Consider the following 61,837-nt stretch of genomic DNA (forward strand, 5'->3'; position numbering starts at 1 on the left):
CAGAGTGGCTTTTGCTAGGCCTTCCTGCAGTTGGCCTCTTAGCCTCCCTGGGCTGCTGTGGGGCCTTCCCAGCTTTTGGCCCCCCTGGGTGCTTCACTCTGCAACCCCAGGGCAGACGCTGCCCATTCCTGTGCTCAGCCTTGGCTCCAGGACCCCTGGCTCCAGGACCCCTAGCTCCAGGACCCCTACCTGGGTCTGGAGTCCTGTGGTCCCATTTGCTGGAGCCTCATTTTCTCTGCCTTCATCTCTTTCTGGCTGAATTCCTGAAGGGGTGGGTGGAATCTATTAACTAAAATCCTCTGCTCCTGGGTAGTATCTTGGCAGCCTATCTCCCTCCACTGCAGCAGGATTATTTCTTCAAAATACTAATCGGGTCGAGTCCCTTCAGCTTAAAACCCTTCAGTGATATCTCCTCGTTTTAAGGACAAAGTCTAAGACTTAGCTTGGAAATGATTATGGGGGTTACTCTAATCTCTGCTGGTCCAGCCCCGTGGCCGTCCACCTTCCTGGCTTCTCTCTCCTTCCTTTACAGATGTTTGGATGTGACAGACAAGTGCTGGGCTGGCCACTGAGAGTTAGAGATGAAATAGACAAATTAGCAAAGGGAAGGTTCCCTGCAGATGTGTGGGCAGGGGTGACCCTCCAGGACAACAGGGATCAAGCTTGAGAAGCAGTACAGTGAAGTTACACCCCGCCCCTGCTGCTCTGGACTCTGGCTCCAACGCCTCCCTGGTCTGCCAGCCTAGCTTCTCTGCCACTGCAACCCGACGGGTTTAGGTGAGCATTTCCTCTCTGCAGCACCTCCCAGGCTCCCCTGTGGAAGGGTGCACACCTCTCAGGAACAGCCTTGGAAACCAAGGGGCAGATTCAGAATTTTATCCTAAAAGCATTTAGGTCCCATTTAAAGATTTTTTAAGTTGGAGGATGACATGAGTGGATTTGTTTTTGAATATGTCCTCTGACTGCTCTGTAGAGAAGGAATTAGAAGACAACAGTAGTTCTCCAAGCAAAAACCTGGAGCACACGGGAGTCACAAGGCAGCTTACAAAACACCCAGGCCCGGGGCACACCCTAGAACCTGGTGGGGAGAGGGCATGTTGGGTAATGCCTCTTAGACTGGCATCAACTGACCCTGCATCATCCACCTCTGCACCTCTCTTGCAGGGACACTAACACCATGACCCAGCTTTCTGGGAGGGGCTCTGTATATGCTACTGAGACACAGACTCCCTCTTGGCGGGGGTATGATTCTTAGAGTGAGGGCTGGACTGTCTGAGGTCGGCTTTCATTACCCATCCCCACCCTCAGTCTCCTCTGTAGAAAGAAGCAGAACCAGGAGCAAATCCCAGATCCCTTCCCTGTCTGGCTCCTAGGTTAAGTCTGCACATGAGAAGCACTCCAGAAAGAAGGCAGAGGAAAGGCCAGTATTCTCCAGAGACAGATGCTGCCAGATGTGGGATTTCATATTCTGGAGGGCTCCCTGGAGCGCTTCAGAGACATCCCTTTGCTGCTTCCTGGCAAGCTCGCAGTGTGCAGTGCGCCTCCTGCTGGAGAGCTGCTGCCAGGGCCTTTTGGGGGGTGGTTTCCCTGCCCTTGGTTTCTCCAGGTCTTACAGCAGGTCAGCTGTAGACCATTCTCCAAATGGAAACTTTGAGCGCCTGTTTAGATATACAGAGTGTCTTAAAGTCTGCTCAGAGAGCAGGGGCCCTCTGGTATTTTTCTAGCACAGAGCCACAGTGCTTTAGCAGTGAGAAAGGAACCAGGCCCATCCCAGCAAGGAGAACAACCTCTCTTCTCTCTGGGTGAGTCACAGGGAGAAGGAAGAAAGAGGCACTTCAGCAGGGGGGTTGAGGGGGTGGGTCAGAATGGGAAAGAATCAAATGAATCAAAGAATCATAAAAAAAAATCAGATGTGAATCACTTACTAGCTAGGCAAATTGCTTAACTTTTCTGAGTCTGGGTCTGAGTCTCCTTGTCTGTGAAATGGGGATTCGACCACTCTTTGCATTGAGTAAATGAGATGATGTGTGTAGATTCCCTAGCATGAAGGCTGGCAGATTGAAGGAGCCCAGTACAAGTTAGCCCTTTTCCTTCTTGGCAGAGGCAGCCAGCCTGCTTAACAAAGATGCTACCACCAGCCAGCAGGGAGGATGAGGACACTCCTCTACTTCCAGGCTAAGACAGTGGCTTCTCATTCTTCCCTCCTGTTCAGAAGGAAGATGAGTGAGGGAGGAAAGCACTGAGGATTCCCTTCAGTGGGACACAGTCTCATATGCTACACTATCTCCTTGTGACCATGGATTTATCTCCCCAAACCGGTTCAGGGACAACAGATTTTAAAATAAAGGCTAAAATTAGAAAGTCTCTAGAAGGAAACACAGAGATATACTGATGATCTTGGGGATAGGGGAACATTTTTGGGAGGACACAAGAAAACTCACCATAAAATAAACAAATGAATTGGATTTCATCAAAATTAAAAGTTTTCGCTCATTCGAGGTATTGTTAATAAAATGGAAGTCAAACTACAGACTGTGAGAAAATGACACTAGGACATAGATCCAGTGAAGATCTGTATCCAAATATTTAAAACATTGCCTACCTGCAAATCAATAATAAAAAGAATCTAATTAAAGTGGGCACACTGCTTGAACACACACTCCATAAAAGAAGGTATAGGAGTGGCAACTAAGCATGTCAAAGGTACTCAATATATTAATCACTGGGGAAATGCAAATGAAAACCACCATGAGCCACAACTTCAGTCCCAGGAGGGTGGCTAAAATACAAAAGACTGACCACATCAAATGCTGGGGAGGATGTGGGAGCAACTGGAACCTCATACGTAGCTGGTAGAAGTATAAAAGATGTTACAATCATCTTAGAAAACTCTTTAATTTTTTTAAATTTTTTATTTTTTAGTTGTAGAAGGACACAATGCCTTTATTTATATACTGTTTCTTTTGAAAGGAAAAATATACACCTACCCTCTGACTCAACAATTTCACTCCTAGATACTGGTCTGCACAATTATTTGTAAAAGAATGTATAAAGTAGCTGCGTGCAGTGGTGCACATCTGTAATCCCAGCAGCTCCAGAGTTCAAAGCCAGCCTCAGCAAAAGTGAGGCGCTAAGCCATTCAGTGAGACCCTGTCTCTAAATAAAACTCAAAATAGGGCTGGGGACATGGCTCAGTGGTTGAGTGCCCCTGAGTTCAATTCCCAGTTAACACCCCCCCTCCTCCGGAAAGAATGTACATAGTAGCTTTATTTCTAACAGCTAAACCCTGAAAACAGCCCAATAGGACACTGGATAAATCATGGTATATCCATAAAATTCAATAAAAAGGAACAAAATACTGATATATGACAACAACCTGGAAGCACCTCAAAAAATTCCAGTAAGTAAAAGAAAACAGATGCAAAAAAAAAAAAAATCGGCTGAATGGTTCCATTTATGTGAAATTCTAGAACAGGCAAAATTCATCTATGTTGATAGAAATCACAACAGTGGTCTTCTGAGTCAGGGTAGGGGCAGTTATCAGGCAGTCTATGTTAACATAGACATTGAAGGGTATTGGGTATATTTATAATTTGTTCATTTAACTGCTTTTTTTAAAAACTAGCTTAGTGATTTATTTCTCAGATGTCTGGAGGTATTGCTTAGACTCCCAAAGAGGTGAGTTTTATCCCAGAGACAAAGAAGGGAATGTGCAGACCAGGAGAACTGGATGCAAACTTGTGGAGCCGAGGGAAACCTAGATGGTCCACTTTGACTAGCACCTCTCTGCACCACCCATGTGTCACTGTGCATTGATCTTACACTAGAAACTATGTTAATTGTTTCCACATATCTTTTAACCCTGGGGAAAACAGAATCCACAATCCAAAAATGAAGCTCCAAGGAGTTATACAACACACAGCTAGAACTGCGATTTGGCTCTTCTAGTCCAGAGCATTATCTAGGGCTGTCTCTGGGGAGGATGGCAGCCGGGGAACCCAAGGCTCATTTTAGGGCTGCAGCCTGAGCAAGGAGAGAGGCCATGCCTTCACCAGCCAGTGACTCCCCACTCTTGTTCCTGTCTTGGGTACCTAAGCTTGAGTGTCTTCCTTAGAAGCACCAGAGGGGATTCCTAATTTCTTCTCCAATAAGCACTTGTTTTCACAGGGACCAGTGCACCACTGGTGACTTTTTTTTTTGCAAATCCCTCCAGGCTTGGCATGACCTGCAGACTTGGAAGATGCTGGCCCTATAACACAGCTGCAGCTGGAGAAAGCCCTGGGATCCAATTAACGGCCCAGGCCATTGGAAAAACCATGGAGGTGGCCTCAAGTGTTAGGCCCTGCGGGCCACTTGCACAGCGAACCCCGTCAGTGCAGCAGAAAAAGGTCCCAGCCTCAGGTCCTCCAACACCTGCTTCCTGAAGGGCAGCCGGGCTCCCAAAGAGACATGATGTCATCAATTTTTTATCACGTCTCGGAGAGGCGACCTTCCTGGGGAGGAGACAGGGAAACAGGCCTGTGGAGGCGAACGGCCTGCGCTGGGAAAAGAAACATGATTTCCAGCTACTTGGATCAGGTCCCCAAGTTTCAGGAATAAAGCCACCTTGTCAGACTTGCCTGGACTCTGGTGCCTGAGAGGAATCTAGGAGCCTTAGCAAGTTCTTTCCATGGAATTTTCTGTAAAATAAAAAACGTTTCATTTCTTAAAAGTTCGATCTAAATGGAAGCTATTGAGAAATAAAACATTTAATTGCAAAAGTCAAACAGATTAAAAATCCCTTTAAATCTTAAGAAAAATAAAACCAAGCAAAACATATATCTTGTTTGCATACATGTTCATCTGCTGAAGTAATTTTCTTTTCTTTGTGGATTCATTTTCAAATTCTGGCTAATCCTATCTATATTCGCTGCTGCCATGGACAGAAGTTATCATCTCAATTTTATGTAAACACATATGTACTTTTGCCTATTTTAACAGTGGTTAATGAAATGCATGTACAGAGTTAAACATCAAATAATACAAAAGACCCATAATGAAAGCCTGCAGCCCTCTGCCCCTCCTCCTAATCTCCCTCGGTCCCCATCATAATCCTTTGGGGTTTTTTTTCCCCCCTTTTGGTTGGGAGAGCAAGAAAAAACTCATTTTGCAAAAATAAGATGTTCAGGGAGCATGTCCCATTAGTTCTACATGAATCGGTCTACTACATGTCTTCTATTCCTTTAGCAACAACCCTTGAAATCTGTCTGCTTCTTAAAATTTTTGTTTTTTAAAAGAATAAGACCTTACAGATACGTGAACAAATTAATGGGTGCAGATAAAATGCAACACCACTAAGTGCATACACCCAATGACCATCACTCATATTATTTTCCATCAAGAAATGGAAAATAACCAGTATCTCACAAGTCCCCTCCAGCACTTTCCAAAGGTGACCATTATCTTCATTATCATAGATGGGTTTTGCCTTTTTGAAGTTTCTAAAAATCGAAGCACTCAGTGTATAATCATTATGCATCATTATGACTTTACATTTTTGTGAGATGCACTCATGTTTTTACAATTCGCCCTAATTGTTTTTCATTTCTGTCTAGTTTTCAATTACACAACTTATCCATTGTATGGATAATGAACACAAGGGATGTTTCCAACGCTGGCTCCTACATATAATGATTCTAAGATGTTTTACGTGTCTTTTGGTGCACATGCGAATGGTGTGCACATACCTGGTGTGTACATATATATCTGTGAGTAAAACTGCAGCATGATAGGACATGTGTGAATTCAACTTCCATAGATAATGCAAACTGTTTTTAAAAGTGTGCCAATTCCTAGTAACACAAGAGAATTTCAATTGTTCTTTGTCTTTTCCACTATTTGATACTGTCAGCCCCTTAATTTTAGCCAGTCTGGTGGATTTGTAGTGGTATGACAATATGTCATTTTATTTTTATCTTAATTACTAGAAACTGAACTTAGGGGTGCTCCACCACGGAGCTACATCTCCAGCTCATTTTATTTTTATTTTTAAGCTGCCAGATTGGCCTTTAACGTGCAATCCTGCCTCAGGCTCTTGAGTGGCTGGGATTACAGGCCTGGTTAAAATGTAATTTTAATTTGCATTTCTCTGATGACTAAATGAACTTGAATATCTTTTCATTTGTGTGTTGGGCATTGAATATTCTTTTGTAAAATCTTCAATATCTTGCCCAGTTTTCTTTTCTGCTGTCTTTTCCTTATTGGCTTGTAAACATGTTTTCATATTTGCATTATGAGTCTTTTCAGATAAATGTTTTCAAATATCTTCTCCCAAGCTATGGTTTGCCTTTTCACTCATTGATACTCTCTTCTAATTAATGGATCCATCTCTCTTGATTTTCTTCTGTTGGATCTTGGCTCTAGTTACTATTTTGCAGCTCTCCAATGCCTTTAAATAAAGATTCTAAAAATTAATTTCTCCAGCCTTTCTAGATGTTCCCCGTGGAAGAACTAATCAGGACCCCTCAGATATTCACCATTAATCCATCTAGTGTTTTCTTCTGTCATTTCCATGTTTTAAAATATGCATTTCGAATGTTATTTCTTGGTTTAACATTATAAACAATTTATATTGATTGCTTATTGCAGTAGATGAAGATGTAACTATCTTACATGTGCACACCACAGTCTCTTATCCTCCTAATAGAGCTATTTCATTGCATGATTTAAAACTTTAAGTCACATTCATTTTACTTTATATTAAGACTATATTTGAAATACTATTTATTGCAGGTGCATGTGATTGGCAAGGACTTTTCAAAGTCCCTTGTATTTGGGGTGGTGAGGGAGATTCTCTTTGAAGTTTTCAGTAGCCCCAATCACTATTCTAAATTTTCCAGAATAGTATCAATTTCAAACCTGACAAGCTCTGGGCATTCTTAGATTGCACTGCAGTAGTTCCTACTATTTTGGCATGACTCCAAAAGACTGTGCACAATAAATGCTATAGTTTGGATCTTGAGTGTTCCCCAGAGATTCCCTCCCATATTTCCAGAGTGATGCTCTTGGGAGGTGATGGAAGCTTTGAGAGGCAGGGCCTACTAGGAAGTCTTCAGGTTACTAGATGTATGCTCACCAAGGGGACTGGGGACCTCAGCCCCTTCTTCTTCCATTTTTTTTTTTTTTTTTGCTTTCCAGCCATGAGGTGAGTAACTTTGATCCATCACATGCTCCCTGCCATGATGTGCTGCCTCACTACAGGCCCCAAAGCCATGACCATGGACTAGAACCTCAGAGACAGCAAGTGGAAACACACCTTTTCTCTTTATAAGCTGATTGTCTCAGGCATTTGCTATCATGACAGAAATCTGACCAGCACAATGGGGTTTATCTGTTTACTGAGACCCGACTTTGAATGGCTGTGAAGTGAGTGAGGAACAACTGCCCAGCAAGAAGGGTCTCTCTGACCCCACGGTTCTCACTTCTCAACACGGCTGTGCTCGACCTTCCTCTTGGCATATGTGTAGCAACTCTTACAGAGTGAGAAAGACTTGGGAAAATGGCCTCAAAAAGAAGTCCAGGTGCTGGTGATGGAAGAAATGACAAATGAAAAGAATTGAAGAAAGTTCTGGGTCTTTGCCAAACAGAAGATCTGGAATATGTTGAATTCAATCATGGATGTATGGTGAGCAGGTCTCCTAGGAACTCTGTATAAAAGTGACAAAAGGTGCTTGCTTGTTGAACATATTTCATTAGGTAAATTACCTGGTAGTTATGCTCTTAAATATGAGGATTAGGAAAGGCTGTGAGATAGACCTTTTTCATATGCCAAGACATATCTGTATTCCAACTTACTGTTCTAAGAATACATTTGCATTTGTAATTTTACATGTCTGAGTTTTGGTGATGGTCACCCAAAGCAAGGGAGAGGGTCGCTGGTATAGCACTACTCCCACCCAAGCCCGACTCCCCACCCCAAACTAGCAACCTCCTTTCCCCAAGAGACCTGCCTTACAAGAGGTGCAGATGAGGACCCCTATCAGCCTCATGGCTGCCCCTGCTCCTGCAGCTTGGATAGAATAATGGTTGATGAGCACAGGTGACAGGTAGGACTGAGTTGGCCCAGGGTGGCCTTCTCCAATCTTTTGACTTGTTTTTGTAACTGTTTCTAGCAGCAACGATTTGGTTCTGTTTTACTGTATTTCTCAGAACCCGATTCAAGAGGACTTTATCTCCTGCAGATTTATGTGGGTTGTTTCCCGTCCTCACCTCTCTATCCCTCCATTCTAGCCCATCTGCTTGGGAGTTGAGTTGGTATTTACAGCCTGGGGTCTCCTCTCGCTTCACCCTGCCATTCAGCACCTCCATGGACTTCCAATTCTCATGGCCTCTCCCTTCCTGGCCTCTCCCCACAGACTGATAGCAGCAGGTGCTGACGTAAGGGTGGCCATCACAGTACATGTCATGTATTTATTAAGCACATCCTACAGCCCAGGCATCATCCTGGATCTGGGATACACAGACGAACAAGACAAGGTCCCGCCATCAGGATCTCCCAGTCCCGAGTGCCAAGCTCACACATATGAAACACATTGGCAAAAGTGTCACATCTTAGTGACAGAAATCCATGGGGCCAGGATGAATGGGAAGTCACGCGAGGCTAGGAAATTCACCAAAAGACCAAGGTGGGGAGAAGAAATTCAGTGGAGGAGGACGCTCTGATAAGATGTGCTGGTGGGGGACTCTTGTGAAGGCCTGAAACTACATGGGATCTGTTATGGCCAGTGACGGGGAGACGTGGAAGACGTGTCACAGGGTTTGTAGTCCAGAGGGGTAGGTGGCCAGACAGGCTCACAGCTCTCAGAGGCAGGAAGTAGAAGGTGCTAGGAGTTTTCCCAAGAGAGAGGACTTTGGGTTGGAGGGATCCCCAGAGGCTTCATGGCCTTGATTTTGAAGAACATGTATGGAAAGACCTGGGAAAATAGTCCAGAAAGGAAGAACAGGGCGTGGTGCTCATGGCTTTCATAAGGACAAGTCCATCACTGGGTGCAGAGTGAGCTCCATCTCATGGATAAGAGGAGTCCCAAAGAAGCCAGAATGAGCACAGCCTGTGTGTATGTCTATATGTGTGTGTTAAAGAGGTGAGGACTGGGATGCACCGTGAGGGGAAGGGAGTGACATTTGGGAGTGCTGAGTCCTAAGCCCAAGAGTACTCCTTGAGCTGCAGCCATTGACATGACTACAACATACAGTATGTGGGACGTGGAAGAGGCTGAAGGTGAAGCCAGCAGGTAAATATGACACATGTTCTTTGGCTAAAAAATTTATTAATGCTTTTGTAGAAACATGCTTCTATATTAAGAAACACACACACACAAAAAAAGAATTAGAATGCGTAATACACGTAGATTCCTTTTAGGGCAAAAATTACAAATTCAAAGACACTGCAACTGCCCCCAGAGGCCATTCAGTGTGTTTCATCTCTTGTGGCCATAAGGAAAGCCAAGGAAAAGATCTGAGAAGTCCTGACATTCTTGACCAATATAATTTTCCTAGTAACTGTGATGTCCACAGGCAAGAAAGCAGGCCCAGCAAGGGTGTACCATACTCAAAGTGACCCAACTAACAAGCAGCAGAATCAAAATTTGATCCAGGATCTGTGTATAAAGCCCATATTCTTCCTACAACAGCCTACAGAGTTGATGAATGAGGTGTTACTGGCAGGAAGGGAAGTTCAAGAGGTAGGTTGGTGCTAACATGGTAGGTCCTGAGCATCAGGCTGAAAGAAGAGTCACATGCAAAACGGCATGGTCCACAAGGGTTAGACTCAGAGGAGTTGAAGGTTCCTTGGGACCACCTTTTATCCCCAAGATAAAAATGTGACCTGCATCCAGCACTGTTGATGTTCCTAAAGCCAAAGAAGGAAAGAGGTTTCAGTTCTACTTAGTATTGTTCTGCAGAACACAGACTTATCAGAATCACAGACAAGACCATTCTTGAACGGAACACTGCGAAACCATGAAGCCACCTGTAACTTTTTCCAAGGTGCCCTTTCCATGACTAGGGGACATTCTGTAGTCCATACAACAGGAGAGAACAGTATTATTGGGTCCGAAAGGAAATCAATGGTGAGTGGGAACCTCTAGGGGCAGTTGCAATTTTCCAGATATTATTTTCCACTTGGAGGTCAGTGAGACAAACATCATGTTGACATGAAAGCCAAGAGACTGATGTTTTTATAGTAGGAACAAGACCTCCAGAAAGAGCCCCCAAATGGCCACTTTGTGCAAATACAAAGTCAAGCGTTCCTTATGGCTTGGGGTGAATTGCAAGCTGTTCTTTGGACTAGGAGACGGTTGCTATGGATCGCAACTGAATGCGACTGTCTTCTTTCTTTCCTTTTTCTTTCTTTAGGATGCACTGAGAGAGTTTATTGAGAAACCAGCCCACGTCTTGGAGATCTTCTGGCCACCTCAAGTACTGCTGCTTCTGTATGAATCCTCTGATTGACTGGTGTTTCATCAACTGGTACTGGGACAGGGACCCAACCACCACCATGATGAGGACACTGCTGAGGTCAGAGAGGCACCTGGTCTGGGCGTAACTGAAGGCTTCCAGGCACCACCCATCCCTAAGGAAGTGTCTGCTCACAAGACAGACGATCTTCCGGCTGCTCCAGATGGCAGCTTGGATGTTGGTGATGTGGTTTTCCCCGGGGACGAAGTCTCTTTCTTCAAAGCACAGGTGAAACCTATTTCGGTCACTGTACTGAGTGTCCAGGTGTTTAAGCAAAGCATTCTGTACCCACTCAAAGTCTTTGCTACTGAAGCATAAATAGGCGTCGTATCTGTACCTATCAGATTCTCTTCTCTGCGGACGGTCATGGAACAGCAATCTCTGGGCTGTCTTGTAACAGATGAAACAAAATCCCCGGAACTTTGCGACTATGAGAACACTCATGAGGAACAGAGTCAAAGTGACAATGAATAAGATGTAAAGAGAAAACTTTAGGGACTTGAAGACTTCCTCTTCATCGCAGTCTTCCATGGAAACGGAGTAGAGGGAAACCCCTAAGAGCGAGTTAGGATACATGCAGTAGATGTCTGCAGGAGATCCCAACAGAGTGACGTTGGTTTGATTGAGCCAACTGATAAAGGTGCGGAGTTCACACTCACAGATGAACTCGTTATGAGTTATGTCCAACATGCTAAGGGATGCAAATAAACCAGGATCAGGAGACAGGAGATGGTTTCTGGATATATCCAGGATCTCTAAATTAGCAGGTAAACTGCCAGGAGGGAGAATCGTCAGCCTGTTGGAGTTGAGGCTCAGTCCCCTCAATGCCGTCAGATCGCTAAATACTCCAGGGGGAAGGAAATTAAGATAGTTATTATTCAGATACAGAACCTGGAGTTGGGAGAGCCCCTTAAAAACGTCCCAGCAGAACCCAGTTTCCCAGACAAGTTGCAACATATTTTCTCCAAGGAAAAGGTGTTTTAAGTTGGGATTCCCCGAAGGGGCGTGGCTTGGGCTGCAAGAGGAAAAGCGATTTTGATTTAAAATGAGAGTTTGGAGCTGAGATACCCGGAGAAGTTCGTAGAGGTCAGCCAGATTTTCTAGCTTGTTCTCTGATAAGTGGATGAAGTTGGCTTTAAAGTTCACGTTGGGCAAAGTCACCAGTTTGTTGCCGCCTAAGAAGACGGTAAGTAAGTCTGGAATAAAAGAAATGGTTTTAAGAGCGTTGTCCCTGAGATCTAAGGTATGCAATTCTTTTAGGAATCTGAAGGTCTGGTCCTGAATTATTCCAATGTGATTCTTTTGGAGGTCAATGTAGGCTACGCTACGTAGCCCCTCGAAGTTGGAATTATAAAGTTCCCCCAGAAGGTTATACGATATATTGAGTATCTGGAGGTTCTCAAGTCCATAAAAGGCTTTCTCCGCAATCCTGTTTATCTTGTTGTGGGAAAGGTTCAGAACTTTCAAGTCCTTGAGTGTCTTAAAGAGTCGGGGGTTCAAGGAGAAGATGTACCCGTGGGACAGATCCAGGCGCTCTACTGAGCTTCTCTCCAGGCCGGTAAATATGTTCTCGTCGGGGTCTTTGAGGTTTTGGAAGCCAAACCCAGAACCCATAATATGGTAGGTGAGAATCAAAGAGGAAATCTGGCTTCCCCTGATGGCGTTGCTGAAGTTCCCCGTGATAGCCACAGTCCAGCCGTTATTAGAAACATCAAGGGTCTCTAGCTGTATATTTCTGAATGGGTTCATGCATTTCTCCCAGTCCACAGAGACTCTGATGTACAGGTAAGTTGATTTGAGTTTGAAAAGAGACAGCATTTTCCCTTGGAGTGGCTTGAGCTCCTCTTCACATAAGATGGATATCTGGTTGAAGGAAAAATCTATGGACTTTAAGGAATTCAGCTCCCGAAACGAAGGATGAAGGTAAAGGCTCCCAATTTGATTAGAGGACAGGTCTAAGCGAATTAAAGAAGTTAAATTTCTGAAATAACCATCTCGTAGTACCACATTAGAGAGACCACAGGCAAACAGTCTCAGTTCAAAGAGATGGAACAGTCCCTGGAAAGCATCTGGATGCAAGAAGCCGATCTGACTTTTACCCAGATCCAAGATCCGAAGATTGGGCAGGTTTCTGAAGGCCTCTTTGTCGATAGACAAGGGAGTAAACTGGCTCCCCATCTCTAGCAGTAGGAGCTGCTCTAGGAGGGGGAAGGACGTGGCAGTGACTGTCCTGATGTAGTTGAAGCTTAGCAGGAGCTTCTCTGTGGTGTTGAGGACCGGGGGAATCTCGGTGAGATTGCAGAAACGAAATAAGGCTGTCCCACCATCAGAGGAGCAGGAAGGGATTCCGAACACAGGACTCACCATGAGCAACACTCCTAAGAGAAGGTCAAGGTGATCTGCCATGATCCTATGGGGAAAAAGGGAGAATTAAAACCCAGCATCTCAGCTTGAGGCACTGTACATAGATCCTCAGAACTTGGGGGGTCTCCTCTAAGATGTGCCTGCTCCCGCGGACCCCTTTCTTCATGTGATGCCAGAATGTGTCCCTGGTTGATACCGCCTGCTGTGGATGAAGCTGTTCTCTTTATCTTTCTATCAGACACTTAATATTGCCCTTCCTCCACACTAGGCACTACTCTAGGTATTCACTTAGGTTGGGATGTAGCTCAGAGGGGGCCACGCTTGTCTGGCAGGTGCAAAACCCTGAGTTAGACCCCCAACATCACAAAACAAAGGAACAGAAACAAACTTCACCTGGTCTTTTTGATAACGGTTCATTCATGTTTTCATTCATTCATTCAAGATGTGCTGAGGGAAGTTGGAGAAAAGTTGTTTGCCTCAGCCAGGGAGTCCATTTCTAGCCCACAAAAGGCTCAGCTGATGGATGGAAAATAAATCCACTCATCTTTCCACCCTGACCTGTCCTGCCTTCTAGCCCGTCTCATGACCTGAGCTGATTCCATGCACAGCACATCTCATACAGACACTGGACATGTCATGGTTTGGGTATGAGGTGTCCTTCCAAAGCTCCTGGGTTAATATTCAGAGGTGAAATCATTCAATTTTGGGAGCCTGTGACCAAATAGGTCCATCCTAGTGAGCATGGAATGACTGGGTGGTAGCTGTAGGCAGGTGGGATGTGGCTGGAGGAGGTGGGTCACTGGGGGTGTGCCAAGAAAAGTTCATCTTCCCCTCTTTCCCTCTCTCTGCTTCCTGGTCCCCACATCCTGAACAGTTTCCCTCTGCCACAGTCTTTTGCCGTGATGTGCTGCCTCCATTTGCACCCAGAGCAACAGAGTCGGGTCACCACGGAATAAATCTCTAAAACCATGAGCCAAAATAAAACTTTCCCTCCTGTAAGTGGTTCTTGTCAGATATTTTGGTCACAGGGTGAAAAGCAGACAAACACAGTTACTTTATGTCATCTCTGCAAAGAGTCAGATCTGGTCAGTTCAATAAAAATTATTAAGCACCTACTGCATGCTTAGCATTTGTGACTGTCCAATAATTCATAAAACCCAATCCAGTTGCTTAAGTCCACTGGGGGAGTTCTCCAGCCATCGGGTTGAGTGTTTGCTTAGCCTGGGCAGCATCAGTAAAAGTGCTCAGTAATGTGTCTGGTTTATGTTCCGCCTCTCGTGCTGGGTATGATGAGAAGTACAGAGGAGATTCACAAGCCTCCTCCTTCTTTGGTGCCTGGAACATATTCAATTTGCTCTCAGTGTAACAAAAGCCCTGTGATGGAGGGTGCTGTGGTTTGGAAGTGTTAAACGCTTGGTTATCAGCCTGTGGTGCAATTGGGAGGTAATGGGACCTAGAGGGAGAAAGTTAGGTCATTGTGGGGGCATGCCCTTGAAAGGGATTGTGGGACCCGGGGCCCTTCTTCGGACTCCCATTTGCTTCCTGACCATCAGGAGGTGAGCAGCCTCTTCTGTCCTGTACTCCCTGCCATGATGCTACCACATGTCCAGAGAGACAGGGCCAAGAGATCATGGATTAAATTCTCTGAAACTGAGTCAAAATAAACCTTTCCTCTCTATAAGTTGTTTACTCAGGTAATTTGTCACCATGATGAAAAGCTGACTAATACATCTGCAAAGAGTTATGCACTCAGAGGGCAAGAAAAATGAAGGGGAAAATAAAATAAATAAATAGGAAGGAAGCAAAGTTTATAAAAAACAGAAATCCCACAAAATACCATCAGGGGCAACAGTTTTGACTTTAAAATAGATTAAGGCCAGAATAGTCATGGAGCTACAGTGGGCACTGAACCCCACTCGAATGGGGTTTTGCTTCCTGCTGGGAATAATTTGTGGTGGGGTTTCCAAAGAACCTGTGAATCTATGGCACAAAAAATATAGCAGGCCTTCACTCCTGGGCATCCCAAAATATCAAAGTGAGGCATTTAATGGTTATTGGGAGAAACTTGGTGAGAATATTTATCATCACTCTTAATTTTCCTGCCATCTCTGCAAATGACCATATTATTTCCACCCAGAGACACAGGAAGACATCAACAGAATCACCCTCCTTCTCTTAAATATCACCCCACATCAGTTCATCTGCAAATTCTGTAGGCTCCTCCTCCCAAGCTTATCCACTCCTCCATTCGGAGACTCCTTTCTTGCCTCTATTATTTCTAGTCTTTCCATTCTCCAAACAAAAATCTGAATAAAGTAATGAAGAGATGTGAAGAAGTCTTACATTCAAAGATGAGAGAGCATATAGCACCATGGTCCTAGGGGTTCCAGGCATATGGGCTTCTCATCTGTCATTCTGAACTCTTCCTGACCTCAGGGACTTTGCATAAGCTGCTTCCTCTACATGAATCTCCTCTCCTCTCTTGGAATGGCTGGATCTCACATCAACATTTCACCACAGAGCTTTCCCTCACATTCACTATTTGAAATAACTCCTCTACTCTCTCTCGAAAACGACCTTGTGTTTTCCCATCAAAGCTATTATCATAAATACTTCATTTTCTAGCTGTTTGGGTTTTTGTTTTGTTTTGTTTTTGCTTATTGTCCATCCCTCCTACTAGCAAGCATTTTGAAAGATGAATGGTGGGAGAGGGAGAGGGGAAGAGAGGGGATAGAAATGGGGGGAGTAAAGCAACTGCATTTTATCTATAGGAGAGCAGTGGTTCTTAATGGGGACAGCTGTCCCTAGAGAGCATGGTGTAAACCTGCAGGCCTAAGTGGTATTCACAATGATGGGGCCACTCATACCCCCAGCAGGTGGAGTCCTGCAGCACACAGAACCAGCCAGTATCCACACATCTGTAGGGGTGTCCCTGAAGGTGAGAACCTTCCTCAAATTATCTCAGAACCCGACTTTTACCTGCCAACAAACACTTTGTAAAGTGTCATTCACCATTTCAGAAAATCCCCTCACAATTGCGTGGCTTCCCCAGGGAATCAGGACCAACACTCTACTCGGTCTCCACCTGAGTGCCTTCACAGTGACTGTGCTTATGTGTTTCTGCCTATTTATTTGCCCTTCATTTCAAAATGTCAAGTGCAAGAAAAAAAAAAGTTTGGGAAGAGCCAGTTGCATATTACTACTTCTCTTAAATACAAACTGATTTTCTATAATAAGTTAGGCAAGATTATCCTACTCACTCCTTTTTTCTTCTAGTGTAGCAGTGGCCCAGAGTTCACATGTAGAAATACACATTAATTCATTATTACGTTCCCTTCTATTTCTTTCTTTTTGTATCCCCAGTTAGGACATTATATTGACTTCTTTAAAATGATGTATGTAGGTAGTTTATGGTATAGCTATAAATTTCATTTCAACATTCTATAAGGGGTCATTTCAAATATTTTTTATAAAGAAATGATCTAGGTCTGACATCACGGAAGCCTAGGGATGGAAAGCTTCCAGCTCTTTCTTCCCATGTTCGTTCCAGGGACCCTGGTGGTTAAAACCAGGAATTCTTTGACTTATTCTTTCTACCTGTGATTGTTTCTTTTGCAGGTGATCAGATTAGGTGATAGAAACAAAGTAGCCTTCCCTCCCTCCCTCCCTTCTTTTCTTTCTTTAATACCAAGGATTGAACCCAGAGGCATTTAACCACTGAGCCATCCCTTTTTATTTTTTTTTATTCTGAGACAGGGTCTTACTAAATCGCTGAGGCTGGTTTTGAATGTGTGATCCTCCTGCCTCAGCCTCCTGAGCCACTGGGATCACAGGTGTGAGCCACCATGCCTGGCTACATTAGCATTTCTTAATGAATTTCTTGTGGCTTTGAATGGGAACTAATGATCTTGTATCTGTAGATAATACACAAAATGGAAAATGGAATAAAAGTTCCAAGTGATCTTAATAGTCAACATGAAGAATCACTGAAAGAAAACAGAAATCCATCAGAACAGATAAGGGTACAGCAGAACCCCAGGGCCAGACACCCTCCTGTCTCCCTTGAAGGTTTGGGACCCTCATTCTCAGGCATCATGTGGGGTTTTACAGTCTTTCCACTGTACCTGACGTCTTCAATTTTATACTTATCATTTATATCCTACATATTTCCCAAAAGCATCAATAATACCAAATTTAAATTATGATGGATAAAGACTAAAAAGGGCAGACTAACATCTACAGAAAAAGAGATGGATTTGTCAAGGGATAAGATGGAAGGCAGGCACTGCAAGGGCCTCTGAATCCAGTTCCAAGGGTCCTGGTGTGCACATGTTGGGGCTCTGATTCCAGAAGCTGACAGAGTCTCAGAGGCACAGATCAAGGGATGAGGGGTAGGAACACGATCCCTTATTTAGTGGTACTCAGGGTGAAGATTCTGATAATGCACTTCAGAGGAGACAAGAACAAGGGGGAAATCAGGCCTTGTGACCCAAAGACAAAAATGAAAAATCATGGAAAACAATCACATTTAGATTGAGTTTCATGTAAGCTTTTTCACATCCCCTGGTAGGAAGTGGATTCTAGCATGTCCTTCAAGACATGAGAACGTCAGTCTCATTGCCCACACCTGGATGCTATGGTGAGACACTGCTCGGCAGGAGACAATAGATTGTAATTCTCCATGTTTTAAGGTCATGGGCCCCTTTGAGGGCCTGCTGACAGCTTTAATTCCTTGCACATTTATATCACAAACCAAATTTTGCACCCAGGTTTAGACAGTTCACTGATCTTCAGAGGCCTACCCATTTCAATGTCACATTGATAACCTTTACCATATATAAAAATGACCTTTACCATATATACAAATAAACCAATGGTTTATTTTCTAGAATGGGTTGGAAAAAAGTTTTCTGGGAAGGGAGAGATGGTAAATATTTTAGGCTTTGCAGTCCAAACACAGACCACAGTTTGCTGACCTCTGTTCTAAGAAGAAAAGAGCACAGAACCTTTGATTTCACAAATGAGGATTTTAAGTGACTCAAGATAAACACGTTCTGATGTTGAACTACTGGTATTTGCAGAAAAGAGCCAGCGTAGTCCCCAAGTAGCTGTCAGTTTTGTAGCTGCTGCTTTATCCAAACATCAAAATGAATTCTCATCTTATGTAGCCAGACAGAGGAATCCCTGCAGAGACACAGGAGTGAGAACACCAGCTCAGGATAAGAGAGTTAAATTTTTAGTTGTTTTTTTTTTAAATTTATTTATGGTTGGGTCAATGCTGGCCCCCAAGCATATATACCAAACTAGGAGACTTGACCTTGAATCTGCTGGTAACAATGACAGAAAGACAACAGACATTTCAAGACACTGAATTTTCAAATCCATAATAAGACAGCTAAAATTAAAGTTATTAAGTAAGGCGGATAAAGCCAGCTGAACAAGTATTTCAAAGAAAATTGTTTGAGCTTATGATGTATTGCAAAAATTTCATGCTTACCTATTTCCTTATGAAATATAGAAAGGCATGAAATAACTACATTTTGACCTCTGAATCAGATCTCTATGGGTCCAATGCCTGAACAGGTGGGCAGAATAGTCAGGTGAGCTGAACTAAGGGGTCTGGAGAGGTGGTCTGTGCAGAAAAAGGTAGGAGGAAGGGTCACACAAGTAGATATTCTGGAATGGGAGCCAGAAGCTAAAATGGGTGGAAGTAAATTTCAACTGAGCACCAAAATAGGGCTCAGAAGATGAGGAAAAAAACAGTGAAGTTGGTTCAGACTCAGTCAGACCTAAGAAAGATGAGAGTCCAAGAATGGAATCAATACAGCCAGAGAGGCTTGGCACATAGGGAATCTAAGAGGTACCAAGAGACTTTGAAACCCCTAAATCCCCAAACCCTAAGTGTGGAAGGGAGCAAGACAGGTGTGAGCAGGGGTGTAGGACCCAGAAGCAGCCTGGGAGCTGTGGCCACTTGCTTCTCCCCAATACGTGTGCTGGGCACCAAAGAGCCAGAAGAGCTTTGTAGCCATCAGGGTAGTTCGCCATCTGGTGGTTGTCAGGAGTAGAAAGAGAAAAGGAAGGGATGGGGACTAAAATTCTCTAGAAGGTGGGGTGCTCCTACATCATTATTAGACGTCTGATAAGAAGCAGCTATAGAAATCAAAAGACTAGGAATGAAAGCACCATATGACCCAGCTATCTCACTCCTTAGTATTGATCCAGAAGAATTAAGTCATCATACATTTAGAGATACATGAATAACCATGTTTACAGCTGTACATTTCACAATCGCCAAGGGATGGAACCAGCCTAGGTATCCATCAACAGATGAATGGAAAAAAAAATATGGTACATATACACAATTGAATATTACTCAGCCATAAAAAGAACAACTTGATGACATTTTCCAATAAATGGATGGATCTGGAGACTATCGCACTAAGTTAAATAAGCCAATTTCCAAAAAAAAAAAAAAACAAAGGTTGAATTGTTTTCTTTGATATGTGGAAAGTAGCTCCCAATGTAGGGGAGAGGGAGAATAAAATTTCAGTGGAGTAGATAAAGGGGAATGAAGGGAAGGGATGGGTATGGGAAAAGGAAAGACAGTGGAATGAATCTTACATAACTTTCCTATGTACATTTATGAATATACCGCAGTGAATCTCATCACGTCCACATTCACAAGAAATTAATAAAAAAAACACAAGTAAATGGCCAAAAGATCAATAGAGGGAAGGGAGCAGGAGTTGAGGGAAGGAGAAAGAGAGGTACTGGGGATTGAATGAAAAAAAGACATAGTTCATGCTTTTATAATTATGTCAAAATGGATTCTACTGACATGTGTAACTAAAAAGAACTAATTTTATAAAGAAAATGTGGTGTAGATAAATATGCATACACACACAAAATGGTATTTTTACTCAGCCATAAAGCAGAACAAAATTATATAATTTACAAGAAGATGTATGGTACTGCAGAGCATCATGTTAAATAAAGTAAGCCAGACTCAAGAAAGTGAAGGTGTTGTATGTTTTCTCTCATATGTGAAGGGAAAAAAAGTGATGTTATAAAAACAGAATGGAAACCATTAGGATATAGACAGGGGGCCAGGAGAAGGAGGAATGGAGGATAAGTGAGGTACTGGGGAATGAAATTGATCAAATTATGTTCTGAGCATGTATGAATATGCCACAGTGAATCCCACTACTATGTCTCACTATTATGCATCAGCACGCTTTCAAAGACACATGTAAAATTTATTTCTGTGGTTAGTTCTATAAGTAGTATATACTGTACTTCTTAGAAGTCACTGCACTGTGTAAAATCACACAATAATAACCACAGGGCTTATGGGAAAAAAATGGGACTATAGCACAACACTAAAAAACTTCATTAGTGGCACATTAAAAAACAAAAGACAGGACCCAAATAAAACAGCAACACCATATTAACTAAGTTAAATGGTTAAGAAATACATCAATAATAGTATAGATATGGCGCTTGACTTTGAAAAAGATGTGAAGTTTGTTTGTGGAAGCAGGTGTCAGGAGGATTATAATTTATTAAGTTATTATGAAGTGGTGGAAAGAGGAGAGAGATTTGGTATCCAAGGGAAACCCTGGATATGGATGCAAGGGACACAAAACACAATGGAGAACTCATGTAACTGACAGACTGTGCGGTATATTTTGTGTATTCTTAGATCAGTGTGGTGGTTTCCTGCTGTTACGTGTAAGAAACTTTTCATAAGCAAATGCAAAATTCACATTCTCTAATCACAGGTTGTCTTTTGACATTGTTGGTTTTCATTTGGGTGCTGGGGATGGAACCTAGGGCCTTGTGCATGCGAGGCAAGCACTCTACCACGAGTTATTGGTACATTAGGGTACTGTTCCCATCAGCAGAAGAGAAGCAGATCCTGTAAGTGATCCCACCCCCACTCTGGGTGATACAGTTGCGGGAACACATGGGATTGATTTGGGGATCAGCCTAGGAACCAGTGCAGATTTGCCCTTCGGGGCTCAGAGGCTTAGACAGAATGTGTCCCTTCTTGTAGCCTCAATGTTCTCATGTTTCCCTGAGGCCGAACAAGATGAGTGGCTCTCAGCCCTGGCTACACATTAGAATTACTTGCAGAGTCTCGAGACCAGTGAAGCCCAGGCTCCCCCAGACCCATTCACTGAGACTCTCAAGATTGGGGTGCTGTCAAAAATCTGTACTCTTAGCAAGTGTGTGAATTTTATACCAACTCAAATTTGAGACGCACCAGTGTAAAGCAATGATTCTTCAATGTGTCTATACCTTGGAATCACCAGGGGACTTTAAAAACGTACAGGTGCCTTAATCCCATCTGAGGAAGGCTCGTTGGTTTCCAGGTAACTCCAATCGCAGGAAGTCTGATGACCCTGTCCTCCGGGTGCGGCCCTGACTGTGCCTGAAAAACACTACTGACTCAAAAATTAAACACAGAATTTCCACATGACTCAGCAATTCCACTTCTGGGTAAACACCCCAAGGAATTGAAAGCCGAAACCCAAACAGATATTTATACACCATGTTCATGCCGTATGATTCACAACAGCCCCAAGGTGGAAACAATACAAAGGTCCATCCAGGATAAGTCAACAAAATTGGGGGCTTATATAAGAAAATAGGATCCAGCCTTAAGAGGGACTAAAATTCTGACAACATAGACGAGCTTTGAAGATGTTATGCTAAGTGTAATGAACCAGACACAAGAGAAAAAATAATGTAGGATTTCACTTAAGTAGAATTCTCTTTTTTTTCTCCTCCATCCTTTTTTTTTTTTTTTTTTTTTTGGAACTGGGGGTAAAATTTGGGACTTTGAGCATGCAAATATGTGCTGTACCACTGAGCTACACCACTTAACCTGTATGAGGTTTCTAGAATGGACAAATTCACAGATACAGAAAGTAGACTGAGGTTGCCAGGGGCTGGCAGGAGGCGGGAGATGGGGTGTGATTGTTTCAGTTTGGGACCATGAACAATTTGATAGATGACAGTGGATGTACTTAATGCCCCTGAACACTTCAAAATGGTTAAAATGATAAAGTCTATGTTATACATATTTTTGCACAATGAAAAAATTAAATTAAGCCAAACCCACTACTGATGCCAAACCTGATTCCTGGATATTTAGGTTGCTTGGGTCTGGCAGGAACTGAAAATTGCATTTTATAGCCATATCCCAGGTACTTGGATGCAAGCAGTTCTCAGGATGCCCTTCAGCTCAGAAACCCCGTGATTCTTAGAGAGGAAGAAGGGCTGATAAGAAATTTAGAGGGCTGTTGAGTATTGGGTTTGGATTACTAAACCTGGAATAATGTGTATCTAGGGTTTTGAGGGGGAGAAAACAGGAACAGCACAATCAATGCAGGCCTCAAGATTCCTGCCAGCCACTGTTAATTAAGATAATAAGACCAGAGGGAGAAGGGTCAGTCTCTCTTTCATTTGAAGTGAATCCATTTTGCTTTAATCCCAGCCATTAGTGCAGCAGGTTCCCTTTCTTCCCTTAATTGCCTGAACAACAGAGCTGCTCGCCTAAGCTTCCCGAGGTACGGACCATGGTGAATCAGCAGCAAACATACATAGCCTACATTTTGGGGGTTCCCTGCTCCCTGGACACCAGAGTTGGCCTGTGAATGCCTTGGGCTGAGCCAGAGCTGCTCCTATGCTCATGTAATGCTTGATCCCTATCAAATAATACCAGGAATAGGATCCTCAGCAGGGCCTCGTGTCTGAACTGGTCCCAGGCTAGCTGTGGTCATGGGGTAAGCTACAGAGAAATGTCTCTTCTGGCAGGTACCAGGTCAACCTTGGGCACCACCAGAGCACCAAGCTTAGAGGACTCGATATCTGAGAAAGATTTTGTAGATTTCCAAATGGGGAACCTGGGAGAGTTCCTGCAAAGTTCACATAACAATAAAAAATACTGGACTAATTCCTCATGTGGGTATGGAATGCAGGTTTAGCCTTGAGAAGGCTGAAGGGCAGTGGACCAGGGGAAATCTCTCATGGCAAATATCTTCTCTAGATGCACCATAATAAAGCCTCCCACTGAACAAGCCAACAGGTTGGAACAAGTCCAAAACTTTATTAGGGCCCCAGTCCCTCCAGCCTCTGACTCTAGTTTTCATTAAAACAGCTGGGTAACTGCATGCCCTTAGCTCAGATTTGCTCCCCAGGTACAATTCTAGCTTCTGCCACTAACCACCATGGTTTCAAGACTGTACTGATGTGACTTTGATTTCATTCAACACCACCTCCGTTTATTCTACAGGGACTCTTCCTGGTCTGAATTATGTCACTCACTGCACTAGATACTGGGCACCCTTGCCCACCAGGAGTGTACAGTCTCTACAGGTTGTGGAATAGTGATGCCCACAGTGTGTTCCCCCTGCCAGCAGCAAGAGCATCTAGAGAGCAACACAAATGCTTGGATTTCACCCCAACCCCCTGCATCAGAAGCTTTGGGATTGGGGCCTGGCACTGTGATTTTGATGCATGCTTGCATCTGAGAACTGTGAGGCTAGAGTCTGGAGGGAAGACGGAATTGTACAGTCGGCCCTCTGTGTTCTCCAGCTCCGCATTAGTGGATTCCACCAACCGTAGACCAAAAACATTTGGGGGAAAAAAACAGCACCTATACTATGTTCAGATGGTTTTCTTATTGTCATTCCCTAAATAATATAATATAACAACTCTTTACACAGCACTGGCAATATATCAGGCATTTTGATTAATACGAGATTATTTGAAGTATGTGAGAGGTGTCTGTAGGTTATATGCAAATACTACACTGTTTTATACAAGACACTTGGGCATCTGATGTGTTTGGCTTCGGTGGGTGGTCCTGGAACCAACTGCCTGTGGATACTGAGTGAAGACTGAATGCTAATCACTGTAATATCATACAGTGGGAAGCTTTAGATTCCTCTTATCATTGTAGACAACATTTTACAAATGAGGAGACTGAGGCTCAGAGAAGTTAAGCCACTGACTTAAGAGCACACAGTTTCATCTGCTGTGCATCACCCTCTATGCCTAACGTCCGCCTGTATGGCAGTACAAGCTGTTTTGTGCAGTGGTCCTGCCTCAGCCCACCTCACAGTCATCGTCTGCTCATCTTGTGATTGAATCCTTTAATCAGAAAACACTCTGGCCCTGGCTCCCAGCAGGTCACCCTCTCAGCCCTTGTCCTCTTCAATGTCCACACAAAGGTCCATTTTATCTCTCTATAGTTTCTGGTTGGCATGGTTCCTCCTTTGAAACATGGAGATCTCTCAACACAGCCGTGTCCTCTCAGCTCTCTCTTGTCTTTATTTGAATTATGGCACCTTCCTGATGGCCTTAGAACTTCCCTGGAGTGGGAGCAGTGGCACATATCTGTAATCTCAGCACCTGGGGAGGCTGAGGCAGGAGGATCGCAAGCTCAAAGCCAGCCTCAGCAACTTAGTGAGGCCCTAAGCAACTCAGTGAGACCCTGTCTCTAAATTAAAAAACAAAAAGCGCTGGAGATGTGGCCCAGTGGTTCAGCCCCTCTGGGTTCGTGGTACAAAAACAAAAACCACAAAAGAAAAAAAGAAACAAGTGCCCTGGACGCGATGTGGATGGAGGTTGAGTTCTGGCAGTGAGATCCATAGGACGAGTGTCGGTGCCCTCACAAAAGTGCAGTGCTCAAGTGTGCCTTCCACACAACTTCACCAAGCCTCTCCTTTCTCTCAGTCCCTCAGGAGTGATTCCACACTGTCAGCCCATCCCGGGTTGCCTCTCCCAGAAGCAGCTGGCTTTGCCTCCTAGGTCCAGTAGCCCACGGAGGCCCAGCTCCACCAGCTCCTGACTGGGAGCGTGCTGCTGCCCTCTACTGGCCACTAGTATGGCTGACTGTGTTGGGACAGCAATGCCCGCTAGAGAGCTCTGTGGCAGTCCTGGGGCAGCACCCTGCAACCCCACTGGGAGAGGCACTCAAGTCAAGCAGAGGAGGCTGGGCCTCCGCACTTCACACTAAGGTTAATGTGGTGAGAGAGGGCAGCTCACTCATGCAAACCCGAGTGCAAAAGGCGCTCACCCCATGCCTGGGGAAAGGCGACTTCATGCAAGCAAAATGGCAAGCACGCTCCACACCCACACTTAGACCCATCACGCCCGAGCAGCGGCAAGCGTTAGCATCTTCTGTGAGCACCAAGGACGAGCACAGCAGGGTAAAAGTCTGGCGACTGCCTACTGTTCTATAAACAGGACTCGGAGATCAGCACATTAAGTTTCTGGGCACTGGAGCACGCTCAGGAGAATGGCTGATTTATTTACTGACGCTAGCTGGTCTCCTTAGGTTCTGTTTGCATCTCTAAGTGTTTACGATGATTCTATAACACAAAACATGACTATTAAGTCTAGCCCAGTGAGAAATGTCCCTTTTATGTTTAGTCTTTGTTCCATGAGCACTGGGAGAGGGTGGGGAGACAGGCTGTCTCCCCACCCTCTGTCCAAGCCGAATTCCCTCCTGGAGTTGGTAGAAACTGGAAACCCTGTCAGGATGCATGTGACCTTGCTGTAGTGATCGGACGCAGTGTACGGTTCCCTGAGCTGCAGACCATCCACTAAATCGCTTCTAGAAATTTGTCTACAATTGTCATCAAACTCCCCGGCTTCTACTGAGAGTCCCACCTGTGTCCCTGTGTGTACATTAGAATTCTTTTGCTTGTTCTGTTTGGTTTGCTGCCATCACTAGCACTCAGAAGGTATAATGTTGGCAAATATCTGCTAAATGAATGCATTTGCTTGTGTTCTGCCTGGTGGTGGTGGGGGGCCTCCCTTCCTCTTCCTGGACCTGCAGGGATGGCTGCCCAGGTGCTGAGAGCTGTGTGCTGGTTCTCTGGGTCCCCTGGATGGACTGATCTAGGCCCATTCAGGGCAGCCCCATCTCACTTGGACCATCACTTGGAGGGATTACCTGTTCGTATCATATCATCTGCTTCTGAGAGTGAGCTTGTTCTTGCTTCCTCCCTTGAACACACCCTGAGATTTCCTTTTCTGCATCTGCAGCATTTCCCCTAATTGCATAGCATATACACTACAACCTTTCCGAATCCCTTTGAACTGGCCAAACACTGCCTCAAACTCATTGTTGGTCATAGACCCTTGTTTCTGTCTTCAGTACTTAGATCCTTAAAATCAAATAAGTGGCTTCCCTAAGTCCCCACAGGAAGAAGCTTCAAGGATGGCATCAATGCAGTTGGTGGCCAATGCTGTGAATCTCACCTCCGGGTATCTCTGGCAGTGATTCCCCTGCCTTACCATTCTGCTGCCAGGCCCCAGTGTCTCCTGCCTGGACCACTAAAGCAGCCACCTCCCAGAGTGATAGGGTTTGGATCTTGAATGTTCCCCAAAGGCCCCTATATTGAAGGTTTGGTTTCCAGCCCATGGCACTGTTGGGAGGTGGTGGAATCTTTAAGAGATGGGGTTTAGCAGGAGAAAGTTAGATCCCTGAAGAGGATATTGAGATCCCAGCAATTTCCTGTCTTTCTCTTTGCCTCCCGGTTACCATGAGTTGAAAACTTCTCCATTACAATGCACTCTTGCCATGATGTGCTGCCTCACCACAGGCCCAAAGCAACTCGGCCAATCAACCATGGGCTGAAATCTCAAAAACTGTATGCCAAAGAAAACTTTTTTTTATTATTAAATTCATTGTCTCAGGTATTTTGTGACAGTCACAGACTGACTAACATCATGTGTAACTCTGACATATGCATCCCTCCCTGAGGGAGCTTCCCAGAACACAACTCCTACCAGAAAAGTCTCCCCTGGCTCTTTAGGCTCTCAAAATTAGAACTCTGCAGAATGACTTTGGGGGTCCTCCTCCTGCAACCATACCCTAAATCTGGAATGGTTACTTAGAGGAGATACTTAGGGCCTGCACTCTCATTTTACAGAGGGAGAAACTCAACCCAGCCTACCTTCCTGGCGGTGTGTCTAGACTGCCTTCCCTTTGCTGCCTTGTTTCCCAGATATAATTTGCCATTCTCAGAATTTGACCTCCACCCTGACTTGTCTGCTTGGGCTGGTCTCTGGGCTTGGAATGCCTATGCATGCCTCATCAGCTCATCCCATCCCAACATTCCTTGCAAGGGCTGCCTCTGAGGCCGGGTCTTCCACAAAACAGCCCTCCCATTTCCCCAGGCATTCTTTGTCTCTGGCCCCTGATATTCTGAGTACATCTCCACGACAGCATTTTTATCACACTATGCCTTTCCTACTAGATTGTAAATCTGGAGGGCAGGAACTCAATTTTATTCACGTGGGATCCCCTGCAGTACTTGGCACAACTTAAGCACCCCAGCAATTTTTTTTCCCATTTATATCTTGAAGAAGACGTGTTTTCATCAGAAGCACTTACCTCCTCATCCTAGCATGAGGCACTTCTAAGTTCTTTCCATTCTAGAGGCCGAGGGTCCCCAGGTTGTTTCAAGGCTTCCGTTCTTGATTCTGTAGGAATCTCATCACTCTGATGGTGTGTGTGCAGGTGGGGTGGGGGGAGAAAGAGCTTTTGTTTTCCTAAGAGAGAACAGGAAAGCTAATTAAGAGGAAGAAACAGAAAACATTACGGCAGGTGGTTTTCTGTGTCATACAGCGATTTTCTTTTTAGGTGTGATTCTATTAAATGGAATGTTTATCAGAGAAGATCAAGACCGTTTTGTAAATCGAGGCACACAGGACATCAGGGTGGAAGGGATTTTGAAAAATCTCTGGCCCAGCCTCTCGTTCAGAAGGTGGATGTCGGAGTGAGTCACTCAGCCCAATGGGCATCTTTCTTTCCTATAACTCCAGGGAGGGGAAAAAACTTCACTGTGATGACGAAGAAGTTTTCCCCCAGGACCCAGAAGTCTCTTTCGTGACATTTCTGTGGTCGTTTGATTTCTGAGGATCAAGCACAAGGACAAGACAATTCCACCGTCTCTACTCTCCAGTGAGCAGAGAACTTGCTGACGAAAGGATCTTGTGAGTTTCTGGGGGAACATAGAGCTAAGGTCACCATCAGAGCTTGACATTTCTAAGCAGTAGGACGAGGTAAATCACGGTGCTGTTAGGAGACACTGTGCAATGATTGGGTCTCCTCAGATTTAGGACGAGAGCGTCCTGAGAGTTGAAGATTTGAACAGTTTTGCTTTTCATCATTTTATAGATGACTTAAATGGATGCTCACCAGGGTTAACAGCTCATGCCTAAGGTCTCACATCTATTAAATCACGGAGCTAGGATTTGAATCCAGTTGAAATCTTGTCATTGTGATTTTTTTTAAACAAAGTCAAAATTAAATCTACTGCGAAAACATGCAGAGCCTCAACGGGTGCTTTGCAGGAGAATCCCCTAGAGATGTTGTTGAAATGGAAATGTTGATCCATCAGCTTTGGGTGGGGCCACGGAGCCTGCATTTCTAACAAGCTCCTGGGTGGTGATCACGCTGCTGCTCCACTGACCACAGAGTGGGGAGGACCTTAAGAGATGTGCTATCAAGAGATGTGCTATCAGTCTAGGTGCTTACTGCTTTCCTGCCCACTTGGGCTGCCTCATGCTGCCTAATCAATTTTGAGAAGAACTCTTCACTCCCCATCCCTTCTCATCCCCGAAGAGTGAAGCATCAGATAGTACCTCCAAGAGGACTCATTTGGGCTTTCAGAAGACGGGGAGCCAGAAGAGTCCCACCGTTTTACTAGGAGCTAAGAAAACAGGAGGGTTTGGGGTCAATTTCTCTGGTTCAGGAGAAACACTTTTCCTGGAGACCAGCAGGGGGCGCACAGAGGGCAGAATCAGGGTGGGAGAGACTGGGCTGGGCCCTCTGGGAGGCTTATATTGCTTGCATAATGAGGTGAGTTTGGAAATTAAAATGACAACTAAGCTAGTAGCTGGATTCAGATCCTAGCTCCAACATGGAACAGATGTGTGAGCTTGAGCAAGAGCTGAAACCCTCTGTGCATCGGTCTAAATCATCTGTAAAATAATAGTTTCTCCTTCCTCCAGCAATACCAAGAGCAAGCTACTGAGGACCCTCCAGTGTCCAAACCAGAGAACCCAATTATCCACGTAATCCTCTAATATTTCTTACTTGCTTAAGTAGAAAGCCATCATTTATGCACCTACCCCTCAGCAGAAAGGCATTCCTTTTAAAACCACTGAAGGGGAACAGTGCGAGAAGGAAGTGGGTTTCTTAACATGCTAGGGTGATTTGGTGTTTTTCTTTTGAGCACTCATGGGAAATTATGTACCAGCTTCCTCCGTTTTCTTTAATATCATCTCGTGGTGGTCCCCAGCACCATAAAACAACAAAAACAGCAGCCACCAAGGGAGTGATAATCTGGAAACAGTATGTTGAGAACTGAAATGGGTTAGGCACAGGGTGGCTTCCCTTTTGTCTGCTTATTATAAGCTCATTAGCACAGTTTTAAAGGCATCTGATTAAAATAAATAATTTCATCTGGATGATTTTTGAAAAGTGAACAACTCGCATAACACATCCAAAATCCTCAGGGAGAAAGAGCTCTCCTAAGAATTGAACATTCTTACCTGTCTCCCCGTTCAGTCTGTGCTCATATTCTCAATTAGAAAATTAACATGGCAGGCTCTGACAGCCTCCCCGAATGCAACTCAGCTAAACCTGGTGTATTGATGGGCGAAGTAAATTGCCAGGGGAGCTAGGCAACTGCAAGGTCAGGGAGCTGGAGAGCAGAGAGCTGGGAAGTCCAATATAGCATCCCCTGAAAGTAATGAAACAGACAATCTGCTCGGAGCAGCAAAAAAAAAAAAAAAAAAAAAAATCATTTGGACTGTGATGTAAATTGAAAGAGGTTGGGGCAGGGTGGGAGGTGTGAACAGGGAATAGAAATCCTATTCAACTGTGATCAGTTATATGCAGAGAATGAAAATGGGAAGAGAAATTATAAAACACTTGAGAACCGTCCTGGGAATCTCTAGTCTGCATTTCTCTTAAGCTCCTTAGGTAAGTAAAATCATGTTGGCTCTGCAGCTGATGCAGATGCCTCAGTTGCAAGGTGAGCTCCCAAAGAGGTGAAGAAGAAGGGAGGACCTCTGTGAGTCTCTGGGCACTGAAGAGAAAAGATGATTTCAATGGTTGTGCCTGAGTGACTGTGAGCAGGAGCCAGCCCATGTGGGAGCACAGGTCCCTTCCATGTGCCCAGGGCACTGTTCTCCCTAGGAAGTTTATTATGTGTGAATCTGCCTGGGCAGGCTGCCTATGGTGGCTGTGCTCCACACTGACTCAGGGCTCCAACTTGCTAGTGGTGTTTACTCCCAGGATACATGCAATCATGGCAGAAACACTGGGCTGGGTAATAGTTAATCTGGGTCCTCCTTTGGGTACCACTGGGGCATCCCAGACAAGTTTAACTTTTGTGTCCTCAGTTTCTCCATATGGATGTATAGTAGCAAATCTGAACTGGTAGTGTTTTCACATCCTTGTGAACTCTAAAATTGCCTAAGGAAACTTGCTGAGTATCATGAGGGAAATCACAGACCACAGCCAATCCTCCCCAGAGTAGAACATTCATCTCCATGTTGGCAAATTTGCAAGCCTGTTACCAAGGATCTTGAAAAAAAATAGTGGAAAATAACATTATCAAGGTACCTATAACATATATCCTGGCCTTCAATAGCAAGTTCTTCCTTCCTTAAAAATGTACTCTTAAAGGGGACTACATCTGTGGCTAGATAATATTCTGAGGTTAGAAAACTTGTTTTCCCCCTTCTTGTATTTCCACCTTCCGATGCTCACCTGCACCTCTCTAGAAGATACCCTGCTCTTGGGCAGGCAAGTAGCAGGACTTTACTCAGAAGTACCATGCAGGTTCTTCTGGCTTTGATTTCCTAAATAAAGCTGCAGGGAGAGGACATAGAGTCATTGCTAGGAGGTACAGTAAGAAATGGGGGTGTGGGGTTGCTAGGTAGAAGCAGAGAGGCAAGGGATAAACCGGAAAGCAAAGGAGGTCTGCAGGTCCCCAGGAGGACAGCACTGTGACTTGACCCCAAAAAGTTAGCCTTGCGTTCTTGAAGCAGTAGAGACCAACTGAAACCGAAGGGGTCCCTGAGTAGACAGGGACAAGAGCCCCCTTGTGTGGATCAGAGAACTGGGCAGTAAACGCCTCCCAGCTCTGCCCCTGAGGTCTTGGCAATGAGTGAAATCTGGCAATTGTGATACAAACTGAGGCAGTTTCTATGGCTCCCAGCCCAGTGAGATGAAGACTCCAAAAAAAATATTAAGTCAGTATCTAGGAAATAAAGAAAAAGTTGTGTTTTTTTTTTTGCACATCTGAGCATGTTCATATTAGAGATGAATACCATCGATTTGTTTAACATGTTGACAAAGAAAATAAAAGATAGCCTTGAAAATCACAGGGACTCAGTTACACCTCTGAGCAAGATGAGAGGGAATCTCAGATCACAAAACACTCACAGATGAAAACGGCATTAGATTTTGCCTTTATTGTGGTTGTTTGAGTTCAAATCTTGGCAGCATTTCCCCTGTCTCCAAATTGGAGTGATTAGGAAGAGCAAATGAGATGGAATACACAGCTCAGATTTCCAGGGTTCTTGCAATACTTTGCCCATGGTAGAGTATTTGATAGCTATTAAATTATTTATTGACTACTAAAGCTGGTCTGACACACAACAAAACTGGGTCTGGAGAATTAGTGGCTTGGCAACTCTGGACAAGCCACGTTGTCAGAGTTGTCTATGAATCTTGTAGAAGTATCAGGAACATTAACATTAATTGACAATAAAATACCAATTTACCAATTTTGAGTTTAGCATGGTGGTTTAAGTGCATGGACCTGAAGACAGACATGCTGAGTCTGAGCCTTGGTTCGCCATTTACCTTCCCCAGGTACTTGGGACAGTGTCTGGCTCCGAGTAAATGCTAAGTGTGTGTTTGCTGCTATGGCTGGTGTTATTAATCTGTGTAAGGGATAGAATGACCACCTCCATTATGAGAGAAAGTCAAGCGTGGGGACCTCTGAGAGAAGTTTATAATGGAGGAGTGATATTTTCATTTTGGCATTGCAACATCCAGTGGTTTAGATTTAGTGATCGATTCCATGACTTTGGAAATTCATCAGAAAGTTCTATGAGATACTTGCAAGAGAAACAAACATTAAATAAAAAATATAATCAATACGAACAGGAGAATTTACCCACATTCCTTCAGCATAAACAGGTTCCTTTCGTCCTGCACGCAAGCTAGACATCAGTCTCTTACAAAACAGTCAGAAATTCATTTCTGGACCCAACTACTTCCCCTTTTTTATGCAAAATAATCTCTTCTTTATTTCATGGCCAGGTTCCTCAGACATGAAGCCCAAGTCTCTCCCCAGTGTTTCCATTTCCTACTAACCAGCCTCTACTAACCCCTGAACTCTGGCTTTTCTACAAGGGTGCCCTCTTGAAGCCTGCTTTCTTCCTTTCTTTTCGGAACCTCCTTGGTTGGTTGGTTTGTTGTTTGTTTGTTAGCATCAGACAGCTCTGGCCCACTATTTCTTCTTAGGCTATCTTCTCTTGGCTTCCATGATTCCCCTTCTATCTTTCCACCATTCTATTTCTCACCAGTTCTTTTCCCATCTCCTACTCCCTTTAGCTTGGACATTTTCCCCTCCAGGGGTTTCTCAGCTGTAGGCTCCTTCCCTCAGTGACCACATTTTGCTCTCACAAGTTGGACCATGCCCACTCCTTCCCCAAGATCTCTCTCTCTAGCCTTGACCTCTCCTGGTTTCAAAGGACATCCATCTGGATGTCCTCTTATACCAGACTCAACTAGGCCCCCAAATGATAAAACATTTTGCATTTTGAAAATCCTACAAGAGATAAAAACATGGTTTTTTTTTTTTTTTTTTGCATGGAACTGAGACAGATAAGTGAACTTCTCCTAGGCCAGGGATCTGATCCCTGTGGGATACTGCTCCTACCTGCAGTGTCCTTTACTCTTTTTATAGAATTAATTAATCACCAAATCCTACTCCCCGATCCCTTTCAGATGTCTGTAGATTTTTCCTTACTTTGGTATTTTTATCACCCCAGTGTTGTTTTTTGTCTTCCATTTCATACATGTTTATTGGAAAACCATCTCCTGGGAACAAAGCTAGCTGATGGTATGACATCCAGGATAAACCCTTGGCTGCCATCAAGGAGTTCACAGTCAACATCAGGAAGACAGCCATGTCACTGCAGCTACAGGAGGGTGTGTTAATTGCTGTTGGAGGATGTGCCTGGGATGTTCTGGACCACTGAGGACTCACAGCCCTGTCCCAGGGGACCTGTACACACAGGGGCTATACACAAGGATCCAGTGTTAGTTAGGTAGGAACAGTAGTGCGCAGTCCTGGCAGAGGCTTCTAAGTAGCACAGTCAAAGGGAAAGACAGAATCCAGGCTGGGGTGTTGCTTGGAGCTGGAGTGCCTCAGAAGACCAACTGTTTGTTCAAGGTGCGAGTTGAGCCTGCACAGGATCTGTTGAGGCCAGATCAAAAAGAATCCAGAATTCCATTCTGAGGGCGGTAGAGGGTTTTGAGAACTACCACTGCATTAAACTCACACTCCTCAAGAGCTCTGGGAATGGGCTCCACCTAATTGATCCAATCTTAGATCTTCAATAACTCGTCTCACAACCTCTGCTCCAAGTAAGTGGGAGCTTTAATCTTCCCTCTATGTGGTTGGTGTTCAATCAAGGTCACCAAATGAATCCTGTGTGCCAGATACTACCTTTGGCTCAGAGGATCCCCAGATGTGACACAGCTCTGTCTTATAACAGGGACTTAGAGAGGCTGATTTGGCTAAAAGTCGTGGTTCTTTATTTCCTTCGATGTCCTATAGGTAATGACAAACAGGATAAAGCTTGGCATCCCTGCCTGACTATGTATCCGTCTCCTTTATTACCTTCAATTTTGTGATCTGCTCAGCTCTGCACATTGGCATGATAATCATTTAAGGATGTTCATCTAAAGAAAAAAAAACAATAATGTAGGTTTATTAGCCCTAAATTTACCTAACTTACCTCATCCTCCTTCAAAACTGGGGCAAGATTTGCAGCATCCTGTTTCAGAACCCTGGAGTAGTGCTCACAAGTCTTTAGCAGTTGCCCTACATCTTCCAGATCACCCCAGAATGAGACTCTTCCCTCTCCAAGCACAGGCAATCATCTCATGGAAAATAATTCTTCCTTCCAAGATCACAGGACTAATAGACATCCTGAGTGGCAAGTGGCAATTGTCACATGATCAAGACTTCCCTGGAGCTACTTCACAGAGTAAGAATTGACAGAACAAATCAACCAGATCACAGTTTGACCAAGACTGCTTATTTCTGCATACCCTTCACACATTCCCCCGGTTCTTTGTCTATTTAAACTTAAAGCTCCTGTCAACCACCAAAGACAGGGCTGAGATGCTGGATCTTGCTTTGCCTTTCCAATATGGCCATATTGATTAAAGATCTCCTCCCGTTTTTCATTATTATCTTTTCTGTCTGGTTTCTGGGGCAAGTGGCTGAACCTCAGAGTTTGTTTGTTGGGACCTTCAAAATCAGATGTCTAGCCTTGGACTCCCTAAAAGCCTCAGTGAGGGGGGCAAAGACCCCTCAACTCCAGGATGGTAAGAGATTCAACAGGAGTCTGTGCAAGGAGCAATGGGAGGACAAGAGAGATGCTCTCCAGCTCTGGGAGAAATTTGGAGTCGGGGCCAGCCGGGAAGCCTTCACTGCAGAAGGTAGCATTGGCATGCTTTAAAAATCTAGAGGAGCCCCTAGCAGAGCATCCTGCACATAGGAGAGCAAGCAAAAAGGGGGAAAAAAGGCAGGAAAAAATGGGGTGGTCAGAATCCTACAGGAAGGTCAGTAGGTTGTGTGCCTGAAAAGAGTGACCAGAGCTGGCGTTCAGAGTGCCGCTTGTGGACAGCAAGTGCCTTTGCTTGTCCTGAGTTTCTTATTACTCTGTCTAGTCTTTGTGGTTTCTAAACTGAGCTCAAGACCAAATAGTTCCTGAAAGTCTTCTCTGCCTTTTCTAAGCTTTATCTTTGAACTAGAGGACGATACCACATAATTTTGTACTTAATTGCTCTCTAATTATCTCACAGGTGCTGGTTTTATCTTCTCATCTACACCTGGAGGCTTCAGAATAATAGAAACCATACTCCAAACTTGTGTTTGCCCCACAGAGCTGAATATGTCATAGGTCGTGGTTCACAAATTAGGGAACTATGAAGCCAGAAATTCAAACCACCCAAAGATTTGGAGAACTGACTGAAGATTCAGAGATTCAGAGATCTGCTTTCTGCATTCTTTTCCACAGTTGAGGGAGCCACATCAATGTTTATACCAGCACAGTTCACAAAAGCTAAATTGTGGAACGGTTGTGGTGTGAACTAATAAATACAATCAATAAGAGTGTAAATTATATATTATAGATTAGTAAAAAATATAGACTATAGACATAAGATTTTGATAAGTGAGATAAGACAATTATAAAGCAAGAACTGTCATAGACAGGCCTAAGACTCCATTTTGCTTCCTTCTATAAAACACTGTTACAAGAGCTCTTTCTGAGAAACCGAAATGAAAGCTGTTTGTTTTCTTATAAAAATTGCTTTTCTTCACTTTGTACCCCACAAATTGTAACCTACTCAGGATGTAGCGGTGGTCATGGTGAGCTATATCCTGGGTTTGAATGACCTTGTGGGTCTACGTGACTTTGAAGTAGATTCTCTGCCCACCGACCCCTGCCCAAATTCAGGATGCGACTGTCCAGCACCTGCTTGAACCCAGGACTGTGGTCAACTGAACTGCAAAGCTAATGCTTTTTTTTGGCTTCTGTTTATCGCTTGCTTGCTGACTGGAAAATTCCAGTCCTGCCTAGAGCTCACAGGTCCCACTTATTAATGTTTTAATTTCTATGATTGGCTAGCTTACATGACAATAAACAAGTCACTGAGTTGTGGTTTTTGTGCTTATATTCTCTTTGGATGGACCAGGAAGATGCTGTCCACCCACAGAGCTTCAGTCTCTGTGGTGGGTGACAGATCCTGGCCAGGTAAATAAAGCTCTCTTTTGATTTGAAATTCGGACTTAGAGTGCTTTCTGAGGCGTCTCCCCATAACAGAACCAATCCTTCAATAGACGAATGGATAAAGAAACTGTGGTCTATATACACAATGGAATATTACTCAGCATTAAAAGAGAATAAAGTCATGACATTTGCAGATAAATGGATGGAGTTGGAGAATATCATGCTAAGGGAAGTAAGCCAATCCCAAAAAACCAAGGGCTGAATATTCTCTCTGATAAGTGGATACTGATTCATAATGGGTGTGGTAGGGGGAGCATGGGAGGAATGGAGGAAATTTGGATAAGGCAAAGGGGAGGGAGGGGTAGGGAGAGGGCAAGGGGATAGGAAAAATGATGGAATGAGATGGACATAATTACCCTAGGTACATGTAAGAAGACAACAAATGGTGTGATTCTTTCTTTGTGTACAACCAGAGAAATAAAAAATTGTGCTCCATGTGTGTACTACGAATTGAAATGCATTCTGCTGTCATGTATAACATATTAGAACAAATAAATTAATTAATTTTAAAAAAGAATGAAACAAACACATCTGGAATCAGTAACTGGACATTCCAGGGTTTCCTTGCTATCCAAGTCTGTGAACAAATAGAAGGATTCTGATTTCATCGCTGGGCAGTCACACTTCCAGATGTGTGGAAATCAACAAAGAAGTCTCTGTGATGCACATGTTTTCCCCAGGAGGTGTCTTCCCTCCTTAAACCAAACTGAAAACCCGACAGGATTGGCTTTGCATTCTGACAATGGATTCAGAAAGCTTCCTGCTCTGCTCAAAGAATAAATGTCCAAAGCATGATCCTGTGCCACTGTTTGGGATGGAAATAAGTGCCTGTTAGGATAATTAAACCTGTGGGTACCATCACAGTTTTGTTAAAATATAGACTGGTTTTGTACTGCTTGGTAATTAGCTTTGGCCTGGGCCCTTCCTCTGGGACACCTCTGGAACCTCTCCACAATGTGATAACGGAAGGATCAGCATCTAGCCCCACAGAACTTTTTCCAGGGCTCTGCTCCAGGGCTTTCCTTCTGACTGGCTATGCATGGCACTCTGGGAAGTTCCTGGCCATAGTTTTCTTTTCCAGAGAAAAAGGTGAAATGAGTCAAAGTGTCCAGGAGATCTTGGATGGACTGTCCAGATCCTGAGTAAATGCAGAGAAAAGTGATCAAACTAAACTCATCTGGCAAGAGTCTGATTATGCCTGCTTGGCAGCTAGCATCATCAGGTAACCAACCCCCTCTTCCAGGCACTGAGCAGCAGGACAGCATTACAAACACACTTGATGTCCAAACAAGGCATTGCATTGATTGGGTTATTGCTCAGCAACAGTATCTGAAGGTCAGTGGGGTCAAGCTGTTCAGAGTTGACTATATTAGACAGATGTGTCCCAAATACTAGGTATCCATATAGCTAACCCACACCTGGGAGAAAGCCACCATTATAGATTTCCACTGAATGAGGCCTCAAGTAGTATTCTTGGAAGCATCTCACCCACAGGACAGTCAATCAACTAAACCACAATGTGGTTCCAAACCCACCCCATAAAATGTCTTTTCAATTGTGGTTTTACAGACGCAGAGCCACTGGGCCATTATCATCACAGGCTGACATTTTTCTTTTTCTTTTTTCCAACATAAAAAAGGTCAACAATTTTTACTGCGGAGTGTTTGCCAGGCTGCTCCACCTGGCACTATGGGGCAAGGTGTTTAAAGCCTTTTGTGGAGCATCTCAGTGACTTTCTGGGATCTCCATGGCCCTACTAGCAGTGGCTAGGTGTCTTTCCTTTCCAAGAGGGCAAGGAGAAAGCTAAGTCAGGAAAAGCCACCTGCCCCTTCCCACAGGGTGGGGACTAGGATAAAAATGTAAAAGCCTGCCAAGAAAGAATGGCTCTGTTCCAAGGCAAGTATGAGAATGCCTTAGTTAAACTGCCAAGGTTTCTTCCTGTCCTGCCTGTTGGGCACAGGGATCCACGTGTCACTCTCCCCTCCCCACCTTGGGTCAAGGGATCCCCCACCTTCCTCAGCACCGCCATACTGAGAGTGCCATGCAGGTACGGGATGATCGCAGAGGGAAACGAGTTGGAAACTACCCAGGCCAGCTCCAGGGGGAGGCCGGAGGAGGGGCAGAGGCCCCCACGACAGCCAAAGGCGTCGGCTTTCCCACCCCGCGCGCACGGGACTCGGGCCCCACTTTGGTCTCCTGCAGCTGCGGACGCTCTCACCTCCCGGGGTGACAGGACAGTCTAGCCTCGGCTCGCTCCTCCAGCCTCCGTTGGCTCCTCCAGCCTCGGTTCCCTCCTCCAGCCTCGGTTCCCTCCTCCAGCCTCAGCTCGCTCCTCCCAGCAGCAACGCACGGGGCTTGGGAAGGTCCCGCAGGTCCCGGGAGGCCCCGCCCACCAACCAAGCCACACCCACCACACAAGCCACGCCCACCGACCGCAACACGCCCTTTGGCCTGCCATCGCCCCCTCTGCCCCGTTCCCTCTTGTTAAGTAGGAGACCTCGGGCTTCCGTGGCAGTGACCCTGTGGGGGATTGGGCAAGATGTCCACGTGTCGAGGAAAACACAAAAAGCTCCAAAGTTTGTGGCGTAGGGAACTGGCCGCTGTGGGTGCCCTGCATCCAGGGGAAGGGCCGCCAGAGAGGAGGCAGAGGTCCTGCAGGGGCCCTTGTAGATCCCAAATATGTCTGTCCGCGGATATCATCCAGGTCAGCACTGCCCCTTTTCTTTCCGTAGTTCAGAGAAGCAAAACCCAACACTTCAGCAAACCCCTGAAGTGTTGTCCTAAGACCTGAAGTGTCCAAAGTCCCAGTGCCTTGCTCTTTCTGCTGCACAACTTCAGGGCAAATTCTAATGATCTTCATGACAGGTTCTGGTCAGCCCATGCTACTGTGTTTGTGAGCTGGGGTGATTTGAGGAAGGAAGTTCTCATTTTGGAGAATGCAACAGAGGAGAGACCCTTTGTGTCCTATGAGCCTGGTGTTCCTCTATCCTAACTTCTCTTTCCTTTTCCTGCCCTTCCTCTGCTGCTGGGATTTGTTGCACTTTCAGGAAAAGGGGCTTGTCAAAGGAAAGAAACGACTCCCTGGAGGCTGTCGCAACCCAAAGGTTAGAAAGAGAAGTTGAATCAGAAAGCGGTGGAATGGCTTTCCCGGATGAAATCCAGTTCAAGGACAGAAATGGCACTGTCTTGAGTCAGACTGGGGAAATGGGGAACCAGTGGGACAGACAGAACCCTCTCCTCTAACCTGCCTTTGGGAGTCGGGGTGTCACAGAGTGAATCCCATTCCCCATTCACTGCCTGGGGGATCCTGGTGATGTGATCAGCTCCATGGGAAAGACAGGTGTAAAACAAAGCCTGGCACTTAATTACTGAGTAAGGATCTCATTACAGAGTCTTCTCAGCTCCCCTCCTTGGCTGGCAGCTTGAAACTGAGTGACAAATTGCCTCAAGTAGCTCTCAAAGGGTTGCATGCAGAGAGGATGAAACTACCTCCTTCCTCCCCCAACCTCGTATGAGGAGCTGTGATATGCAGGGTAGAGGAGCCAGGTCTGTAAGGGCACCCAGAGAATAGTGAGAGCTGGGAGCCACAGCTGCTAGAACCTGACCTAAATGACACCTTGCTGGGCCAGTCGAGTGTTCCTGTTTTTGTCTGTGGAACCAAGGGCAAGATGGGGGAGAGTTTGATACAGGCCACCATTTACCTGCTTCATAGGAGAACACTGCCAGATCAGCATGGCCAGGCTTATCTTAGGAGTGCTGTGACTATGTGGGAGAGGGAGGAGCATTCTAGGAAGTGCTTTGGCCTCCTAGGGTCACCCAAAGCCCTTGGCAAGTGTGGCAGCCGGCTTTGGATACTGATTCCAGTTACTGGGCTCCAGAGACTCATATCAGAATTGGAAGGATCCTATCTACCTGGCATGTCTCATCTCATAAAGTCTCTGGGGGAGATGACAACTTCCATCTGAATAGCCAGGACAGCTTAAGGTCTTCTCCTGTGTGACCCTGGAAGTGAGCTTCTGTTATCTTTCTTCTGTGGGTTCAGGGGAGGGCGCTGGTGACCACAGCATTGCTTATCAGGGACAATAAGAGTTCTTAGTGTTTTCACCACTAAAATCCAGAGTTGTTCTCACATCAGCAGAGCACAACATGATGCTCATGGGAAGATCCCACTCAGGCGTTCATGTCACTCTCCTGTTTTAAACCTTCAGCAGCTTCCTTATGCACCGATAAAATCCAGATTCCAGATCAAAGCCTTATGATCTGGCCCCTGACAGTTTCTCAACGTTTTTTCCCCTCAACTCCGACTCCCAGCCCCCGCCTCACCCAGCTGCCTTTTGCTTGCTTAGGATCTTTGCACATGTGGTTTCCATGGGCTGGAATGCTCTTTCCCCATGATTTTTTCTGAGTCACTCCTATCCAGCCTTTCACATCCCCTCTAGTGTCAAGGCTTCAAAGAGAAGTTCCCTAAACTTTCTACAGATGGTCCCTGATTTATGGTAGATCTTTTTGTGATTTTTTTTTCTTTTTGAGTTCAGAATGGTCCACAGATGATTTGCATTCAGTAAAAGCCATACTTTGAGAATTGAATTTGTATGTTTTCCTGGATTATCCATATATGGTACAATGTTCTTTCACAGTGCTGGGATATGGCAGCAAACCACAGCTCTCAGTCAGCCATGTGATCTCAAGGGCAGACAACCAATAACCTACGGTGTTCCTAAGCTCTGATGTTCAGTACGTTGGATGTATTAAATGCATTTCCCACTTATGATATTTCAATGTGTGATGGGTTTTTTGGGACATATCACCATTATAAGTCAGGGAGCATTTATGTATAAATTAGATCTCTCCTTGTAACCTGTTCTCTTTACAACTCTCACTTAGATTTATAACTTTGTATTGATGCATTTATGGCTCAAGGTCAGTCTCTTCTTTAAAGTTATAGATTTAATAGACTGTAAGGGAGGAGCCAAATTTGATTTGCTCACCTCAATTCTAGTATCTGATAAGTGTTTCCCAATACATATTTGTTAGGGAATGAATGATACTAGAAATCTTCATTTTAAAGGATACAAATAAAACTCAATGAGTTTGTGACATAAGCATCAGTAACTATTTCTATTCAAAAGTGACAAGCAAAACAAGATTCGGGAAAATACAAATACCAAGGTTTATTAGGTACTTCCCAAAGCAAAGCATTCATTGAATAATCATATATTAATCTTCCACTGTATATCTTGTGCTTCTTCCCAGGAATACCAATCTGAATAAGATCTAACTTTCTCTATCAAGGAGCCTTCAGCCCATTGGGCGAGTTGACATATAAGCAAATTGTTATCTGATAAATGCTACAATGACATAGAGATCTAACTCTGCCTGGAAACCCTCATGTCTGGGACCAGATACTGCAGATGCTATAGGCAAAATTTGGTAATACACCTCAGGAGGCTGAAGCAGGAAGATTACAAGTTCAAGATCAGCCTCAGCAACTAAACCAGGCCCTCAGCTGCTTAGGGAAATAAAAATAACAAGGCAAAATAAAAAATAACAAGGCCTGGGGATGTAGCTCAGTGGTTAAGTGCCCCTGGGTTTAATCTCTAGCATCAGAAAAAAAAGATGATAATTTCCTCAGCTGGGCAGGGCAGAAGAAATTGGAAATCTGGGCAGGGAAAGAATAAAGAAATGTAGCTTGTTCTGGGAACTGCTAGTGGTTTGAAAAATGCATGTAGGTTGTATAAAGGACTGGAATGGATCAAGAGGTAGGCAGACAGTGGGGATCACAGGTCATTGTACATGTGCTGAGATGAGGAGTTTGCTCTGGCTCCATGTGGGGGTTGGAGAGTCATTGGATTGTGCAAAGCAATGCAGGGGGACAACATAGCTTCATATATGAATATTAGAAGTGTGGCCCTAAGTGTGGTGAGCAGAATGAATGGAGTAGGGGATGGGTGGTTCACATAAACCCAATGAGGAGGCTACTGCAAAAGTCAAGCAAAGGCAATGAGTCTAAGCTAAAACAGAGGCATTCATCATTTCTGTCAGTATATATTTCTTGATGCTTTTACTATGCTAGGTAGTAGGATAGACTATTAACCACTCACATCTATCAAGTGCTTATCACAGTCCCTCTTGTTTTCTAAGCACTATACACACTTTAACTGTTTTAATCCTCAGCACAATCTTATGAATCAGTACTATTATCACTCTTGTTTTACAAATGGGGAAACTAAAGGAGAAGAGGTTATATAACTGGCATAGACTTATGTAGCTAGTAAATGACAAGGCCAGGATTTGAACTCAGGTACTTAGACTCAAGAATCCATGATCTCAACCACTATCTTTATATTGATACTGTGGTAAAGAACAAGCTGGACAAAGTCCCTGGCCTCATGGAACTTGCATTTTGGCACTGAAGATGTAGAAGTGAAGACAGATTTCGGTTGTAAAATCAGAAGAACTCAATCCCTGCAGAGCAAGTGATGGCAGGATGACTTCACAAGATCCTGGCTTCGTGATTGGGGGATGGTTGTGTCAGTCATGGTGTTAGGAAATACAGGGTTGGAGTGGACTTGGATGGATGAGTTCTGTTTGGAGAGACAAGGAAAGATCACTGTATGAATTTCAAGGTAGTAGTGAGAATCAGTGTCAACGGTTCCAGAAGTCAAGTATCAAAAGAAGTGACATTTTCTCATTAGATATGATAAATTGCAGGTGTGTGGTCAGAATTTTGAGGTGGTCCCCGCGATTCCTATGTTCTGGTACTCTCACCCTGTACTATACCCTTCCCTCAACTACCATGGACTAGTTACTCCCTCTGTTAGGCAATGTTTTATAAGACCCCAGCTGAGCAGACTGTCCAGAAATTCACCTGCAGATTTTACAGAAGCAGACAGCCTTGCTGTGGATGGCACACAGAGTGGGGGCATGTGGGTAGCTGAGAGCAGGCACTGGTCACCAGTCAGCAAGAAAACAGGGACATCAGTTGTACAATTAACAAGGAACTGGATTATTTCACCGACAGACGCTGAAAAGAATGCAGCCCGGCGGGTACCTGATTTCTGCCTTATGTCAACCTTGAGAGGAGAACCCAGATACCCAATGCCTGAATTCCTGACCCACAGAAAGTGTGAGATAACAAATGTGCAAGATAACAAATGCTTGTTGTTTTGAGCCACTAAATCTCTGGTATTCACTATCCAACAGTATAAAACAAATGCAGCAGGTGGCCAATGACTTAAGGGTTGAGAGGGCTGGTTATTGAGAGAAGCTTTCTGGGACTCTGCGGTCCCTCTTCCTGGACTGACTCCCTCCCTCATGTTACTGCCTGACAGATTTGGTCAACTCAATCACCCCAGGCTGCCCATAGCATGTTATTTCCGCCACTGGCTGTACTTTCCACCTGGTGTCCAATTTGATCTTGTGCATTGCCCCAGCCAGGCCTTGGGGGCTGAGGAGGCAGGACTCTTACCACAGTTTCCTTATCTCCCACCTTTATGTTCTCAGCCCTTGACTCTGGTTATGACACTTGTCAAATGCTCAATCATGCTGGCTGAAAGAGTGAGCCTCCTGTCACTTCTTTATGCCCACTACAACCAAGCTTTGGGGATATAGGGAATGGACTTCCTCTGTGGCATCTTTGGGCTTATGGAGTTCTGTGGCGCCACTGTCCTTTTAGGTAATTAGAAAACCCTAGAAAGCCCCATGGGTGACTGTCGTTGTCTGTTCTCCAGGGCCAGGTGGCTATACCATTGAAAAGGAGCCCAAGGAGAGGGCACCTGAGATGGCCCATCTAGGGACAGTCTTGGAGATCCCAGGAGTGAAGTGTTTCCCGTAGCCTCTTGGTCTGTTATTTTATAGCTCTTCAGGATGTCAATTATTTGAGGGCATGAAACAGTTGGAGGACTCAGAGATATGATAAAACCTGTGTAATTCGAGTTTTATTACTAAACTGCCAAGGAAGTTCACCTTTGCCCAACACTTTAGGTTAGGAAGGACAATTGCTTACCTTCTGCTAAGGTGAATCAAATTTATCCATTCGTTCAGTGCTAGATTTCAGACTTCTGTCCTTTTGGATCTTTGAATCTTAATTGTCTTTTTCTTCTGCTTCTCTCCTCCTAATCTTCCTCCACTCCTTCTCCTCCTTCTTCTCCTTTCCTTTTTCCTTCCCTCCACCTCCTGTCTCTCTCTGTCAAAACAAAGTCTTTCATTTCCGGAAGTTTGGTGCAGGCACACCTGCGTGACCAGAGGCATTCTTTGGTCTGCCTCCTCCCCTTTGATTCTAGGTACACTCTGGCTCTTTCTTCCTGGACATTTCTGTTTCCATTCTCCTTACCCCACCACCTCCAAAGATGTAGTCAAGGTGGACCACCTTTTACCTTGTCAATGAATGCCCAGCAGTTGCAATAATGGAAGTTCAGCTGCAGGGCTCACCTATCAGTTTTGGGCACAGCTGCAGGACTGCTAAGATGGCATTGTAAGGTGGTGCATTAAAGACTTTCCAGGCATCCAGGGTTGTGAGCCAGAGGGAGGCGTGTGTTGGCAGGGAGTGCAGGCACTTTTCTTCTAGCAAGGTTTAATTGTGCTTCTGGTAACTCCAATAATGAGAAACAGAGGTGTTCTCCTTTTACTTCCTCTCCTGTTCATGTCAGGAACATGAATTACTCTTCTCTTTATCTTGACCTTTGGTATACTTGCTCTTCATTTGTGTTGGACATGTCTCTGAAAATACTGAGGGAGGCCTAGTGAGACCCCTGAAACACACACCTCCAACCCTCATGTTCCCGTCAAGGAGCAGTAATAAGATGAAAACATGTCTCCCTACAGGCAAAGGCAGAGTCTGGAAAACATAATTGGAGTGCAGGTGGGCCCTGGCAGGGTGTTGGAAGGAGCCTCCCCCTTAGATCAGACTCAGAAGCCTTATGGTGGGGATAATCTGCCCACCATGACCAGTGACCTCCTGGCTGTGCACCCTCTCATTTTCTGTGGCTGATGGGGACATGTTGGGAGAAGGGGATGGAAACAGACTTGATGACCCTCACTTCACTCACACTTGACTCTCTTCTCAATAATCAAATTGCAAAATAAACTTAGGTGTTATTGCAATTTGGGTTCCTCAAAAAACACACTGTGGGAATTGGGTTTTTTTTTTTTGTTGTTGTTGTTGTTTTAGATATTTGACCTAGAAACAGTCTAACTCCATTGCTGGCCTCTTGTCCACTTCTACCAAGCTGTCTCCTCTCTTGTTTTTTTTTTTGTAACACAATGGTTACTTCTGACCTTTTCATTACAGCTCCTCATGAGACTCAGAAACCTTTTCTGTTTTTTAGTGCTGCTGGGGATTGAACTCATGGCCTTGTGCATGTAAGGCAAGCACTCTACCAACTGAGCTATATCCCCAGTCCCAGAAATCTTATTCTCTCTCTTCAGATCTCTCTCTCTCTCTCTCTCTCTCTCTCTCTCTCTCTCTCTCTCTCTCTCTCTCTCTCTCTCTCTCTCTCGTTTGGGAATTGAACCCAGAGTGCTTTACCACTGAACTACACCACCAGCCCTTTTTATTTTTTATTTTGAGACAGGGTCTTGCTGAGTTGCTGGCCTTGAACTTGCAACCTTCCTGACTCCGCCTCCTGAATCTCTGGGACTCTAGGTGTGTGACACTGTGGTTGGCTCTCCAGTTTTTAAGCTCCACTCCCACCTCTGTGACCAGGTGGTCCCTGTCTTGCTGTCATGCAGATGGGCCTTGTTGACGATACCTGGAATGAATGCTTCACCTCCTACAGTTAACAGATACAGAGGATGATCTGGACTTCTTCTGAGGTTTCTCTTATGCCACTTCTTTATCTCTTGTCTCATCAGTGCTGCTCTGATCCAAGTCCTCCTCTCTTCGTTCACCCATTTATCATCTGTTGCTTGAATCCCCACTCAATGGCAATGTGAGTTTGAGACCCGATTAGATCTACATTCCAAGCCCAGATTCTCTTACTTCTGAACCTTGTGACCTTGGGTGATATTTTTAATCTCTCTAAACCTTAGCTTTAGATCTATAAAATGGAATGAATATGTCTACCTTCTCAGGCTCTCATTAGGATTAAACTAATATCACACAGATGCATTAGTCAGAGATCTCCAGAGAAACAGTAAGGAGAGATAGATAGATAGAGAGATAGATAGATAGATAGATAGACAGATAGATAGATGGGGATTTATTAGGGAAATAGGCTAATTAATGCTGGTAAATTCCACAATGCACCATATGCAGGCTAGAAAACCAGGGAAACCGGTAGTATGGCATAGCCCAAGGTCAAATGCCTAGGAGCCATGGAGCAGATGGTCTAACTTCCTGTCCAAGTCCAAAGGCCTGAGAACTGATGTAAGTACTGGAGTTCAAGGGGCCAAAAACCCTGGAATTCTGATATCCAAGGAGAGGAGAATATGTGTGTCCCAGCTGCAGGAGAGATGGGGAAGTCGGGAGGGAAAGGGAAAGAGAAATTGCCTTTCTTTTAAAATTTTTGTTTTGAGTCTTTAGCCAATTGGATGGTGCTCATCTACATTAGGTGAAGACGGATTTTCCTATTAAGTCCACTAATTTAAATGCCATTCTCTTCCATACATATCCTTATGGATATAGCTAGAAATAAATGCTTTGCCAGTTATATGGGTATCCCTTAATCCAGTCAAATTGACACCTGAGATTAACCATCTTGGTATGTAGAACATCTAGCAGAGGTCTGCCTATATATCTCCTAGCCCCATCCTCCCTCACCCGAGATGGTGCTGACCTTCTAACTGGTCTCTTCAGTGTCTCTCTGCTTCTCTTCAACTCCTTCCCCATGAGCAGCCAGAGTGACCTTTTAAAGCATAATTCAGATCATGTTATCCCTCTATTCAAAGCCTTCCAATGGCTTCAACTAGGCCGTGGGATACAATAAAAACTCCTTTGCACAGCACACAGAGCCCTATGCAGATAGTTCCTGCTTTCTCCAAGCTCACCTCCTGCTCCTCTCCCCACCCCCATTGGGCTCCAGTCACACTGGAGATCTCTCTGTTCCAGCCTTTGTCTCTGCAGGATCCTGTGACCAGATCCCCCCACCCCCCACCCCCCACCCCAGGGCAGCTCCCTCTCACCCTCAGGCCCCAGCTCAAACCCTAGCTCCTCAGGGAGTCCTGTCCTACCCACGTATCTAAAGCACAGTCCTTTGCTTTCCTCCTCTGGCCTTATTTTCTGATCAGTATCTTATTTATTCCCCTTTCCTGCCCCTTATCACTATCTGAAATTAACTATGTATTCCTGGGTTTACTTGTTGGGCACAGGTTTTTCCCACTCAGTCTTTAAACTCCTTGTCCATTGTGTTTGGCCCACAGTTGGCCCATGGTTGGTGTTCAATAATAATTTGTTGAGTACATTAATACTCACCAAGGTTGGATGAGTGGGACCTTTCACACCTCGATCATTGGCCTCTTACCTGGCTCTAGTCCAACTCTGAAGCAGTCAGTCAAACTTGCTTTTCTTCTTTTAAAATATTTTACTAGTCGTGGATGGACCTTTATTTATTTCCATTTTTCTTAGCATTTTTATTTTTGCAAGCATTAGTTCTTTGGGGGATTTTAGATATCTTAATAATCTAGTGAACCATCCGCATAGAAAAATACCCCTAGATTTAGGCTTCATGATCCTGGCAACTTTTTTTTTAATAATTAATTATTTTTATTTATATATGACAGCTGAATGCATTACATTTCTTATTACACATATAGAGTACAATTTTTCATATCTCTGGTTGTATACAAAGTATATTCACACCAGTTTGTGTCTTCATACATGTACTTTGGATAACAATGTCCATCACATTCCACCATCATTTATAACCTCCTGCCTCCTTCCTTACCCTCCCACCCCTCTGCACTATATAGAGTTCGTTTAATCCTCCCATACTCCCTCTTCCTACTGCACTATGAATCAGCCTCCTTATATCAGAAAAAAACATTTGACATTTGGTTTTTAGGGATTGGCTAACTTAACATTATCTTCTCTAACTTCATCCATTTACCTTCAAATGCCATGATTTTATTCTCTTTGATTGCTGAGTATATTCCATTGTATATGTAAGCCACATTTTTTTTTTTTATCCATTCATCATTGAAGGGCATCTAGGTTGGTTCCACAGTTTAGCTATATTGTGAATTGTGCTGCTATAAAACACTGACGGTGGCTGTGTCCCTGTAGTATGCTGTTTTTAAGTCCTTTGAGTATAGACCGAGGAGAGGGATAACTGGGTCAAATGGTGGTTCCAATCCCAATTTTCCAAGGAATCGCCATACTGCTTTCCATATTGGCTGCACCAATTTGCCGAGTTACCAGCAGTGTATGAGTGTACCTTTTCCCTGCTCCTCACCAACACTTATTGTTGTTTGTCTTCATATTAGCTGCTATTCTGACTGGAGTGAGATGAAATCTTACAGTGGTTTTGATTTGCTTTTCTCTAATTGCTAGAGATGATGAGCATTTTTTCATATATTTGTTAATTGATTGTATATCCTCTTTTGAGAGTGTCTGTTCATGTCTTTGGCCCATTTATTAATTGGGTTATTTGTTTTTTGGTGTTTAACCTTTTGAGTTCTTTAATCTCTAGAGTTTAGTGCTCCATCTGATGTGTGAACCTTTATTTATTTATATGTGCTGCTGAGAATCAAACTCAGTGTCTCACACATGCTAGGCAAGCACTCTACCACTAAGCCACAACCCCAGCCCCTCAAACTTTCTTAAAACCTTCTGTCTTCATGTCACTTCTCATGGATAATGTCCCATTGTCCATTGCATCTAAAATTACACTCTTTTTTATTTTATCTAAAAAACTTTTTTCTCCATTTCAAAGTCGACATCTGTTTACTGTAGAGAGATTACAAAATTCAGTAAAGAAAGAAAGGGAAAGAAATCACCCACAGTTATTCCATCTAGTTATAAGCATTGCTAACTTCTCTCTGAGATTCTTTCCAAGCTACTTGCTATGAATATTTTAGATGCAATCATCATGTTGTTAAGAAATGATTCTTTTCTGATTATAAAAGCATACATTCAACTGTAGAGTATTATAGGAAATGAAAATGTAAAGCAAAAAATTTACCCAGATTCCTCTACATTCTTGCTTTCTCTTTGTTCTGACACAGGTTCTGATACAGTCCATACTTGGCATACTATCCATCAGAAATGTACCCAAATTTATTTCACTCTTTCTGCCCTAGCTGTCCTTCCTGGACAGCAGACTATAGCAGGCAGTACCATGTTGGCTCTTAAAACAGATTATGGTGCCAGAATTCCTTGGTGTGATTGCCAAGTTATGCTGCTTACTAGCTGTAGGACTTTGGATGAGTTACTTAGCCTTTCTGGGCCTCAGTTTCCTTATCTGTTAAGTGGGAATAATAGTACTAACCTCACAGAGTTTGTAGCACTCCTTATGTTGCAGTGTCTATCACTTCAGAAGTGTTAGCTATTATTACCCTTCTATTTCTTTCCATGTCACCTCATTTTGTATCCCCCACTCAGTAAACTAAAGCCAGACAGTTGGAAAAATTAGCAATTAAATTGTCACCATGCACCTAAGGCTTATCAAGGTAAATGTCTATTATAAAGAAATGTTTCCTCATGACAACAGAAGATACTGTTACTTGGAAAATAAGATTCATTTTTATCTGGCTTTCTCATACTCTCTCAAGTTCTCTTTATATGACATAGATGCACTTTGTATTGATGTCAATATCACACTACATATATTACTTTTAAAGAATAGTTAACATAAGACTATTCACTTGTCTTGGTGATAATGTGAATAGAGCTTGATAACATATTTCCTTTATGGTATTTTATGACTTAAAAAAAAACCCACAAGGGAGCAGGGGGTGTAACTCAGTGGTAGAGCATACACAAGGGTCTAGGTTCAATCCTGAGTACTTAAAAGAAAAATTCAAAGCCAAAAATTTTATACTGCTGAAGATGTAGAAGAATCATGATTCAAGCTCATCATTATTATTATGTGGCTGTATTTAACATCTTTTTAAAAATGGAAAGCAGGAAAGAAGGATTGTTTAGCAAATCTCCTGGCATAGCCTTCTCCCTTCTACCATGTTGATTGTGCGCTATTGTTTGTAACTGCTGGAACAGAACTACAGCAGTTATTGTTTTCCTTGTCTGTCAAGCATGGCAGGAGATACCACTGCAATTATGGAGTGATGCATCTGGCTCAAAGCCACACCCCCTGGTGCTGGGAAAGATGCTTTAGCAGAAGTGAACATAGTGAGGTGACTGCATGGCCAAGCTTTGCTCCGGGTAGACACATAATTAGATTGGATTACTAAGATTGGGATGTAAATCCAGCAAGAAAGGATCTGCAAATACTTTTAGATGTACTTTCACCAGTCTTGTGTTTTAAATTTATCTCTTGGTTGAATGAGAACATATGTTCATGTAATTTTTTTCCCACAAAAGTTATTTTTTTCCATGCCCACTTATAAGAACATTTTAATGCTGTCTCTACATATCACAATTTGTCTGGGAATCAAATTATTGAACCTTTACTTTCTCCACTCAATACTGTCTTGATAGGACCCTCCCCCTGCCTCAATATCTAGCATCACTGAGAAGTAGACAACATAAAATCTGTTCCTTTGTTTATAATGAAAATAAAATTTTCTTTATGTAGATGCTCCTGGGACTTTCTTGCAGTTCTTTATAATTAAAAATAATTTTAAAAAGGGTTTCTGGAAATGAATTAACTCATTGATTTCTTTTCCTGAAATTCAGACCATGCCTTTATTCTTCTTACTCAGGTTTATTACCAGTTATATAATATGTTCTTTAATTACATCTTTGATTATTTCTTCTATTTGTTGTAAGGCCTTCTTTAGGAACACTGATAATTCCTATGTTGGATCACATGGGAATGTCGTACCATTCTCTTTCATCTCTGCTGCTTGGGAAACAAAATTCAATGTTGTCATGCTTTCTCACTCACAAGGTCTCTAGCTCTCTTGACATCTGCCTGCACACCTGCTATTGTCTTTCTCATAGTTTCCATGTATTTGTTCTTTTCCTTTACTTTCTAGAGTGTGTTTTGAATTTGTCCCCTGCATAATGGTTATAGAGCATGGTTAATTCTGCTTTATACAGTCCCAACCTATCACTACAAAAGATTATTAAGTAAAACATGTGAAAGAATAATACATATGCTGGCATGGTGGTGCACACCTATAATCCCAATGACTCAGGAGGCTGAGGCAGGACTGTTGCTAGTTCAAAGCCAACCTCAGCAACTTAGCAAGGTTCTAAGCAGCTTATCAAAGCCCTGTTTCAAAACAAAACAAAACAAAATTAAAAGGGCTAGGGATGTTGCTTAGTGTTTAAGTGCCCCTGAGTTCAACCCCTAGTACCAAATAAACAAAAAAAGCCTCTTTAAAGTACAGATGCTCTTCTTTATAACATCAATATCATGATTACACCAAAGAAATTTAATAATTCCTTAATATCTGACTTCAGTCCACATTCAGACTTCCTTAATGGCTGCCAAAATGCCTTTTCCCCATTCCAAGCCAGTATACAATGAAGTATCCCAGTGACCTTTGGTTGTTTTGCCTCCACTCTCTTCATATAGAGTACCTGCCCCTGCCACCACTACACCCCATCTGTGTTATCAATTCGAGACTGTCCCACTTTCTGAATTAGTCTGATCATTTCCTCTTGGTGCACTTACCTTGTTCCTTCATCCCTGCATTTTCCACAAAGTGGAAGCCCCATAATGAGTTTAATTCATGTTACTGCATGGATCAGTAGTTCATAATTTTAATAGATGAATCATATTCCAGTGGGTGGATGCACCACTGTTTGTTTAGTCATTCTCCAGCTGAGGGACATTTGGATTATTTGTGGTTGTTGATGGTAAGGGATAAAGCTGTTCAAACATTCACCTACAGGTTCTTTGGAAGCATAGGTTTTTATTTCACTTAGCTAATAAATGCCTACAAGTGGGCTGCTGGGTTGTAATTTAGTGAATGTTTAGCTCTATATGTAATTACTAAATTGTTTTCCCAAACTTACTGGGTAGTAGTCTCTCCAAGAGCTCTGATTGTCCCACATCTCCCTGTGTACATGGACTGGGCAGTCTGATTTAGCCTCTCTAATCTATAAGTAGTGTTTCCACATGGCAGTTTTTTTTTAAAAAAGTCACATTTGTTTTTTAAAAAATATTTTTTAGTTGTAGATGGATACAATACCTTCATTTTATTTATTTTTATATGGTGCTGAGGATTGAACCCAGTGCCTTCCACATTCGAGGTGAGCACTCTACCACTGAGCTACACCCCAGTCCCAACACATGGCAGTTTTAATTGGCCTATTCTTAATTAGATCAGTGATACTGAACATATTTTCATATGCTTATTTGCTATCTGAGTATTTTGTTTAATAAACTGTTCAAATATTTTGCCTGGTTTTTAATTATATTTTTTCATATTTTTGAATTTTGAGAGTTACTTATATATTGTGGATCAAAGGTCTTTGTCAGATAGGATATTTCAAATATTTTCTCCAAGTCTATGACTTGTGATTTCAATTTATTATTGACAGTATCATTTGCACAGTGAAAATGTTTAATAACAGTGAAGTCCACTTTGTAAATATTTTTCTTATAGAGATTGTTATTGTGTCGTATCCAAGCACTCTTGCCCTAACACAGATTGTTATTTTTTGTGTTGTAGCTAAGCATTCTTGCCCTAACAAGGTCACAAAGATTTTCTCTAATGTTTTCCTCCAAAATTCTTATAGTTTTACCTTTTACATTTATGCCTACATTTTCAGGTGAAATTGGTCTAAGATATGAGGAATAGACAAAGTTTGCATAGAGTCATTACGACACAATTTGTTGAAAAGATCTTGCTTTCTGTCTTCACACCTTTGAAAAAGATAATTAATTAATCGTGTATTCAAGGCCCTATTTTGGAACTCGGTTCCACTGATCTAGGTACCTGTTCACAAATGACGTATTTCTCCATCACTGCAGCTTTAAAGGAAGCCTTGGAATCAGGTAGTGTTAGTCCACCAACATTGCTTTTGTGTTTCAAAATTGTTTGGCTGTTTTGTTTCTTTACCTTTCTATGTGTGTTTTAGAATCAATTTGTCAATATCTACCAAATATACTGTTAGGATTTAGATTGAAATTGCATTGAATCTATAAATCAGCTTGAGAAAAAATTGACATCTTAATAACATTGACTTTTACAGTTCATAAATGTGCGATATATCTTCATTTATTTAGGTCCTTTACAAATTCTTTCATAATAATATAAAAATTTCAGTATGTATTTTTTTACATATATGTTTCTAGATATATTTTTAAACATATTTTACCCCTCTGAGGATAGAATCCAGTAATATTCTACCACTGAGCTACATCTCCAGCCCTTTTTATATTTCATTTTGAGATAGGGTCTCACTAACTTGCCAAAGCTGGCCTCAAACTTGCCATTTTCCTGCCTCAGCCTCCTGAGTTGCTAGGATTACAGGTGTGTGCCACCACACCCAGGTCTCTCATCCTTCTTCCCTCCCTCCCTTCCTTTCTTTTCTTTCTTTTTTTTTTCATACAAAAGGTTTAAAAATTTTAATATTCATTTAATTTAATCAATTCATTTAATAAATCATAGCATAAGACTACATTATCATGGGTAACATCAGTGTGAGTTAAGCCAATGTACAGATATGAGTCAAATGCAGTTTTTTAAAATTGGACTACATTTTTTACTATTGTAAATGGTAGTTTAATTTTTTAAAAAATTTCCATTGTTCATTGCTAATATACAGAAATAATATTGATTTTTGTGTATTTACCTTATATTCTGTATTCCGAAAACTTGGTGAGCTATTGTTTAAATAAAGACAATTATGTATCTTTAAGAAAAAGAAAGACAAAGTAGAAAGTAGAAGCAGGTTTGAAGGTGTGGCTAACATTCTGCGCAAACATTTTTGGCAAGAATATTTGTGTTAATCAGCTTATTGTCACTGTGACCAAAAGACTAAAAGATCTGATAAGAACAACTTAGAGGAGGAAAGTTTATTTTGGCTCATAGTCTTAGAGGTTCAGTCCATGGTTGGCTGACTCCATAGTTCTGGGCCCCAGATGAGTGAGACAGAGTATTATGGTGGAAGGGCCTGGAGGAGGGAAGCTGCTCAGTTCATGGCAGCCAGGAAGTGTGGGGGGGGAGATAGAGGGAGAGGAGAAAGAGAGAGGTTGGGGGGACTGGTTGGTTAAGGTGCTGGGTACACAATATAAACCCCAAAGGCATGACCCCAGTGACCTACTTCTCCCAGCCACATCCTACCTGCCTACACTTACCACCCAGTTAATCCATTTGGTGGCTTAACTCACTGATTAGGTTACAGTCTCATAGTCTAATCACTTCACCTGTGAACATTCTTGCATTGTCTCACACATGAGCTTTTGGAGTACAACTGATATCCAAACTGTTGCAATATTTCATGGTGATGATATATTCTTTGTACTGCCCCCCCCATTCCAATATCAGTGATATTAAGTTTGATCACCTGGTGAAGGTGGTAACTGTTGGGCCTTTTATTGTAAAAGCTCTATTTTCCCCCTTGAGATTAACAGATGATCTTTGCGGAGATATTTGCTACCAATGTGAATTTTAAATCTGCTACTGCATGCTTATTTTTTTCCTTACCTTCCTTTATGTGCAATAATATCTGCTGTCTTTTCATCACAAATCATTTCCCCTTTTGCTCTGCATTAGGCAGGCCCTCTCTTTTTGCCTCCTTGAGAGAATGCCAAGTCCTGATCTCAATTTTCCCTTTGGTTTTGGTAGAAAATCACTTCCAGAGATCTCAAGTCTAAGTCTTCCGCATGATGTCTCCTTGCATGACAGCATGCTTTCCCTGGGCCTGCCTTGAGTTTGGGTGTACTCCTCAGAGCCCCAGGGATTCTCCCACACCTGGTGCATGTCTACAGGTGGGCGAGTCGTTCACTGTGTGTTCCTTTACTTTCCAAATTCCCTTTCCAGATCCATCTTTGGACACCAAGTCAGGGAGCAGAGTCCCTGGCCCAGTCCCCACGTCTAGCAGTGGCTCCTCCATCCCTTGGTCTGAAAGGATCTCTTCTGCAGTCCCTCGGCCTGCTTGTCTGATATTCCCAAATACAGAAGCTAGAGCTCACCAGTACCAGAGTCCTTCCCCATGTGTCTTCCTGTTCTCAGCTCTCACTGACTGCCTTCCTACGTTTAGAGGTTGATGGAGAAAGAGAGAAGCACTATCAAGGGAGAGTGCTTCGCCTCCTTCTGGAAGAAGCTGCTCTGCTTTCTGCCTGTGCAGTTTTCTGGTCAATATAGATTTTGAGATTTGGAATCAGGTCAGGCCATAGGGGAAGGGGTGAGAGTCCTTCTGTCTCTGTGGAAGCATATATTCTCACATCTGCCTCGGATTGGCCTTCTCCATCCAGGTCTACAAACTCTGTTCTAGTGAGCGGCCACCCTCCTCCATCTTCATCAATATTGCAGGAACGTTCCGTCAGCAGCTGACACCCAGGTTAACCTGGATTACTTCTGTCTGACGGCGAAGGCCCCAGGGAAGTCCAGTTCCATTTCATGTCCGTTCTGTTTCCACCACTCCTGGGCCCTTTCCAGGATAGCATCGTGGCTAGATTTCAAACACCAGGTTTATCCTTCCTTCCATTCAGTTTGTCCTTTTGCCCTGGGAGCTCCTTTCTTCTACCAACCTACATCCTCCCAGTGTCCCTCACCTCCTCTGTGAGTGTTCGGTTCATGACAGGATCCTCTTCCTTCAGAATAATAAGGAGTGTCTGAAGCATAGCTTTTGGCCCCCGGCTCTAGGTCCACTTTGTCTCTACTTCATGCTCAGTTTTGTCTGTTGAGCTGACCTAAAGCTCTCTGGGGATGAGGATCTTCTCTTCAAGGTCTCTTAGCATTTCCCCAGCACATGGGAGGGTTCAACTCTAAAGGACTGAGTGTTTGTGCATGTGACTTCTGGAGGGGTCCTCTAGGAGGGAAGGCAGCAAGGGACTCACTGAACTTGAGATAGGATGGGGTTCCTGAACTCCAGTGATGCTCATCCCATGACCAGCCAGCTGTGCCCCCTACAGTCAACACTTGCTTTAGGTTCCTCAAATTACCTGTCCAAGTGCCCTGACACACCTTCTCGGGCTCACAGCTCTTAGGTTAGGCAAGTCTTGACTTCATAAAGCTTTGATTTGGTTATCTGTAAAGTAAAAGGAGAAATGCCCTCCTCCCAAGGTTCATGTGAGTATTAAATGTATTGATATGTGTGAAAATCTGTTTTGACACATATGAACCACTTGGAAGTACTTGACTCTAAATCTATAGTACTGACTCTTAGTCTATCCTACAATTAGCTACATAAACCGCTCCTATAACTCCCCCATTTAAAAAATCTCCTCCTTTTTCCATCTTTGTGTTCTCCCTATTCTTTTAATTTCTTATTTTTGGGGGGTTATTTCAGACACTCTGTACTGCTGAATTGAAATGGCATATTTTTCTGGTTCCCATACTCTATTTCCTTGATGTTCTGAATCGTTGGGGTATATTAAGAATTCTAATCTTTTCGTATTTTCTGCTCCGGAGTGTCTTTCTGTCAACAGTTCTCGCCTTTGTCCTCATTTATTCATTCATCCACCCATTGACTCATTCATTCATTTGGTCATTCACTGACTCATTGATCCATCCATCCATCCAGACACTCACTGGTTTATGTTTGGTAACTTTGTAAGTGAAAATGAACAGCTTAGAATGGGTTAGTGTGTTTCATGTGCATGCCTATGTGTGGGTGCATGTAATTACAGTCACTTATGTGTCAAAGTTCAATGTGAAATGGAAAAGAAGATAAAGGAAAGTGAACAGGGTTTTAGTGGGAACTCTTACTTGGCAATAAAAGACAAGATTACCATTACAAAAATCCACTCTTATTATATGGAAATTGTATTCATGGTTCCTTCTCATAATATCAGGGGAATTCCCACTCAATTCCCTCAAACTTTGCTAAACCCACCATGGTTCCTAGACCCCTAATATCCCGTGGGTTCACTGAGAGGGAACACAGGTGTTGGGGATGATGGATCACAGCCAGGTGGAAGCAGATGAAAGACTGTTGGCTTCTCAAATAATGACACCAGTGATCTATTTAATGTGTAGAATAACCATTGGGTTGTGATTAAATTGGAGAGTTTGGTGGAGAAGGTTAGAAAGAGAAAACATTCTTAGCCATGTTGGTTTAGGTACAGAGGATGAGACTGAGGGGAAACACTATAAAACACCATATCCTTGGAGGGACGGTGAGCCCATGCTGGATGGACAAGGCACCCAAAGATTTTTCATTCACAGTCCACAGATTTAGACCAGTTCAGCCGCTGATTGAGCTCAGCTGCTGATTAGAGGTAAAAAGATGGAGGTGGTTGACACAGCCACGGAGCTCTAGGTGTCAGGTGGCTTTAGGATACAGAAGTTGCATATGAGAAATACAGACAATTTCATTATGCATCCCTCAAGGAATGAGGGATGAGCAGAGAAAATTTCCCTGTGGATGTAAACTTAGCACGTTCTTTCTTATTGTTCATAGTCCTTTCAGATCATTAGCTCTGGATTCACAAGCTCACCTAGGTCTCCTTGGGCCCCTTCTTATCTGGATGGACACAGGACCTGTCAAGTGGCAGCTAGTCCCCAGTTCTAATGTCTCGGAGGCCAGCCATGAGAAGATAATTCCCAGTGATCTGAATGTTCCCATGTTGAAACCTAATCATCAAGGCAATAGTACTAACAACTGGAGCCTTAGGAAAGTAAATAGGGCATGGGGGCTTAGAATGGGATTAGTGCCCTTTTAACAGGCATGGGGGAACCCCTTTGGCCTTCTGCCACAGAATGATGCTGAAAGAAGGCACCATTTATGAAGAACGGTATTTTGGCACAGTAGTCTAAATAGACTAGGACAGAATCTCTTTTCCCTTGGTGGGGGAGGAAAGACCATGTCAATAGAGATTAAGAGTTACCTATAGTATGTCCAGACATTTTCCTGTGGGTGGTCCTTACTATGGTCCATTGAGTCTTGGGCTTTCTCTCTTGAGAGCCCCTTACTGACCTCGAGGACAGACATCTTCCTTGGTCTATTGGTTGCTGTGGCAGGATGAGTTCTGATACCCAGGGGTTGCCACCTGGGAGCCGCTTGGGCTATGGGGATAAGCCAAGTGGAGCTCTAGAGAGTTGAGCTATTCAGGAACAGCTGGGGAGTGGGGAAGCTGGCAGTTCACCAGCCCTCTGTTTCTCTCCTCCCACATCCTCCCTCTTCTCCAGTCTGGTCCTCAAAACTAGACTTTCACTTCTCTTCCTTGGAGTATGGCTCAGGCAGTTTAGCATACACACATCCTGAAATTCTTGCTACTACCAGCAAAGAAATTCTTAAGATGCAAAATCCATAACTCTCCAAGGAGAGAATTAATAAAGGATCTGACTACATTAAAACAGTAAACTTCCATTTTCATATTCTTCTATTTCATCATAAATAAGAAAAAACACAACTCAAAGACTGGGAGACTGTATTAGTAATGTATATTGCTGACAAATCTTGGTATTCGGAATACATAAATTATGGCTGCAAAGATAGAGTCAAACAACACAATAAAAAATGGGCAAAGAATATGAATATGCAATTCCCAGGAGAGAAAGCTTCAATGGCCAATAAACTCATGAAAATTTGCTCAACTCAGTAGTAATCAGAGAAATGCACTGGAAAAAAAATGACAAATGTTCCTTCCCAACTCCTGTTTTCTTTACGAAGGGAGATTTTTCCTAAATATTTATGACTTCATGTCTCCTACCCTTTTTTCTCCTACGGAGACAGAATGACTTATCTGGCTGGGGGGCTTTTGGCTCATGTTTTTCTATGGGGTGAACTGCAACTAAAAACAACCTTGAATGCAAGGAGCTTCATTTTTTTTTCTCTTTTCCTCTTCCTCTTTCTGTTAAGTCCTTTGTCTTATTTCCAAGTTGGCCAGGACTTGAGAAAGAAGTAGCCCTATTGGTTGGGCTCTCCTCTGAGCCTACCCATCAACTGGCAAAACATGGAAAAAAAGAATCTAATGATGCCAAATGTTGTCAAGAAAGGGGAGTGACAGGACCTTGAATATGCTGCTGATAAAAGAATAAATTGATTCACTATTGTGGACGGTAATGGAGAACCATTCAATTTGAAGATGTGAATTCCCTAGGTATCTTTAAGAAGATGCTGTTGTCCACATCAACATGTGTGTTCATTCAGCAATGTTTATAAAAATAAAAAATCAGAAACATCCAAAATTTCTATCAGTAGGCAAAATGAATAGATAATCTGTGAAATATTGATACAATAGAGTGCTAACTATATGGTAATATACAGCCACATCCCCATCCTAAATCTTTGAGGCCAGGCATGTTTTGATATTCTAAGTTGTTCTGAATTAAGAAACATCACATGGGGTTGTAGGGAAAAAACATGTTTAAATACATTAATATTTCTAAGTGAAATATATGAATAATGACTTAAAAGGAGGTCAGTTTAGGTTTTCGGGCCAAATGAGTTTGCCACAGTTTGAAAAACTTCTGTTTCTCAGAACTTTTTTTGGATTTGGAATGAGAGTAAGCACTCGAGTGTGAAAACATGCACGAGGTGGAGGGTGTTGCTCTCTGGTAGCATGTTTGCCTCCCACACACAAGGACCTGGGAAGCATCCTAGCACACACACACACACACACACACACACACACACACACACAAAACAGGAAATAGGAAAGAAAAAGAAAAAAAGACCACAAAACATAGGAATAAAATCTATCAAATCCAGGTTATGATAGCCTTCAGGGAGAAAAATAAGGAGTATATTACAAATTGTTTTTGTAATGCCTTTTCCTTTTTAAAAATGAGATGCTGAGGTCTGATAAAGTTTAGTGGTACATACATGAGTATATATTATTCTCTACAAAATTCTGTTTGTTTTTAAATATGTCATAAGAAGTATTGAATCTTCATATCTTCTGTGTCGGAGAGAGGAAATGAATTTTTCAGTCACTCAGCTATTGGTGGTAGTAGAGCTGGAATTTGCATCTGTTTTTTTTTTTTACTTGACTCCACAAAAAGAATGAGATATTAACCTCTCAGAAATGAATGCCTCAATGAATCAATAAATTAAAGATCAGTTATTTTCTCAGAAAAAAAATCTACAGTGTAAATAACTACAATAAGAAACCGGCACAGATTCAAACTATAGCAGACAGCCCGGAGACATCAGGAAAGGATGAACTACCCCCAAATTCCTAGCGGCAAAGAAATCTCCGTCTTCATCCCCATTTGTTTCTCTGTAAAATCACCTCACTTGACTTCTTTGGACTTCAGTTAGGCTCACTCTTCACTCCTGTCTCCTGAGTGGTGAGCGTGCGGGCTCACCGTCCCAATCTTTGCAGATTCTCTGGTGCTTTTTGCTTCTACCCATCAGAACTGTTTGTAGGAGCACGAAGCTGGGAGCAAAAGTCATGTTTTCAGGGAACCCCCTTTACCACACCCAAACATTTTGATGCAGTTGATAAAAGAATAAAACGAGCATTCAGGACCGGTAAGGTAGAAGAAATACATTGCATACACATTATATGGAAGACTTTTGTGCCAGGTGCTGTATGTACCATTTCATCTTCAGACCACTAAAGATGTGAATAGGGGTTACTATGGGAAGAAACCAGGGGATACATGGCTAGTAATGGGCAGAAGAAGAGAACTTGGGTCTATGCAGCCCAAGGATGAACTTTCTATTAGACTTTCTATTAGGTGAGAAGATGGCTCAAGAGAAGTCGTGTGAGTCTAAGTTTTCTGACAGGCTGCAGACCCCAGGTTTTGTTCTTAGCTCCAGTGGAATGGACTCTTTCTCCATCCTGGCACTCAGCATGTTTTCCATCCTTCAGACTCTGGACATTTGGAGCATGGTAAGATAATCTCAGAAGACACAGTGACCCTTTCCTAGTAGGTAAAATACTAAAAGGAAGCAAAACTCGTAAAGGACTGAGAGATACTGAAAAATGACCCCCAGCATTGGGTACACATTAAATGAAGAACTGCAATCAGGCAAAACAGAAACTTGAAAAACAGTGGTTCCAATGAATTAGTAGTTTTATTATGTTTTTCCCTCTTGATGCAGGAATCTCAGAAATAGCCATATGAGGGTATGGTTCAAGGACTCAAGGATGTCAGGGCCAACCCTCAACTGGCTCTTGGCATTTCTCCAGAAGCAGATATTGAGATGAGGGACTGTGGTCACTTCTAGGTAGGACTAAGAAGAGAGGTCAAGGTCAAAAGGAAGCTCCCAGCCAAATACACCTAGTGGTAAGGATTTTTTTCTCTCTCTGAAGTCAATCCAGTGATTTCTACTTAGGTCTCATTGGCCAGAATGGGCACTTGTCTAACCCTATCTTCAAAGGGGACCTGGGAAATGAACTGGTGGTATTTGTGGATTTCATTTGGGTCTTCCAGTAAAATTGGGCTTCTGTTAGTGAAGAAGAGAGGGAATGTCAATACTGGATAGCCCAAAAGTACCAAGATCCTCCTGATAGGGAGGGAGAAAGAGCTTTTGCACTTGAACATCAAGAGTATATTAGCAAGTAGTCCGTAAAAAATGAACTTTAAATTTTTAAAATGCATTTGAATTTTACATTTAATTCTGTACCTGCTTGTAAAATAAAATCAATGCTTCACATTAGTTATTGGTTAAAGGGCTTAACTCTTTACCCCCAAAACTCTCAAGCAA

At 43.3% G+C, this 61,837-nt stretch overlaps 1 protein-coding gene across 14 annotated transcripts; it reads right to left on the reverse strand.

Annotated features, from left to right (window-relative positions):
- Positions 1-9,285: 9,285 nt before the first annotated feature.
- Positions 9,286-38,376, reverse strand: Tlr5 (toll like receptor 5). 14 transcript variants are annotated; one of them, XM_078022885.1, is made up of 5 exons: positions 38,216-38,365; positions 33,816-33,877; positions 27,275-27,432; positions 21,192-21,305; positions 9,286-12,904 (listed from the first exon to the last, which is right to left on the reverse strand). In XM_078022885.1, exons 3-5 carry the CDS (start codon positions 27,280-27,282, stop codon positions 10,324-10,326), a joined length of 2,703 nt encoding a protein of 900 aa, XP_077879011.1. In that variant the 5' UTR covers positions 27,283-27,432; positions 33,816-33,877; positions 38,216-38,365; the 3' UTR covers positions 9,286-10,323. The 14 variants fall into 14 exon arrangements, 13 of the variants coding, with proteins under 13 accessions (XP_077879011.1, XP_077879021.1, XP_077879018.1 ...); XM_078022895.1 differs by lacking the exons at positions 21,192-21,305; positions 33,816-33,877 and adding an exon at positions 13,252-13,374 and having other exon boundaries at positions 9,286-12,357; positions 12,859-12,904; positions 38,216-38,364; XM_078022892.1 differs by lacking the exon at positions 33,816-33,877 and having other exon boundaries at positions 9,286-12,357; positions 12,859-12,904; positions 38,216-38,364.
- Between the last annotated feature and the right edge of the window lie 23,461 nt (positions 38,377-61,837).

The sequence above is a fragment of the Ictidomys tridecemlineatus genome, chromosome 10 (assembly GCF_052094955.1).
Source record: "Ictidomys tridecemlineatus isolate mIctTri1 chromosome 10, mIctTri1.hap1, whole genome shotgun sequence".
Lineage (NCBI taxonomy): Eukaryota > Metazoa > Chordata > Mammalia > Rodentia > Sciuridae > Ictidomys > Ictidomys tridecemlineatus.

Excerpts from the sequence above, each read along its gene's own strand:
- Tlr5 (XM_078022884.1), bottom strand. Across the intron at positions 12,905-21,191 it reads CAGATGGGATTAAGGCACCT|GATCATGGCAGATCACCTTG; the intron begins GTACGTTTTTAA and ends TTTTCCCCATAG.